The sequence below is a fragment of the Nerophis ophidion genome, linkage group LG11 (assembly GCF_033978795.1).
Source record: "Nerophis ophidion isolate RoL-2023_Sa linkage group LG11, RoL_Noph_v1.0, whole genome shotgun sequence".
Lineage (NCBI taxonomy): Eukaryota > Metazoa > Chordata > Actinopteri > Syngnathiformes > Syngnathidae > Nerophis > Nerophis ophidion.
Window position 1 is genome coordinate 28,149,791 of NC_084621.1, and position 71,282 is coordinate 28,221,072.

At 39.9% G+C, this 71,282-nt stretch overlaps 1 protein-coding gene across 1 annotated transcript; it reads left to right on the forward strand.

The window, feature by feature from the left end:
* The first annotated feature begins 36,411 nt into the window (after positions 1 to 36,411).
* Positions 36,412 to 56,894, forward strand: tmem106ba (transmembrane protein 106Ba). Its single transcript, XM_061915504.1, has 8 exons — positions 36,412 to 36,568; positions 45,099 to 45,309; positions 48,317 to 48,380; positions 48,460 to 48,619; positions 48,844 to 48,984; positions 52,526 to 52,575; positions 54,148 to 54,201; positions 56,367 to 56,894. The coding sequence occupies exons 2-8, from the start codon at positions 45,111 to 45,113 to the stop codon at positions 56,482 to 56,484; spliced, it is 786 nt and encodes a 261-aa protein (XP_061771488.1). The 5' UTR covers positions 36,412 to 36,568; positions 45,099 to 45,110; the 3' UTR covers positions 56,485 to 56,894.
* The last annotated feature ends 14,388 nt before the right edge of the window (positions 56,895 to 71,282 follow it).

The window sequence follows — 71,282 nt, forward strand, 5'->3', positions numbered from 1 at the left end:
AATAAGCATTATTAGTATTAATAGGGGGCACATTATTTTCCCAAACAAATGCTCCTTCTCCTCACAAAGACTGCATTTCGCTCACTTTTATGTACTTTTTCCTGGTAATGGATTATGTTTTATTGGCCAATTACGTCCGCGGTTATGTGAGCGTAGAAATGCCTTATTTTTTTCTTGAGTTTAGTGATGACTGATTAAAAATGCTGGCACTGTGTCAAATAAAATGTAACAACCATGGTGAGATCCCAAACTTCTAGTAGATGTCGTCTTGCTTTCGCTCAAACGCGACTTATTTGTTTCACCGTTGCCTGGCCAATTAATACATTTTGGAGTTGTGGGCTGTAGCGTGCTTAGTCTGGGGGCTAAATGCACACAGTGTTTTCTGTAACTGTTGGCTGGTAAGGTATGGTTGATGTGTATTCTTTGCTTGGTCTAATAAATGTTGTAGCAGTTTGTTTCAAGTGTTGGATTTAACTGTGCTGGATCATTGGCTGCTAGTGGGGGCTTAGGAAACAGAGCATTTTTCTACTGGTAGACAGCATTTAAGATTGAGTGTTTCGCTGCTAAATTAATAATACATTTATATTGGATATGGAATTTAAATATGTATTTAAAATAGGGGAAATTGGTGGTTAATTGGTTAGGTATCTATGTATTTTCATATTGTTTTTTTCTGCTGCATTTATCTATCGTGTTTCTGGGGTTAAATGTATTTTATATGTTTTTTATACATATATATATATATATATATATATATATATATATATATATATATATATATATATATATATATATATATATATATATATATATACATATATATATATACATACATATATATATACATATATATATATATATATATACACACATGCACCCTATATCTTGGTGCATTTAAGTTGAGACAATTTATTTAAAATTTGTTTTAACTTAAGGGAAAAAAATTGTCTATTTTCTTGCACTCGATTAAAGGCCTACTGAAATGAAATTTTCTTATTTAAACGGGGATAGCAGGTCCATTCTATGTGTCATACTTGATCATTTCGCGATATTGCCATATTTTTGCTGAAAGGATTTAGTAGAGAACATCGATGGTAAAGTTTGCAACTTTTGGTCGCTAATAGAAACGCCCTGCCTTTACCGGAAGTATGTGCGCGTGACGTCACGAGTTGCTGGGCTCCACACATATTCACTTTGTTTATAATGGGAGCCACCAGCAGTAAGAGCAATTCGGACCGAGAAAGCGACAATTTCCCCATTAATTTGAGCGAGGATGAAAGATTCATGAATTAGGATATTGATAGTGAAGGACTAGAAAAAAATAAAAATATATATTTTTTAAAAGCGACGACTCTGGGCGGCGGCAGTGTGAGCAATTCAGATGTAATTAGACACATTTACTAGGATAATTCTGGAAGATCCCTTATCTGCTTATTGTTTTAATAATGTTTAAGTGAGATTCTAAAGACATACCTCGACGTCGGATGGCTGCGGTGAACACGCAGTGTCTCAGAGAGAAGCCAAGCTCACAGCTACCTTTTTTGACAGCTACAGCAGGAGGAAGTCCCATAATCCACTGATTTCTCCGGTAAGACTTAATTTCACAATTTTCCCATCCAAAGACATGCTACAGAAAACATGTTCGCTTGACCGTTCTACTTCAAAACAAACAAAGAAACACTAGCTGTGTCTCAGTGCTAAAGACAGCTGCAATCCATCGCTTTCCACCAACAGCATTGTTCTTTATAGTCTCCATTATTAAATGAACAAATTGCAAAAGATTCAGCAACACAGATGTCCAAAATACTGTGTAATTACGCAATGAACAGAGACAACGTTTAGCCGTGTTCGGTGCAGCGCTAATATTTCCTTACAGTCCGTGATGTCACGTGTACGCATCATCATTCCGCGACGATTTCAACAGGATACCTCAAGGGAAATTTTAAATTGCAATTTAGTAAACTAAAAAGGCCGTATTGGCATGTGTTGCAATGTTAATATTTCATCATTGATATAAAAACTGTCAGACTGCGTGGTCGGTAGTAGTGGGTTTCAGTAGGCCTTTAATGGCTAAGAGTTTGATAGCCTAATTGATCATTGTAAATTATGGGATTGATAATTGGTTGATTTTTTATTTTATTTTTACAGCATGTAATACATCTTGTGTTTTGTCTTTGAAGGTTTTTCACCTAAAAAGAAGCTGTTTCTTCATTTGGAGAAATTGTTGCAAACTAAAGGAAAAATAAAAGGAAATAAATAACAACGGTCTGGTCCTTTTGAGCGAAATCCAGAAGCCACATTCAGGATTGGCACATCCTTTTAAGTGTGGGATGAGCACAGCATAAAAGAAAAACACTTGACAATCATAATATTTTTTATGATCGTGAGAAGCCAAAATCAAAACATTTCGCTTAATATTGTATTTTAAATTAATTTGCATGGTTATCTGGTTACCTTTCTTCTGTTTACATGCTTTTTTTTATTTCTCTTTGCTATTTGGGCCTATTGGACCCTAATTATGATAAAAACTAAGAATCATCTTTTGATATGATGTACTTAATCCATAAGTAACAAACATGTACTTCATGTTTAGTGACCTGCAAATTCTTCTTTTTACACTCTTATGACACCACCAGATGGCAGTATAATTGTCCACATAAGTGGCCATAAGACCCCAATTCAGTAGTGTACACAATTTTGGAAATAAGAGCTAAAAGGTGCTGTCCACGCATGTGGCCACTAAGCCTTTAGACCAGGGTCCTCAAACTACAGCCCGCGGGCCAGATAAGGCCCGCCAGCATCAAAAATTTTTTTTATTTTTTTTATTATTATTTTTTTAATCTGTTCTTTTTCACCCATCCATCAATCCATTTTCAGCCGCTTGTTACTGAGTCTCCTAGGCAGATACGGCACGCCCGCGTCCAAAATCCGGCACGCTAGAATGCCGTATCTGCCTTTTAGTGAATTAAATACAATTTTAATTCACTAAAAAGTAAATTAAAATTGTATTTATTTATTTTTTGATCATGTTGTGTCACACACACACTCCGTGCTTCCCTCTGCTGCGAGAGCGCGCAGAAGCTCCGCTGGGAACACCAGACACGCACCCGCGCTCATCAGGCAAACGTTGCCATTCTCCGGTTGGCAGTATAAAGATTGCAGACGCTGACTCATCGACGTTGGAACGTAATCTACTACCCGTAAACTGCAGCACGTCTTTGACAAACCTCCTGATCTCGCTCGTTGCCTGTTTCCTTGTTGCCTTTTGTTCCCCTGATCCCTGTTTCTCCCGCTCTTCCTACAGCGCTCGTGTCACCACTGCTGTTTCCCTCCCGGACCCGTTTTGCCTTCCCGAATCCTTGACCTAGCTTTGGACTTTCGGACCCTCTCTCCTGCCTTTGACCCCGGCTTGGACCATGGAACTTCTCCTGGCTTGTTCCCACTCAGATTTGGACACTGAACATCCAACACGCACCTCAACAAACCTCACGGTATTCACATATGGTAATTCAACACAGTCATTCATGCAGACACATACTGTAGCAGCATACACACTCCACGTATTAATCAAGTATTCAATAAATCTATTGAACTTGACATTCCAGTAATACATAACAGATCATGATTTTTTTTAATCTGTCCTTTTTTGCCCATCCTACAATCCATTCTGTACCGCTTCTTTCTGGGTCTCCTAGGCAGACACGGCACGCCAGCGTCCAAAATCTGGCCCGAGGGTAGACGCGACTAAAAAAATAAAAAGGTATTTATAAAATGTTTTTAATCTGTCCTTTTTCGCCCATCCTTCAATCCATTGTCTACCGCTTGTTATTGGGTCTCCTGGCCGCTCAAGCAAATCATATTGTCTAAAACTGCATTTTCCCATCGGTAACGGGACGTCATCACGCTTGCACCACAAAGGCGGAAAATGCACGATCTTTCAGTCAATTGGTGCACGAGGGGAAAAAATGGCGAAATCGTTGGGGAAACATAAATTAGACTCCGAGTGTAGAGTTTTCAAACATCAGTGGACATAAAACTTTTGTTCAGTTTAAGGAAAAGACAGTTTAGATTGTATATATATATATATATATATATATATATATATATTAGAGATGCGCGGTTTGCGGTCACAACCGTGGAGTCTGCGGATAAACCGCGGGTCGGTCGGGTGACATGACGAAAAAATAGATTTTGAATAGATTCGGGCGGGTGGCGGTTGAACTAATTCGGAAATATATATTGTAATAATCCCAGGAATGTAGGCTCATAAAACTTCTTCGTTTGTCTTGTCTTTATTGTACAAGATGTAATCCAACCACACAACAGCTCTCATGTCTCTAACGCTTTTCCCGGGACAACGCAAACTCTCACTTCCTGTCGATAATGTCACTTCCCTATCTCTCCCGGAAGTCCCGCCCCCCAGCCAAAGTCATTGGTTAACACCCCGTAGCCTGCCACTACATTATACATAGTTAAAAGTTATGTTGAAGAGGTTCATTTAGCCTACTGACGTGTATTTATAAATGGTTGATTTATACAGGCTAGTAAGTAAAGTGTTGTACCTGACAACTCTTGATGGTACAATCCATATAACACGTCACAGACAACGTCACGCTAACATCACGTGACACCTCTGATGTAGGTAGCCCAAACTTGTCAGGTACAACACTTTACCTTACTAGCCTATAGAAATCAACCATTTATAAATAGTTAAATGTTGTTACCCACTTACGAAAAACAAGCAGCACTCTTTGAAACAGTATGTGGGCATACTTTTATTTTGAAGTGTCTCGTTTGGTCAGTCGACGGATGTAAGGAAGCTACTTCCGGGTATGGCCGACGAGGTATTTGTCATTTGTTGGTATTTTACTTGGTAAAATGTTTGATCCACATGCTGTGCATGTTATTATTTTTACGTTTGTAACCTGCTTTATTTATTACAGTTTTCACGGTGAATTTGAAGGGAAAGTAAGCCTTCAAATAAATCAGTTCAGGAAAGCCATTGTGTCTGTGCTATTTGGAGGGAGTTACACTTTCTAACCTCACTAATGCCTTGCATCGTCTATATTAGATATATAACAACGGGCAGGTGGCGGGTGGTTGTGGCTTTGATGAAATGTTGGTTCGGGTGTATTGCGGGTGGATGACGACTTTAGTGATGCGGTTGCGGATGATATAGTTGCCTATCCGCGCATCTATATATATATATATATATATATATATATATATAGCGCCCCTGGGTCAAATATTGCTAACATCACACTGAATTCCAATGTTTTTTTTTTACTTTTGAGGAATATTTTTCTAGAAGATTTGGATTGAACTGCAAATTAAAACACTTCTAAAGAGGTTCCACTTGAGTGAAAGTTTGTATTATAATTCAAAGTGCAAGGACAAAGAAGGCATGTGAGTTGGAGTTACTAGAACATGCTTTCACTCTTCAGCATTAAAGGTTTATCAGTGACTTCAGTGAGACACTAAAAAGAAGCTTTTAAGAGCAAATTGCACGGCGGACGTGTGTGTGAAGAGAGGAAGTCAAGCACCACCCATAATTTGACTCCCCTCAGCACACGCATGACGTCTTTGACTCAAGGTGTGCTCGACATTCCTGCGCCCACGCCTGATCAAGCTGCAATTTGCTAATTGAAAAGGTGACCAAGAGGATTAGAGCGCTACTGCAGCAGACCCTATTTGCTGAGCTCCACACATGCAGGACTTGTCGGCATCAAATTTAAGACGGGACACTTTAGTCAAGTCAACACAGCAGAACAACGCTACTTCAGCTAGCGTAGTCAAAATGAAGGGGATGAGGTTCTCTATTTGTTTTGTCAACACACTAAGGCAAGGGAACAGTTTACGCAATCAGCAGCGTACACTCTGACACGAACAAGCAGTACATGTCAATGTATGAGTTGAATTGCGAAGACACACACAAGTCAACATAAAGACCAATAAGAGTAACTCATAGGACAGGCGATACATATTGTAGTCCATTATAATATTTTTCACAATACAGTAAATTGTTTGGCAATTAAAAAATATAATAATACGTCCTGGGCATGACGTTCAATCAATCAATCAATGTTTATCACAAATGTCTCAAAGGACTGCACAAATCATTACGACTACGACATCCTCGGAACAACCCACAAAAGGGCAAGGAAAACTCACCCAGTGGGCAGGGAGAATTCACATCCAGTGGGGCGCCAGTGACAATGCTGACTATGAGAAACCTTGGAGAGGACCTCAGATGTGGGTGACCCCCCCTAGGGAACCGAAAGCAATGGATGTCGAGCGGGTCTAACATGATACTGTGAAAGTTCAATCCATAGTGTCTCCAATACAGCCGCGAGAGTTCAGTTCAAAGCGGATCCAAGACAGCAGCGAGAGTCCAGTCCACAGGAAACCATCCCAAGCGGAGGCGGATCAGCAGCGTAGAGATGTCCCCAACCGATACACAGGCGAGCGGTCCATCCTGGGTCCCGACGAGCGGCCCATCCTGGGTCTCGACTCTGGACAGCCAGTACTTCATCCATGGTCATCGGACCGGACCCCCTCCACAAGGGAGGGGGGGACATAGGAGAAAAAAGAAAAGAAGTGGCAGATCAACTGGTCTAAAAAGGAGGTCTATTTAAAGGCTAGAGTATACAGATGAGTTTTAAGGTGAGACTTAAATGCTTCTACTGAGGTAGCATCTCGAACTGTTACCGGGAGGGCATTCCAGAGTACTGGAGCCCGAACGGAAAACGCTCTATAGCCCGCAGACTTTTTTTGGGCTCTAGGAATCACTAATAAGCCGGAGTCTTTTGAACGCAGATGTCTTGCCGGGACATATAGTACAAAACAATCGGCAAGATAGGATGGAGCTAGACCGTGTAGTATTTTATACGTAAGTAGTAAAACCTTAAAGTCACATCTTAAGTGCACAGGAAGCCAGTGCAGGTGAGCCAGTACAGGCGTAATGTGATCAAACTTTCTTGTTCTTGTCAAAAGTCTAGCAGCCGCATTTTGTACCAACTGTAATCTTTTAATGCTAGACATGGGGAGACCCGAAAATAATATGTTACAGTAATCGAGACGAGACGTAACAAACGCATGGATAATGATCTCGGCGTCTTTAGTGGACAAAATGGAGCGAATTTTTGCGATATTACGGAGATGAAAGAAGGCCGCTTTAGTAACGCTTTTAATGTGTGACTCGAAGGAGAGAGTTGGGTCGAAGATAATACCCAGATTTTTTACCGAGTCACCTTGTTTTATTATTTGGTTGTCAAATGTTAAAGTTGTATTATTAAATAGAGGTCGGTGTCTAGCAGGACCGATAATCAGCATTTCCGTTTTTTTGGCGTTAAGTTGCAAAAAATTAGCGGACATCCATTGTTTAATTTCATTAAAACACGCTTCCAACTGACTACAGTCTGGCGTCTTGGTCAGCTTTAGGGGCATGTAGAGTTGGGTGTCATCAGCATAGCAGTGAAAGCTAATACCGTATTTGCGTATGACGTCACCCAGCGGCAGCATGTAGATGCTGAAGAGTACAGGGCCAAGGACCGAACCCTGGGGAACTCCACACGTTACCTTAACATAGTCCGAGGTCATACTGTTATGGGAGACGCACTGCACCCTGTCAGTAAGATAAGAGTTAAACCAAGACAGGGCTGAGTCTGACATACCAATTGGTGTTTTGATACGCTCTAATAAAATATTATGATCGACGGTATCGAAAGCAGCGCTAAGATCGAGGAGCAGCAAAAAAGATGACTTATCAGAATCCATCGTTAGCAATAGATCATTAGTCAATTTTGCGAGGACTGTCTCAGTAGAGTGATTTGCCCTGAAACCGGATTGAAAGGTTTCACATAGATTGTTAAACGCTAAGTGTTCATTTAGCTGCTCTGCAACAATTTTTTCGAGGATTTTCGAAATAAAGGGAAGGTGAGACACCGGTCGGTAGTTTACCATGAGGTCAGGATCGAGGTTAGGTCTTTTAAGAAGAGGATGAATAACCGCTTTTTTGAATGCTAGGGGAACAGTGCCCGAGGAAAGTGATAAGTTTATAATATTTAGCACTGATGGACCTAATAATACAAAAAGCTCCTTGATAAGTTTCCCAGGAAGTGGGTCAAGTAAACATGTTGTTTGTTTTATTCCATTTACACGTTGTAACAATTCTTCTAATTTTATTTCATCAAAACGAGAGAAACTATTTTGGATATTTGCAGTATCCGCCGTATATTCAGTCGTATCTGTGTTACTATAACCCAGTTGTAGCTGGGACGCATTGTCTTTAATCTCCTTTCTAATAAGTTCAATTTTCTTATTAAAAAACTTCATAAAGTCATCTGCCGAATGGGTGGAGCTACTGGAAGGAGTCCCTTGTTGGGTTAGCGATGCTACTGTACTAAACAAAAATTTGGGATCGGTTTTATTAATGCGGATGAGATTTGAGCAATAATTAGTTTTAGCTAAGGTAAGCATGCATGTATAAGTTATTAAACTATCACTCCATGCTTGATGGTGCACCTCAAGTTTAGTCGTGTGCCATTTGCATTCCAGCTTTCTTCATAATAATTTCTGAGCTCTAGTTCCTTCAGTAAACCATGGCTTACGCCTTTTTGGAGCCTTTAACTTCCAGCAAGAGTTGTCTTTGTGGCAGCATTAATGTTGCGGCTGCTATAGCAGTTATTATTATTAGCTTGCCGAACATGAGTCTGAACTTCAAATTTTACAAGGTAATGATCGGACATTACTTTAGTATACGGGATTATCATAACTTTGGAAACGGTGATACCTCTGACAAGCACTAGGTCTATCGTATTACCACTGCGATGCGTCGGTTCATTTATTATTTGTGTAAGACCACAGCTATCAATTATAGTCTGGAGCGCCACGCACGGTGGGTCCAATGGGGTATTCATATGGATATTAAAGTCCCCCATTATAATTATATTATCGGCGTGCGTCACTAGATCAGCAACAAACTCTGAGAATTCACTAATAAAGTCCGAATAGGGCCCTGGGGGGCGGTAGATAACAGCCAGGCACAGAGGCAGCGGTGTGGCAGACTTCATAGAAAGCACCTCAAACGATTTATATTCATTATTTAAGTTAGGACTAAAGTTAAAGTTTTCGTTGTATATTAGTGTGACCCCCCCCCCCCCCCTCCCCTTTTAAGGGGACGGGCAATATGCGCATTCGTATAGTTAGGAGGGGATGCCTCATTTATCGCAAAAAAGTTGTCTGGTTTAAGCCAGGTTTCGCTAAGACCGATGACGTTAAGGTTGTTGTCTCTAATGACCTCATTAACTAATAACGTTTTGGGAGACAAAGATCTGATGTTTAGAAAGCCCATATTATAGGCAGTGGGCTGTTTTAAGGAGTTGTTGTTAAAATTATCCGTAGTAGCAATATTAATAATGTTGCGTTTATTATGCGCAGTGTACTTAAAATAATTACGACCATATCTAGGAATTGATATGACGGGAATTTTCAGATTGTGTACTTGGTGCTGCGATAAACTGAACGCATCATAATTTGCTACCTCAGTAGAACGCATGTCTAACTCTGACGTAGTCATAGTCATAACAGAAAAACCATTATGTGAGTTGTGTATTATTCTAAGAAAATTGCTATGTGTACAGGGATCATCCAGCCTGGCGCTGGCTAGTTCTAACTTAACTGACTCCATACCCATGCTAGCAGGCTCTGTAATTGCCTGTGACCAGGCTTGCTCTAGTACAGTTAGTCAAATGTGGCTCAATGCGAAATCTATGTTCCAAGACAAGAGGATAGCGCCTTCCTGGTTAGGGTGAAGGCCGTCTCTCCTCAGCAAGCCAGGTTTGCCCCAGAAAGAGGGCCAATTATCGATAAACGTAAATCCCTGTTGTCTACAGAAGCTATCCAGCCACTTGTTAAGAGAGACTAATCTGCTATACCTCTCATCATTGCCTCTCCCAGGCAGGGGGCCAGAGACAATTACTCGATGCTTGGACATCTTTCTAGCAAGATTACAAGCCCTGGCTATGTTTCTCTTTGTAATCTCTGATTGTCTCATCCTAACGTCATTGGAGCCAACGTGTATTACTATATTCGCCTAACTAGTGGTGCGGTTAGCCTGTCGTACGTGTTTACTAGGCCTGTTGCGAGTTAGCTCCCTAAGATTAGCTTCAATGTCAGGTGCTCTGCCCCCGGGAATACACTTAATTGTGGTTGGTTTGCTAAGCTTTATGTTTCGGGTGATGGAGTCCCCTATGACTAAAGTGTGGTGCCCGGTAGACTGGGGTGTAGGACTGGTTAAAGGGCTAAATCTGTTATGCGTCTCAACCGGTACACCGTAGCTTGTAGGCCGCTTAGGGCTGCTACAAGCTGGGCTACTTAGCTCGCTACAGCTAACGCTAGCAGATGTGTCCGCAACATCCAAAGTTACGAAATTACATTGCTCTAACTGGCGGACACGGCTCTCTAGCAGAGCCAACCTATCCATGAGTAAAGTGCACGAAGCGCAGGAAGCCATACTCACAGAAACTTTCCGTCGCCGAGTGGAGAGCCAGCTGTCTTCGGGAAGTGGTGGTCACGGTGGCGGGGGAGTAGCTTCCTTCAGACCGGCGCTGCCTTTCTCCGCTAGCCTCGTTAGCTTAGCAGCTAGCTAGCTGAGGGCGGAGTGGTGAGACAGAGATCGGGTGACTTGCAAGTTAAATTGAACTGTTAACTATGTTCGAGAAGTTATAAATAAAGCTGCAAAACAGTTAAAAGCACACAGATAGAACGATACTTAGCTTTTTTGCAACAAGAGCAGTCAGCGAGCAGTCATTCACGTTGACCCGGAACCAGAAGTCTCAGAACGTTAAAGTTCATCCGGCACGGGAGGCTCCCCTATGGGGGTCTTGGGGCAACAGGAGGTTAACCCCTTTACTACTGTTACTCCAGGTGGATCTTGGCAAAGGCCTGGTACCTGATTACCTAGCCAGGGATACGGTGAAGACCTCAACGGCCTCAGGCAGAAGACGGTAGATTTTAAGAACTACCACAACGGCTGCGAAGGGGAAAGAAGGCTGCAGCAAAAAAGGGTCCCCAGTTGTCTTGGACTCCATGCCACTGGACCCTGACCCGATTCTGTCAAGGATCGTGAGGTGACTGTCTCTGCGACAACCTGCCCACGTTAAACTAAGTCCCGCACAGGCAAACTCCATAAAGGGATACACCCCTACCAGGAGGAGTGTCATTCTTGTTCGAGTGACCGCCGATAATGATGAATATAATCAATTCCAAACAGGTTACAAAGCCTCCTAATTTAACTGCCGACGTATGCTGTAACATATGATAGAGCTGGGAGATAAATTGAGTTTGTAAGATATATCTGTGGAGAGGCGGAGCCGGCAGTCCAACAGCGAGGCAGGGCACACCGTAGCCCGCTGCAAGATGGCGGCGAGGAGGCGTGGCCGGCAGTCCAACAGCGAGGCAGGGCATGCCGGACCCTGGCCCAAGATGACGACGAGGAGGCATTGACTGCGAGCAAGCAGCGAGGCGGGGCACGCCGGAATCAACACCACAAATATTATCAGGTGCGTGGGTCGCCCAGCTGGGCACAATTTAAATCTCCTCTCGCACTGTACAAAAGGGCAGCAGGAACACAAAGACGCATGCGACTGAAAAGGTGGAGCGGCAGAGGAAGCAAGAAACGACAAGGCTGAAAAGCAACCCTTAGATACTTTTTATTATTGAAAAAAAAACTCTAACCTGCGCAACAATGTCCTTCTTTGGTGGTCCTGAGAACCCGCACGACAGCAAGAGACTGTGACAATATCCATATATTATTAAACAAGATATGAATTAAGAAAATATCGTAGTATCTATGTAATTTATTTCACGTTTAAATTACCAAACACCGCTCATTTGTTGTGTCCCTTGTTCTTCCCCACTCCCTCTCGACACTCCATGGGCTAATAAACCACTCCCCTTCCTCCTTCCAAGACATGCTTGCACATGGACGGAGGTTTTGGCTCAAAATCTCACGATACATGGCCCCTTTCATTATTTCCTTAACACGGATCAATCGTCCTGTCCCCTTAGCAGAAAAACAGCTCCAAAGCATGAGGTTTCCACCCCCATGCTTCACAGTAGTTTTGGTGTTCTTGGAATGCAACTCAGTATTCTTCTTCCTCCAAACACTTCGAGTTGAGTTTATACCAAAATGGATACATGGATGATACAGCAGAGGATTGGGAGAATGTCATGTGGTCAGATGAAACCAAAATAGAACTTTTTGGTATAAACTCAACTCGTCGTTTTGGGAGGAAGAAGAATACTGAGTTACATGTCAACAAAACAGTCAGATAGGTCAGTCAAACTTTATTAATAGATTACAAACCAGCGTTCTGACAACTCCGTTCACTCCCAAAATTAATAAACAGCTGTTTTAATATTTTCCCCGATTCAATAAAAACGTAAAAAACAGTCTGATACCGTTACGGTATATCAAACGTTAGTGCAATCACAATATACTAACACTCGAAATAGTGAAAAGCAACAATATATCAATAACTCAACGTTGCTCAAACGTTAATGTCACACAACACAGCACACAAAATAAACATGTAAAGCGCACTTTATTAAATTTTCCTCATCCACGAATCCCTCAAATTCTTCTTCCTCAGTGTTCGAATCAAACAGTTGGGCGAAGCAGTCTCGTCGAAATAGTCATTAAAGGAGTCCACTGTAATGATACCAAGTTCAGGAGTGTATCTCGTCGATACTACTATGAATACATCTTTTTTAAATTTTTTTTTAACTTTAAACATGATCACCAAGACATGATCATGTTTAGTTTGGCTATGTTTTGTTTGGTTTTTGGATTTTGTCAGTTCCTGTTTTTTCGCTCCCTGTTTTGTTTCCATGAAAACCCATTAGTTTTCACCTGTCCTCATGTCACGCACCTGATTCATTTGGACTCACGCACCTGTCGTTAATCACGTCCTCACTATTTAAGCCTGTAGTTGCCAGGCAATCAGCCTGGCGACATCACATTCATGCTCTGCACTCTTGACACTCTGAGTACTCCATCCAGGTCATAGTTCATGCTGCTCTTTACTTGCCACGTAAGTTTTTTTGTTCATTAAGCCACAGTTTAGTGAGTTTTTTTAGTTCATGTCCATAGTTTACGTTATAGTAATAGTTTTTGTTTTCTTAGCCAATTTTTGTATATCCGCTGTGAGCGCCTTTTGTTTGCACTTTTTTGATAGATTAATTAAAAGATGTCATTACCTTTACGTCGTGTCCGGTTCAGTCGCTTTGCACCACGGGAAAACAAATAGCAACAAAGTCCATGTCTTGACAATATTATGTTTATGAACTCAGGAAATAGGTCCCTGGACACATGAGGACTTTAAATATGACCAATGTATGATCCTGTAACTACTTGGGATCAGATTGATACTCAAAATTGTGGTATTATCCAAAACTAATGTAAAGTATCCAAACAACAGAAGAATAAGTGATTATTACATTTTAACAGAAATGTTGAAAGAGAAAGTAACCAGATATTACCAGTAAATGAACAAAAAGATAAATAATTCATTTTCTACCACTTGTCCTTAATAATTTTGACAAAAAAACTAGAGTGGAAAATGACACAATATGTTACTGCATATGTCAGCAGATTAAATTAGGAGCCTTTGTTTGTTTATTTACTAATAAAAGACAAGTTGTCCTTTGTGTTCACTATTTTATTTAAGGACAAACTTGCAATAAGAAACATATGTTTAATGTACCCCAAGATGTTTTGTTCAAATAAAGCCAATAGTGCAAATGTTGTGGTCCCCTTTATTTACAAAAGTATCGATAAGTACCAAAAAGTATCGAAATGCATTTTGGTACCAGTACCAAAATATTGGTATCCGGACAACCGTACTGTAGATAGATGTTTTCTACAGACTTTTTGCACTCCTTCATGGACAATTAAGCAAATTGGACAATTGCATCTTTACACCGTCACCATTCCCATACAAAAAAAAAAAAAACGTAATGCCTGACGTTTGCTGTGACATGATTTTGTCAGAAACTGACACATCAAAATGTCACGCTGTCAGAAAACCCAACTTCTACGTGACAATATAGAACACCTGAAGACCACTGGGGGATGGCTTCCCTGTGGAGCAGGATCCATCAGGATGAGACAGATGTGGTCACAGCTGGTCCAACAAGCCCGAGGGGACGCACACTGTAGGTCAAACAAGAGACCACCGTGACATGACCAATCTGTTTAGATTTATTGGACAAGACGCCCTGTTGTGGTGTGTGTGCCCTCTTAAGTGTGAGTGCAGGGTGTAGATCGGGGATTCTCAAGCCACCGGGCTCCCTCTGGTGGTACGCCAAATAATCACTTCATTAAAGTACAGCCGGTGTTTTTTTTTTGCTATTTTCAAACACAGTATTACTGTTCAAAATGTGTGTAATGTCACAGTGGCCAAAAATATTAAATAGGCTCTCTGCCTTGTTTTTAATGAATACTTAGGCCTACGACACTACTGTATTTTATTGTTGGGTCATAATGTAGACCAGGCCCGGGCAATTATTTTGACTCGGGGGCCACATTTAGAGAAAAAAATGTGTCCGGGGCCGGTATTGTCAGAGTTATTTTGTGTCGAACCCCAAGATGCAGAGAAGGAGGGAGGCATTTTGCAGGAAAACATAGTTTGATTTTAAATACTAGAACTAGAACAAACAAAGGGTACAAACAAAAAGCACGCACGTGGGGGGATATAACAAACTAAGGGCTATGAACAAACAAATCAGAAGCAGGAAACAAAAATAGTAAGCTACAAACATCTACCAAATATAGCTTACCGCTACGCTGCAATCACACGGCCAGTAGGAATGACAAGTAGAAAATGACATTGACACGACAATAATCCAGCCCTGACTGAAGGAGAAAACAGGTCTTAAATAGTGGCTGGCTGATTGATCCCAGGTGTGGCCAGGTGCCAATCAGCCACAGCTGAGGGTTACACAGCACTCAGGGAAACAAACAGGAAACAGAACCAAAATAAGAGTGCTGAGAGGAACTAAAGACAAATGCAGAGGAAAAACTAAGACATAGACCAAAACTGTCAGGGACAAGCCTGACAGGTATATCTATTTTTAGAAACACTAATACAAAACCTCACAATAATGTCTGATTGAATGCTAAAAACGTTATGACAGACCGCCTTAAAAAACGCAATGGAATTTTACATTTTTCTATGAACGATAAAACACAGAATATTGACAAAATATGAATGTAACACCCGCTTTCGATCGACATATTTTACAATCAAGTGAAACGCAACAAGAATGCAACAAACAGTGAAATATGAACACGAAGGGTACAAAATAAACCCACCTACAATCTGATGTATCTGATATTTGCTGAATTCCCCCCAGGGATCAATGAAGTACTTTCTATTATATTCTATACATCACTAAGCTTTAGAACTTTGTTGTGAAAATCTCCTTCCGCGTCTGAGGAAACGCTTCCCGCCCACACTGCTTGGTGCCTCGATTGAGCTGCTGTGACGTAGATGACCTTAGTAACCAATTAGATTACCATAGTAACTGGTATATCATCTAAAAGCGCAGATTCCAACCATTGAAATACTTTGTATAGTTGAAGACTCACAGTGATTAGAAAACACGACTGCCCATCATAATGGCAGCTACACTTTCCATTTCATAGATCTAAAAAAACTATTTGGGAATGTCCAGCGGGCCAGATAGAAAAGCTCAACGGGCCGCATGTGGCCCCCGCGCCTTAATTTGCTTAGGTCTGATGTAGACTGACCATCCGTCCTCTTTTCCCCAGACATGTCCACTTTTGCAGGGCTGTCTGGGCGGAGTTTCTTAAATGCCTCAAATGTCCAGCATTTTGAGATAGGGTTGCGTGTATTTTAAATGTACGTTCAGGGTTAAGAAGGGGTTAAAAACAGAACAAATTGTGAAGGTGTGCGCACGCAGCAGCATTTGTGAGAGAAGGGCAGAGACAGAGAGAGCGAGGAAGTGGAGAGACAGACAAGACACCCGGTTTTTGTGGGGTTTTTTTACTGTATGGATTATCGCTTTCCGCCAGTGTTTTGTTTTGTTTATATTTGCTGGGTCAAATGTCCGTCCCTGTTTATTGTGTATTTATTTTGATTTGCCAAAAGTTTTATCAATGACAAATACTGCCTCAATTTGCACTTGGACTAGTTTACCGCGAGGAGCTGTCAAAATAAGGACTTCATGGTAGACACTGAGGTGAATGTAAAGTCAACATTTTTAACTCTAGTAAATTAGTTATTTTAGTCTTTGTGAGTCCATGGAAACTTCACTTTTATCTCCCGCTGGATCCACATCGTTCGAGGATGGAGACAGGCTAGCTGTTTGCTTCTTTTGCTACCCCAAAAACATACTTTGCAGGTCAAAGAACGGGGCAATTGTTTGTCTTTGAAGTGTTAACGTTCGAGGAGTATTCAAAATGAGTCTCTTGGAGAAGTGGCTGACAAGTTAGCATCGCTGACAGTAGGGCTGGGCGATATATCGATATAAGCGATATATCGCAGGTTTGTCTCTGTGCAATATAGAAAATGACTATATCGTAATATGTTGCTTTTAGCTGCGGGCATTACATTACTGCCGTTTCTCACTCCTTCTCGTCTCTCCTTCTCACAGAGACGTAAAACAAGCCCGCCTTCTTACATACGTCACATACTGTCGCGCGTCTAGCGTCATACGCTCTCGCCGAGCAGAGAGGTAGCAGCATGAATAACGTTAGCTGAGGCAAGTCGTGCAAGCAGAGCGGAGCGGAGTTTGTGACAATAAAAGAGAGAGAAGGTGCGAAACTGATCACAAATGGAGGAAGAACAATAAATGCCCAAAATAAAGAGCAGGGGGTCCATCATCTGGCGGTGGTTTGGCTTCAAGTGGGAAGATATTCAGCAGACAACAGCAATATGGAAAGTATGCAGCAGAAGCGTTAATACAAAAAGGTAGCAACACTATTAATTTGTTCTTTCATTTAAAAAGTCACCCGTGAGAGAATGAAGAGTATTTAATAAATACAGTTTTGGTCACTTGACTTACTTGTGATTTCCCTCTCTGCACGAAAGTTTAAAAGTAGCATATATTAATGCAGTGAGAAGAAGAATGTTTTAATGTAGACACATAGAATCATCATACTGCTGTGATTATATGCATCAAGTGTTCATTCGAGGCCAAAGCAAAATATCGTAATATATATCGTATATTGCAATATGGCTTAAAAATATTGCGATATTAATAAAAGCCAATATCGCCCAGCCCTAGCTGACAGTGATGTCATCACCGTCATTGTTTCCTGAAGCAGAAATGCTGACTGTGCGTTATGATAAACGCCCATGCGTCGCCAGGGTCTACTTTTTATCGATAGATTTATCAGATTTAATTTTTTGTTATCTATAGCAGGGGTGTCAAAAGTGTGGCCCGGAGGCCATTTGCGGCCCATAGCTAATGTTTTAAAGGCCCACGGCACGTTCTAAAAATACTATTAAAATAAACAAAAACATAACAAAAGTGAAATAAAAAAGCTTAAAGGTGAAATGTAATTTAGAAAAAGTTGCAATGTTGACTAATAAAACAAAGCTGTTTTTTTTTCTTTCAAACTGTCATTGCTCGAAACATAATATTGAATCAAAATCAATGTTATTATGAATTATTGACCAATCCAAGGTTCCCATTACTTCACATCAAATATTCCACTTTGAAAAATATTTTTGGTGGAAGATTTAGATAAATAGATAGATAGATGGATAGATAGATAGATAGATAGATAGATAGATAGATAGATAGATAGATAGATAGATAGATAGATAGATAGATAGATAGATAGATAGATAGATAGATAGATAGATAGATGGATCTATCTATCAATCAATCAATCAATCAATCAATCAATCAATGTGTACTTATATAGCCCTAAATCACTAGTGTCTCAAAGGGCTGCACAAACCACTACGACATCCTCGGTAGGCCCACATAAGGGCAAGGAAAACTCACACCCAGTGGAAAGTCGGTGACAATGATGACTATGAGAACCTTGGAGAGGAGGAAAGCAATGGATGTCGAGTGGGTCTAACATGATACTGTGAAAGTTCAATCCATAATGGATAGATAGATAGATAGATAGATAGATAGATAGATAGATAGATAGATAGATAGATAGATAGATAGATAGATAGATAGATAGAAGGATGGATGGATGGATGGATGGATGGATGGATGGATGGATGGATGGATGGATGGACGGACGGACGGACGGACGGACGGACGGGTGGAGTGGATGGGTGGGTGGGTGGGTGGGTGGATGGATGGATGGATGGATAGATAGATAGATAGATAGATAGATAGATAGATAGATAGATAGATAGATAGATAGATAGATAGATAGATAGATAGATAGATAGATAGATAGATAGATAGATAGATAGATAGATAGATAGATAGTACTTTATTGATTCCTGCAGGAGAGTTCCTACAGGAAAATTAAAATTCCAGCAGCAGTGTACAGAATTAAGATCGAATTTAAAAAGTAAAAAGTAAATAATGGGGGTATAAATGGAAACAAAATAGAAAATATTACAATAAGAATAAAGGTAAAAAGCAACAATGGAAATAAAAATATAACAGTAAAATAAGAACATAACAAGAGAAACTAGGCAGTAGTGACCATGTTATGAAAAAGTATTGCACTGTTATTATTTTATATCCCCTGTCATCTTAGTACTCCCCACCCCCTTCCCCAGAGAGGATTTGTACAGTCTAATGGCATGTGGGATGTTGCATATTTTGTGTGTTTGCCATTAAAACCGTAGTTTTGTTTGACAAAAAAAGGGTGGAAAACAAACAAACAAACAAAAAACAACATAAAAAACTAAAACATTTTGAAATGAGGTTTAGATCTGAAGTTGATGTAGACTCCAGAGATTTAAGAGTATGCCCTGGCACACCATTATCATCATTTCATGACCGAAGAAAACCACTTTTTACACTTTTATACTGAAATATATACACCTAGAACAGGGGTAGAGAACCTATGGCTCTAGAGCCAGATGGGGCTCTTTTGATGACTGCATCTGGCTCTCAGATAAATCTTAGGTGACATTGCTTAACACGATAAGTAATTAATAATTTCGCTGGTAATCACAGTGTTAAAAATAACGTTAAAATTATAAAACATTCTTATGCATTTTAATCCAACCATCTGTTTTCTATTGCACATGTTGAAGATGTTGCATTAATGGTAAGAAGTATTACATTTATTATTGGTTAACTTTAAAATAACAATTTTATTAAAGAGATTAAGAGACTTATTATACTCTCAAAATGTTGGTATTAAAAATCCACGCACTTAGTTGTATTCAGTGTTAAAAAAATATTACATGGCTCTCACGGAAATACATTTTGAAATATTTGTCTTTCATGGCTCTCTCAGCCAAAAAGGTTCCCGACCCCTGACCTAGAAGTTATCAAATAAAAATATACCAAAAACTACCGGCAGCGGTAAAGTTTATATCCATGAAGGAAAGAAGAAAGTGAACGAATGTTTATAACTGTATACATTTACATATGTATACAAATTTGTATTTTGTTTTTTATGAATTAAGTAACGTTTATGAAAACCTTTTTCCAAAACACAATATAGAATGTGAGATATAACAGGGTAATGCATACGTTCATAATTTTTCTTCAAAACGCTTACAAAGAAGTGGGACCCCAAAAATTTACTGTGAGACCCCATTTTTATGACTTGATGGGGTTCCTACGACCCCATTTTGAAATTTCCTAGCGCCAACACAGGAGAAAAAATGCTTTATTGAAATAAATGTTATTTATAAAGCAAGTTCGAGTATCATTGGCAAACTTTCACCTCACGCATATATGTGTCCTCTTTTTGGGATTTCAGAATATGGTCAGCCTACATTATGGTGGTACTTTGTGAAAAAAGTTCAGATGATTGACACATTTGAAATGTTTATGCCATTCTCAGCTTGATAGCATGAGGAGTCCTGTTCAAAAATAAATCCTCCTCTTGCTGCGTTAGCCCGTGACCAATCCCTGTTTACATTTGTTTAGAGGGGAAAAAAAAATTCCCCATGCTGCACTTTTTTATAAATATTATGAGTGGTGCTCAGCATCCCTACTGAGAGTAAAAAAAAAAAATGCACGATTCAGTGCTGTGAAAATGCTGCTTTATGATAATTAGCGTGTTGCAGCAGACACCTCCTAGAGGGCTGATGTGTGTGCCGCCTGCAGTGATTTTTATCCATTTATTTTTGTTCTTAATGGCTCAGGAAAAGCCTGTGGAACGCTTCCCTCTAGTGTGACAAAAGAGATTAAGAACATGAGCAATGTAAATCATTTATAGGGGGCTGGTGAAATTGCACAAAGCTTCCTGTTGGCTGTCGACGCTACAACTGATCACGCCATGTGACCTCAGCACTTAGCAAAATATACGCTATTGAGTTTATGGATTGATGTTTTTGCATTGCTATGCGCTTCATTGCAGCCACATTAGATTGACACACAAAAAGTATAATGGCAAGTTCTACCCAGTGCCTCGCCTGATCACTACGTGCCCCACTCCATTTCCCAATGCAGAATGTATATTTAGTAGGGGTGTAATGGTACACAAAAATTTCAGTTTGGTACGTACCTGGGTTTGAGGTCACGGTTTCAGATTAAATAAAATGACAAAACTTTTATTTTACATATAAAAAGTGCAACATTAAACAGTTTCAAGTCAACTCAGCCTCAGATTAACTTTTCTTTCCCCCCCCAGCCTGGCTAACTTGGCAGTTAGAAGATATATGGTCTTATTGTTCTTCCACCATAGAAGTGGGTCAAAATCTAGTTTTTAATGCAATACAGCAACCCCCCGCGACCTCGGACGGGACAAGCGGTAGAAAATGGATGGATGGATGGTCTTAAATCGGCTGCTATAAAAATATTTGTTATTGCTGCAGACCTGCCTGACTCGCCGAGGAGAGGCTGCTTGAATGCGGTGGTGACGCTTCAAATGGGTTAGCATGTTTGACGTGTTGGCAGAAGCATACCCTACTGCTGCTTAACAATGTCGGCAAACCTCCGTCCTCCATTGTTGTATCGCACCGCGCAGCCAAAGTGTTTCCAAAGGGGAGATGTTAACGAGGCAGGAGGGTCTTCCAGCTCTGGCTTTTACATGTTGTCATAGCCCGGTCGCTGCTAGCATGCCGTGTATTGTGCCTTTGTGTGCATTGTTTACACAATGTGTGGTGCACTCCCTAATATGTCCGTGTGAAAACTTGTTCCGTACACCTCCGAACCAAACCGAAACCCACGTATCGAAACGGTTCAATACAAATACACGTAACGTTACACCCCTAATGTTTAGTGATTAAGTGAGGTATATACTTGAGTCCTGTTTAGGGATGTAACGATAAACGGTAACCGCAACAAAACTCTCAGTGGTTAGGGTTAGTCTTACAGTTTTAAAATAAAACAATCAAAAAAAAACGTGACTGATAAACTCACAAACTGACCTCACAGCTTGTTAGCTACCGGCGTGTCATTTTAGACCCAACACTTGGCTTTAAAAAACATATCAAACAGATGTGCCAGAGTCTTAAATACAACATAAAAACGTTCAAATATATCAGGAATTCATTAACGCTGGAGGCAGCTCAAACTTATTTTAATGCAATGATTATGTCTCGGTTTTTTTATTGTATAAACCAGGCCTGGGCAATTATTTTGACTCGGGGGCCACATTTGGAGAAAATAATGTGTCTGGGGGCCGGTATATCTATTTTTAGGAACACTAAAACAAAACCTCACAATGATGTCTGATTGAATGCTAAAAACATTATGACAGACCGCCTTAAAAAACACAATGGAATTTTACATGTTTCTATGAACGATAAAACACTGAATATTGACGAAATATGAATGTCACAACCGCTTTCGATCGACATGTTTTAGAATCAAGTGAAACGCAACAAAAATGCAAATGACAGTGAAATATGAACGCAAAGGGTACAAAATAAACCCACCTACAATCTGATATATTTGATATTTGCTGAATTTCCCCCAGGGAACAATAAAGTACGTTATATTCTATTCTATTCTATTCTATTCTATATCACTAAGCTTTAGAACTTTGTTGTGAAAATCTCCTTCCGCGTCTGTGGAAACGCTTCCCGCCCACACTGCTTGGTGCGTCTCTGAGCTGCTGTGACGTAGATGACCATGGTAACTATTTAAATGATCATAGTAACTAACTAGATTACCATAGTAACTGGTATATCATCCATAAGCACATATTCCAACCATTGAAATACTTTGTATAGTTGAAGACTTACGGTTATTAGAAAACATCACTGCACATCATATTGGCAGCTACACTTTCCATCTTAAAGATCTAAAAAAAAATTTTGGGGAACGTCCGGCGGGCCAGATTGAAAAGCTCAACGGGCCGCATGTGGCCCCCGGGCCTTAATTTGCCAAGGTCTGGTATAAACAAAAAATCGCTCAAAATCCTTGACCGAAAACCAAAACACCTCCATCACTGTTTAGTTCTCCAAAAATATAGATTGCTAAATTTAGCTAACATTCAAAGATTAGCATCAATACGAATGGCCCATCGAATCCTAAATAACACTGCACCAGCGCCACTTAAGCACTAGGTCCAGTTTACATCTGCTGTGACAACTAGAAACACACGAGCCTCCACCAGGGGGCAGTGTAGCGTACCCAGATGTAAAACATCTTTTGCACAATCAGAATGTTCATATAAAGCCATAAAGGAATGGAACAACCTAACAACAAACTTGAAAAGTCAAACAGATTACTCTTCATTCACAGTTGAAGTTAAAAAGTGGCTTTGGAGCAATCAAAGCTGCTCACACGGTCACTAAGGTGGGCACTATGTTTGACACATCAACTTAATGTGTATTATATTTATCCATGAGAGCATTTTTGTTGTAAATTGTGAGGTGTGTCTGTTAAAATCATGGTTGTTTTTACAAATGATGACAGATGTGAACAAGAGCATGTATTGTTCTTGTGTGATGATGTAAATGAAGTGTGGTTGTATTGTATATTAATATGTGTCCATGAAAGGGCATTTTATGACTTTTCTTAATTTTAATTACCTGTTACAGTATGATTTTATTGTCATAATTTTATTGCATGATTTTTGTATCCCTTTAATTTAGGTAGCAAGGAACTGCAGATGGAAATGAGCTATTTAGCTATAATCTGGTGCAGAACATATCTGTCTATAAGCTTAATGTTACTGTGCACTGTCCCTTCAAATAAAGACTAAAAAAAATAAAAAAAATAAAAAACTAGCTTGAATGCTACCATGAAAACAGGAGACATTAACATTTTCCCCCTTTAAGAAATTATAAACCTCAATCTAAACTTATAATATACAGTAAATTCTGGACGCTACTTTTTTCCTACTTTCAATCCTGCGACTTATAGAAAGGTGATGCCAATTTATGTTTTTTTCTTCGCTGGCGGCCATAAAAAAAAAAAAAAAAAAAAAAAGCCAAAACCCTGAAAGGGTGTTTTATTGTTTGTGCTATGGCACCATCTTTTGGACGAGTTTGCTCAATGAAAGTGCTGCAGTGTCCTTCCATTTACCAGCAGTGATTTATTTTTTTTTTTTTCAACCAGAGTGTCGTTCAGTGTTCCAACTGTCCATAGCGTTCCTGCTCGTATGGATTCTTCATTCATCACTCCAAGCAACGTTTGTAAGTTTTACAGTACAATAAACTATGTTTACTTACTAAATTGTCCCTTGTGTGATGTCTGGAAGAGTGTTTTCATGCATATTTGTACGTGCTATCGTCGTTAGCATTAGCTAATATGCTAAATTGTGTCTGTGTAAATATTATTAACTTACAACTGCATTCTTTTTGTATTGTTTCAGTTTTACAAATTCTACGGTAAATTTAGCAAAAAAATAATTTAAAAAATATTTTCTTCTAACATTTAGTTAATTCAGCTTTTATGCTGTGCGCTCTATATTATGGGAAAAAAAGGTAAACACATTATTGTATGAACAAACATTCTACTGAGGGCCACAGACTGACAGACAAAAGGATGCGGGGGGCCATTTTAGTAGTTTTCACCTTCAAAACCAATACAATCTATAGATTTTTTTTTTAACTAGAAATTGCAATTCTGGTAGGAATTTCATGTAAATGCTGAAGAGCCAAAGCGGAACTGAAATGCTAATAGTTAGGAAGCTGGCCAGATAGCATCAAGTAAAAAAAATATGAGTGAAATTTGCTAAATAAATAAATAATAGCTAGCATACTAACAGTAGTATGCTAACAATCGCATGCTTACAGTTAGCATTAGTGAAATATTTTTTTTATTCAGAAAGAAAAACAATTCTAAACAGAATACCTGCTTGTTGGGGAGGAGACCCTGCCCCAAGTGGAGGAGTCCAAGTACCTGGGAGTCTTGTTCACGAGTGGGGGAAGAGTGGATCGTGAGATCGACAGGCGGATCGGTGCGGCCTCTTCAGTAATGCGGACGTTGTACCGATCCGTTGTGGTGAAGAAGGAGCTGAGCCGGAAGGCAAAGCTCTCAATTTACCGGTCGATCTACGTTCCCATCCTCACCTATGGTCATGAGCTTTGGTTCATGATCGAAAGGATAAGATCACGGGTACAAGCGGCCGAAATGAGTTTTCTCTGCCGTGTGGCGGGCTCTCCCTTAGAGATAGGGTGAGAAACTCTGTCATCCGGGAGGAACTCAAAGTAAACCCGCTGCTCCTCCACATCGAGAGGAACCAGATGAATTGGTTCGGGCATCTGGTCAGGATGCCACCCGAACGCCTGCGGAGGGAGGTGTTTAGGGCACGCCCAACCGGTAGGAGGCCAGGGGGAAGACCCAGGACACGTTGGGAAGACTATGTCTCCTGGCTGGCCTGGGAACGCCTCGGGATCCCCCAGGAAGAGCTAGACGAAGTGGCTGGGGATAGGGAAGTCTGCGTTTCCCTGCTTAGGCTGCAACCCCCGCAACCCGACCTCGGATAAGCGGAAGAAGATGGATGGATGGATGGATCTGCTTGTCACCCTTGTTTACTATTTTAAAGCAGTTTACCCATTAATTCATACAAAAAAAAGTAATACATTCATAGTAAATTGTGTAATAAATAGTGCAGTCAAATGTTTGAACAAAAAAAAATCAGATTGATTGTTGTGATCCGATTCCCGGATCACATCTTTAGTCTATGTTTTGAGTCCCTTTTTGTGTTTTGATTATTATTTTTAGACTCTACCTGTTCTGAGTTTTGCACATCCTGTTTTATCTCGTTGCCATGGTTTCTCATTTGTTCCACCTGCTATGCATTTGACGCACACCTGTTGGCAATTGTTTACTTTAGTATTTAAGCCTGCATTCTTCCTCAGTTCGTTCTTGGCTCATGGTTCGCGGTAAGCAACAGTCCATCCATCCATTTTCTACCGCTTATTCCCTTTTTTTTTTTTGGGGTCGCGGGGGGTAAGCAACAGTCAAGTTTATTATTCAGCTTTGTATTAACCTTGCTAAGTCACGTCTTAGCTTCTGTGCGCTCGACACGCGCTTCTGTGGATACTTTGGACTCGATGCTTGCTAACTAATATCATTAGCTTTCCTTGCGTAGGCACCCCGTTTAATTTCTGCTTTGCACAAGTTTTCGTTTACCCTTTTATATATCAAATTCAGCTCTTACCTGTTATCCTGCCTGTCTGGTGGCACTGCATTTGGGGGTGAAATCTCCGCGCATCATAATGCGTTCCGAATGTGACATTGATGACAATTTTGAATTTGGGTTAATCATAATTATAACGATTTTTAATTTGGATTAATCATAATTAATCACAATTTTGAATTTTAATTGGAAACACTAAATTGGCCCTAGTGTGTGAATGTGAGTGTGAATTTTGTCTGTCTATCTGTGTTGGCCCTGTGATGAGGTGGGAACTTGTCTAGGGTGTACCCCGCCTTCCGCCCGATTATAGCTGAGATAGGCACCAGCGCCCCCCGCCTCCCTAAAAGGGAATAAGCGGTAGAAAATGAATGGATGGAATTCATCATGATTAATGACAATTTTGAATTTGAATTAATCATCATGACAATTTTGAATCCAGATTAACCATGATTAATTACAGGTTAGTGTTTGCTTCTATACTTAAAATTAAGTTTAAAATAGATCAATATCTGGACACAAATGCACTTTTATTGTCATGATGTCATACAGGAACCTTATTAAAATATATTTACCTGAATGCACCTCATTTATTTGCTCAGACCTTGGTAACAGTTTTATCTCAAGTCATATCTGTGTGTATCTTGAAGTGAAATTTGCACTGACCTGATCACTGATCGTGTAACAACCAGCGCCGCCTTTCAAAGCTAAGGTAAAACATGTATGATTAAAATACACTGCGAGATTATTCTACCTGTAAACATGATTAATGCACAATCTTTTGTAATTATTCACAAGTTCCTTTTTTTTTGACAGCCCTAGTAATATCATGACGCGGTAATACATTAATATTCATATATATTTAGTGTTAGAAACGGCCCTGTGAGGGCAGTCATAACTGCGACGTGGCCCTCAATAAAAACGAGTTTGATCCCCCTGGCTTGGTGTTTCACTATAGCTGGATTATCGTTGTAGCAAACACAGTGTCACGGTGCGGGCTCAAACTCCCCTTTCTTCGGCAGCTTGTGCTGCCAGCACCTCTGTTGGCAGAACACGCCTCTGCTCGCGCTGGGCGTGTCACGCCCACGCAATAGGCGAACCTGCAGGCAATCTGCAATCAGCATACTTGGAAATGATCAAGACAAGCAGCATACAGACCAGCGGACCCATGGAGCCTACGCCGGAACGTAGTTAACTCTTCGCAGTAGGCATCCCGTCACTGGCTTCTCTCCCGCGTACTTGCTGGGAGGAAGCCGGAGCACCCGGAGGGAAACCACGCAGTCACAGGGAGAACATGCAAACTCCACACAGAAAGATCCCAAGCCCGGGATTGAACTCAGGACTACTCAGGACCTTCGTATTGTGAGGCACATGCACTAACCCCTGAATCACCGTGCTGCCCACATATAAATACCATAAGTGTCAAATGAAGTGAGGTAGCTATAACCTTGGTGATAATAAATGGTTTAAATCTTTCTAAAAAATCATTTTCCAATGAGTGTAAAAATCAACTCCGTCCCATTTAAAATATTTTTTAGGATTGTCTTTATATTTGCCTTGAAATAAGACTAAATCTGCACAGCTTTGGGTAAATAAACAGTAGACTAATGGGGCCTAGACCATCGCCTGAAACCCAGAAGTGCCCGGATGTGCCTCTCGGTCACGTGATTAGCAGTTTTTTACTATTTAAAATGCACAGGAGAGGAAAAGATAGATACGCTAAATGATTAAATATCATTAGAGAACAATCTATGTTTAGTGTTACATATGACAAAGTTAATAATCTTTTAATGTTTTAATGTGAAATTAAGATCTGTACTTAACTTATGTGACTTGAGCTTCCATTGCAGTTTTTTGTGTGCCTCCAAGTGTTAAGAGGACTCGGATGGTCAGCAACCAAGCAAGATCACAAAACCAGAACATCGTCTCCTTGGCTTCCCCTGTACTTGAGTCACACTCGCTGCCATGTAAACTGCGGTGTGCTCACGGCTCTTATCGGGGACACGCAGGCACCATCCCTCCCACGTAGAAGACTAGACCGGACGCTTTGACCGGACTCATCAGACGAGCGCTGAGGTCGAGGAACGGATCTGCATGGCGCTGGTTCTGAGATTAAGGGGGACTTTCTCTGCATCGGCACTCACAGCGGAAGACAAACTTCAAAGGTCACCACGACAAATAGAAACCTCAGAAACCTTTGGTTGGAAGTTGTACTAAAATTTCAGCACTATATAGTGAAACCGCCTTAGTCCATCTGAGGTCTAACTTTTTTTTTTTTACATAAAAATTGCATTTAAATTTAAATTTAAATAATAGTGTGCAAGAAAAAAAATACGTACTTGTTTTCATTGACAACAAAGAAGTGGAGAAATATTGGAGATGACATCATCTGGACAACACTGCAATATTGAAGTAGATCGCAACATGGGTCGCACTTCTCATTCCAGAAATCAGGCCCTGAGTATGGATTCGTAGGGTACCACGATCGGGGGGGGGGCTCTATTTTGCGTGGAGCAGCGCATGTAAAAATGTAAATTAATGAGCGACAGTGAAAGGCTATACAATCACACCATTCCCCATCTATACTGAACAAAAATATACATACAACACTTTTGTTTTTGCTCCCATTTCTCATGAGTTGTACTTAAATGTCTAAAAATTTTACTATATACACAAAATACCTATTCCTCTTAAATATTGTTCACAAATCAGTCTAAATCTGTAAAATATACCTTTCCTGATGGGTCGCGGTTAGCACCTTGCATGGCAACTCCCACATCAGTGTGTATGAATGGGTGAATGTGGAATAGCGTCAACGCGCTTTGATTACTTTGAAGGTAGAAAAGCGCTATACAGCTAAAACCCATTTACCATTTTTAGCAGATCATTTGGGAAAAGGGCATCATACAAATTGTGAATGATAGAGAAACTGTTTTCAAAAGTGCTGTTCCCCTTTAACGTCGTACCAATGAAAGCATTACCTGTAGAATTATAAAGTTTTACGATGGCCACCCTTTAACCATGGAACAAAATATGACTATGTTATATTTATATGATATTCACTAGAAGGCTAATGTTTTTAAAGTTTAATTAGTAGCATGTCCTTATCTGGTCCATTTTTCTGTCACAAAACTTCACAAACATGGCAGGTTTTGCACGAGCGACTGAACGATTATATTCTCATTTATAAAACATTATGTTTGGGAGGTTTTGGAGGATATTGCTTTCATTTCCACATCCATTTTGGTGATGATGATCAGTTGTAAGATAGCTGGTGGTGGCTTTTAGAGCTACTCAACAAAAGGCGTGTTCTCTTCCAGGACGCTCATTTCAGCGACAGCAGATTTGCTGCAAGCTTCTGAAAGATGCATATTTCCCTCCTCCAGGTTGAACTTTAAAGTGCGTTCCCCTCACATTCCCTGTTTAATGACATACTATCATTGTCAGCCCCCGGAGAATTCACTGTTAAAAGAAGAGGAAATATTGTAGCGGCACATCATTAAAAGCATGTTTTGCTACAAAAGAGTAAATCTGTCTTTACGGGCTTGGCTGGGGTATTTATGATGCTGATTCCTGTCATTTAGCCTGAGCATGATGACAAAACTTCTAAATGGTGCCAACTGGGTCATTGTGCATGCTGGCCTGTGCCAACAGCGTTTGCTACTTATAGGGCTCGAAAGGGCACGTAATTTTTGCTGGCAAAGGCTTTTGTTTACATGGCTCTGCTGTACCCGCGTTAATGTGAGAGAGAGTAACAAACTGAATCGTACAAAAAAATGTTTAAATCAAGGGACTGTCCTGAGACAAAGTGCACTCTCTTCCAAAGGCTTGATACCTACGAAAAATAAGTACAATTGATAGAATTTACCCATATAAGCGCAAGAAATTTCAGTAAACTCCCACCATTGTCGAAGCTAATCTTGTTTAACCCTTGTGTAATGTTCATATTGTTGTTACTCAGCCAGCATTTGTGGGTCTGATGGACTTTAATAAATACAGTTTTGGTCAATTGACTTAGTTGTGATTACCTTCTGTGCATGAAAGTTTAAAATGAGCATATATTAATGCGGTATGAACAAGAATGTTTTAATGTAGACACATAGAATCATCATACTGCTGTGATTATATGTATCAAGTGTTAATTCAAGGCTAAGGCAAAATATCGAGATTTATATCGTGTATCGCGATATGGCCAAAAAATATCAAGATATTAAAGGCCTAATAAAACAAAATACTACTCACCACGCAGTCTGATAGTTTATATATCAATGATGAAATATTAACATTGTAACACATGCCGATACGGCCTTTCTAGTTTACTAAATTACAATTTTGAATTTCCCGGGAGTTTCGTCTTCGAAACGTCGTGTAATGATGACGTGTACGCAAGACGTCACAGGTTTTTAGGAAGTATGAGCGCTGCGCACACACACAGCTAAAAGTCGTCTGCTTTAACGGCATAATTATACAGTTTTTTGGACATCTGTGATGCTGAATCTTTTGCAATTTGTTCAATTAATATTGGAGAAGTCACAGTAGAAAGATGGAGTTGGGAAGCTTTAGCCTTTAGCCACACAAACACACGGTGATTCCTTGTTTAAAATTCCTTGAGGTGAAACTGTCCTATGGATCAGAGCACAGTCAAGAGAACATGGATCCCGACCACATGTCAACCAGCAGGTTTCGGTGAGAAAATTGTGGTTAAAAAGTCAGTTCTTACCGGAGAAAAGCTGAGCTTGTGCCGTCCATAGCTGCTGTCGACTCCCCTGAGACACTGCGCGTCAAGACACCCGTGGAGACACCCTTCCGACTATCAGGTAATATTAAACTCACTAAAACACCAGCAACACAATAGGAAGCTAAGGGATTTCCCAGAATTAACCTAGTAAATGTGTCTAAAAACATCAGAATTGCGAACTTTATCGTGGATGTCCTCTACTAAATTCTTTCAGCAAAAATATGGCAATATCGTGAAATGATCAAGTGTGACACATAGAATGGACCTGCTATCCCCGTTTAAATAAGAAAATCTCATTTCAGTAGGCCTTTGAAAAAAGGCCATAAAGCCCAGCCCTAAGAAATGCTTTTTCCCCCAAAAAATAGTGTAAATTGTTTGCAGCCCGCATCTAACTTGGCTAACGCTTACAGCCTAGGAAACGCTATGTGTGAAACAGAATAAAACATGATATGATACATGTACCAAGGGATGGCGTTAAAAGTGATGTCTGCTCGTCTCACTGCTGCTAGCCAGGCTATCCGCCGTCTTTCTATTCAGTCACAAACCCGAGATCTTTGGCTTTGCTTTGACTTTTTTTTTTTTAAGTCGGGGTCCACGTTAATCAAATCATGGTACAAATATATACTATCAACATAATACAGTCATCACACAAGTTAATCATCATAGTATGTACATTGAATTATTTACATTATTTACAATCCGGGGGTGGGATGAGGAGCTTTGGTTGATATCAGTACTTCAGTCATCAACAATTGCATCAACAGAGAAATGTGGACATTGAAACAGTGTAGGTCTTATTTAGTAGGATATGTACAGCCAGCAGAGAACATAGTGAGTTCAGATAGCATAAGAACAAGTATATACATTAGAAGTACTTTTGAGTTGTTTATAATCCGGGGAGATGGGATGTGAATGGAGGAGGGTATTAGTAAAGTGTTGAAGTTGCCTGGAGGTGTTGTTTTAGAGTGGTTTTGAAGGAGGATAGAGATGCACTTACTTTTATGCCTGTTGAGAGTGCATTCCACATTGATGTGGCATAGAAAGAGAATGAGTTAAGACCTTTGTTAGATCGGAATCTGGGTTTAACATGGTTTGTGGAGCTCCCCCTGGTGTTGTGGTTATGGCGGTCATTTACGTTAAGGAAGTAGTTTGACATGTACTTCGGTATCAAGGAGGTGTAGCGGATTTTATAGACTAGGCTCAGTGCAAGTTATTTTACTCTGTCCTCCACCCTGAGCCAGCCCACTTTGGAGAAGTGGGTTGGATTGAGGTGTGATCTGGGGTGGAGGTCTAAAAGTAACCGGACTAGCTTATTCTGGGATGTTTGGAGTCTAGATATGAGGGTTTTGGAGGTGCTGGAGTACCAGGAGGTGCAAGCGTAATCGAAGAAGGGTTGAATGAGAGTTCCCGCTAGAATCCTCAAGGCGCTTTTGTTGACCAGAGAGGAGATTCTGTAGAGGAATCTCGTTCTTTGGTTGACCTTTTTGATCACCTTGGTTGCCATCAAGAATATCTGTGTATATCTTTTTAAATTGAAAGATGTAACTGCTTTCATTTTTTTCCTCAAGCAATTAATTCCAGAGTCACCCCACAGACAGATATGCTCATACCTTTAAGAGTTGAGTTTACACATGTCTGTGGTGGCTGTCTTAGATCCAATTTACCCCTCAACCATACCAAAATATATTTTCCATCGCTGTCTTTGAAAATGTTTTGGATATTTGGAGGCAGCAGATTATTTTTTGCTTAATACATTTTTTGGACAGTTTTGAATCACACCAGATCCATAAACTTTATTATGTGCGGCTTTATTGGATGTAGTACATTTGTGTGTTCCCTACAGCCAACATTTCACGCCGGAAATGAGAAAAATCTCTCCGAATCGATATTTTTTTCCTGAAGCGATTGTGACAACCGGTGTGGCAGTTAATGATGCCGCACATTCACGCCATATTTTGAACTTGCTAAAGAAAAGAGAAAAACTTGAGCACGGAGTCTTGGATTCAGCCGTGTAAATAAGCAATAATAATAAACTAGGCCCGCAAGACCCACAATGCATTGCGTTTACTATAACAAAACTTCAAGCCCTGTTTTTTAAACACATTATTTCATGTCAGTGCCAAACAGCCTGCACGCAGAAGAGTATGATGACTGACAAATTAACAAATACAGGATCTAAGAATGTACAAACCCCCTTTCCATATGAGTTGGGAAATTGTGTTGGATGTAAATATAAACGGAATAAAATGATTTGCAAATCATTTTCAACCCATATTCAGTTGAATATGCTACAAAGACAACATATTTGATTTTCAAACTGATTAAAAAAATTGTATGCGCAAATAATCATTAACTTTAGAATTTGATGCCAGCTACACGTGACAAAGAAGTTGGGAAAGGTGGCAATAAATACTGAAAAAGTTGAGGAATGCTCATCAAACACTTATTTGGAACACCCCACAGGTGTGCTGGCTAATTGGGAAAAATTGGGTGCCATGATTGGGTATAAAAGCAGCTTCCATGATATGCTAAGTAATTCACAAAACAAGGATGGGGTGAGGTTCACCACTTTGTAAGCAAACTGTCGAACAGTTTTAGAACAACATTTCTCAACGAGCTATTATTGTAAGAAATTTAGGGATTTTACCATCTACGGTCCGTAAAATCATCAAAAAGTTCAGAGAATCTGGAGAAATCACTCCACGTAAGCGATGATATTACGGACTTTTGATCCCTCAGGCGGTACTGCATGAAAAACTGACATCAGTGTGTAAAGGATATCACCACATGGGCTCAGGAACATTTCATAAAACCACTGTCAGTAACTACAGTTGGTTGCTACATCTGTACGTGCAAGTTAAAACTCTACTATGCAAAGCCAAAGCCATTTATCAACAATATCCTGAAACGCCGCCGGCATCTCTGGGCCCGAGCTCCCCTATGATGGACTGTTGCAAAGTGGAAAGGTGTTCCGTGGTCCGAAGAGTCCACATTTCAAATTATATTTGGAAACAAAGGAAGTGGTGTCCTCCAGAACAAAGAGGAAAATAACCATTCGGATTGTTATAGGCGCAAAGTTCAAAAGCCAGCATCTGTGATGGTATGGGACTGTATTAGTGCCTAAGGCATGGGTAACTTACACAGCTGTGAAGGCACCATTAATGCTGAAAGCTCCATACAGGTTTTGGAGCAACATATGTTGTCATCCAAGCAACATTATCGTGGACGCCCCTGCTTATTTCAGCAAGACAAGTGTTACAACAGCATGGCTTTGTAAAAAAAAAAAAGAGTGCAGGTACTTCCCTGGCCCGCCTGCAGTCCAGATCTGTCCCCCATCGAAAATGTGTGGCACATTATGAAGCGTAAAATACGACAGCGGAGAGTCCGGAATGTTGAACGACTGAATCTCTACATAAAACAAGAATGGGAAAGAATTCCACTTTCAAAGCTTCAACAATTTGTTTCCTCATTTCCCAAACATTTATTGAGTGTTGTTTAAAGAAAAGGTGATGTAACACAGTGGTGAACATGCCATTTCCCAACTACTTTGGCACGTGTTGCAGCCATGAAATTCTAAGTTAATTATCATTTCCCCAAAAAAATAAAGTTTATGAATTTGAACATAAAATATCTTGTCTTTATAGTGCATTCAATTGAATATTGGTTGAAAAGGATTAGCAAATCATTGTATTCCGTTTATATTTACATCTAACACACTTTCCCAACTCATATGGAAACGGGATTTGTATAACCTAACCTGCTGCAAAAAAAACTATATATATATATGCATATATATATATATATATATATATATATATATATATATATGCATATATATATATATATATATATATATATATATATATATATATATATATATATATATATATATATATATATATATATATATATATATATATATATATATATATATATATATGTATAAAGCATGGTGTTAAAGCATCACAGCAAGTAATCAATTTAATTGCACATTGAAACATGTTGTATTTTCTGGATAATAGTCCCACAAATTCATCGGGAAAAAATCAGCATAGGTTAAACGGATAAAATATTACCATACAAACGAGTGTGAGCTGCTGACTCACACATGGCTACACACTGCCATCATCTGGCAGCTGATGCAAACAACATTGGAAACCCCACAACGATGTTGGCAATATCCATCCGTCCATTCATTTCCTACCGTTTGTCCCATTTGGGGTCGCGTGGGGTGCTGGAGCCTATCTCAGCTGCATTCGGGCAGAAGGCGTCGTACACCCTGGACAAGTTGCCACCTCATCACAGGGCCAATACAGGTAGACAGACAACATTGACACCACATTCACACACTAGGGTCAATTTAGTGTTGCCAATCAAGGAATCCTACACTTTAAATTGTGCGTATGACAACTGCAACTATAATACAAACAGTATTGGATTGTTTTTAATTAAATTATACTTTTTTATAATTATTTTATTTTCTAATTGTCCCTGGTGTAACCTGTCTTCCGGCCGAATGCAGCGGGGATAGGCTCCAGCCATCCCCGAGTCCCCTAGAGCAGTGGTTCTCAAATGGGGGTAGGCGTAGCCCTGGGGGTACTTGAAGGTATGCCAAGGGGTACGTGAATTTTTTTTTTAAATATTCTAAAAATAGCAACAATTGAATAATCCTTTATAAATAGATTTATTGAATAATACTTCAACAAAATATGAATGTAAGTTCATAAACTGTGAAAAGAAATGCAACAATGCAATATTCAGTGTTGACAGCTAGATTTTTTGTGGAAATGTTCCATAAATATTGATGTTTAAGATTTCTTTTTTTTGTGAAGAAATGTTTAGAAACCAGATGGATCCCTATTACAATCCCCAAAGAGGGCACGTTAAGTTGATAATTACTTCTATGTGTAGAAATCTTTATTTATAATTGAATCACTTGTTTATTTTTCGACAAGTTTTTAGTTATTTTTATCTTTTTTTTCAAATAGTTCAAGAAAGACCACTACAAATGAGCAATATTTTGCACTGTTATACAATTTAATAAGTCAGAAACTGATGACATAGTGCTGTATTTTAATTAATTATCTCTTTTTTTCAACCAAAAATGCTTTGCTGATTAGGGGGTACTTGAATTAAAAAAAATGTTCACAGGGGGTACATCACTGAAAAAAGGTTGAGAACCCCACTGCGCTAGAGGCACAATTAAGCGGTAGAAAAATTTGAATTATTTGTCCTTATTTTAATTTTCTGTAAAGCAAGTGGAATTGCTTTGTGTGCTCTCGAAAAAATGGCATTTTCTTCTTTTTCGACAACCTGAATACTACATATTCATATCATCCATCCTTCCTTTTTCTACCGCTTATTCCCTTTCGGGGTCGCGGGGGGCGCTGGCGCCTATCTCAGCTACAATCGGGCGGAAGGCAGGGTACACCCTGGACAAGTCGCCACCTCATCGCAGGGTCAACACAGATAGACAGACAACATTCACACTCACATTCACACACTAGGGCCAATTTAGTGTTGCCAATCAACCTATCCCCAGGTGCATGTCTTTGGAAGTGGGAGGAAGCCGGAGTACCCGGAGGGAACCCACGCATTCACGGGGAGAACATGCAAACTCCACACAGAAAGATCCCGAGCCTGGATTTGAACCCAGGACTGCAGGAACTTCGTATTGTGAGGCAGACGCACTAACCCCTCTGCCATATCAAGGCTGAACAAATTGCACTATAGATCGATTAGTACTATTATTTGGGTAAACGTGATCATATCCATTTTTCTTTCAATATAATAAAATGTGTGTATACGTTTTAATATTTATACTCTTTAGTACGTGAGGTTTCATTTTTTTTTAATTCCTCGCTTTTGAAAACTCTATAGTGCTGCTCCGTGTGCATATTATTGCAGCAGTTTGGTTCGACGCATTGTTTACGTTTGTACGTAACATATGTCGTCACGCACGTCGGGAAATCCTGACCAATCAGGCGAGGGAAGGGGCGTACCCGATGCTTCGTCGTTTTCCTTTGACGAGAGAAGCACAACAAACTGGACGAATGACCCGCACGAAAAATAAGCACACGAAATAAAGAACGACAACCCAGGTACGTCTGTACTAATGTTATTTATTTTAAATAAAGCATTATATCGATAATAAGATCGGTTCTCGGTACGTAGTGCCGTCTGTTGCGCTGCTGTGTTTATCGCGTTTAAGCCGTCGTTTTGGCAAGAACGCGATGACGTCACACATGTATGTATGTATATATGTGTTAATGTTTAAAATAGCACCCATGTCCTTAAACACGGCCGTTTGAAAAAAGAACAGACGCGATGTTTTTCTACTCGGTACTTTGTGTACTACGTGCTAGGCCAGACCTGGCATATAACGGCCTAGGCCCAGCCATGCAAACACAAGTACGTACGTCTTTGTGTCGTCATGTATTATTTAACCGACCACAAAATGACCTGATTACACAGGCATTGTGTCACGTGCTCACGATGATGGAACAATTATGACTAAAGTCATCCATCCATCCATTTCTACCGCTTATTCCCTAAGTCAGTATGTGCAAAAACCCTACCGCTTATTCCCTAAGTCAGTATGTGCAAAAACCTGCTTATTCCCTAAATTAGTATGTGCAAAAACTTAAGTCACAATTAAATATTCCAACATACTGTTGCGTGTGCGGTGACATTTAAATGTTAAAAGTGCAAAATGGCTCCTGGCACAGGTTAAAATCCATAGCAGTGGTTCTTAACCTGGGTTCGATCGAACCCTAGGGGTTCGGTCAGTCAGCCTCGGGGGTTCGATGGAGCCTCCGTCCAAACCTTACTAAATAACAAGTTCAATGTTTTATTATTATAATCAAATGACAACAATCATTTCCATGAGATTATTTTCTAATATAAGTGTTTTGGCACACTTACAATGACAAAAAAAACAACCATTGTTTACCATGAGCTCTGTACAAGGTGGGGTTTGAAATAATTTGTACCCCTTTCATATATCGCATTTAGGTCCCACTAAAACATTCACATGTTGCACAATGAGATGTAAACATGGGATCCTGTGTACTTTCCTGTAACTTTCTGTTTGTAAGATATATCTTTATTAGTATTTATTTAATATAGTAACATTAAATTAAGAAAAAACATTTCTACCGCTTATTCCCTAAGTCAGTATGTGCAAAAACCTAAGTCACAATTAAATATTCCGAAATACTGTTGCGTGTGCCGTGACATTTGAATGTTAAAAGTGCAAAATGGCTCCTGGCACAGGTTAAAATCTATAGCAGTGGTTCTTAACCTGGGTTCGATCGAACCCTAGGGGTTTGGTCAGTCGGCCTCAGGGGTTCGATGGAGCCTCCGTCCAAACCTGACTAAATAACAAATTTAATGTTTTATTATTATAATCAAATGACAGCAATCATTTCCATGATATTATTTTCTAATATAAGTGTTTTAGCACACTTACAATGACAAAAAAAAAAAAAAAGTTTTCATGAGCTCTGTCCAAGGTGGGGTTGGAAATAATTTGTACCCCTATCAGATATCGCATTTAGGTCCCACTAAAACATTCACATGTTGCACAATGAGATGTAAACATGGGATCATGTGTACTTTCCTGTAACTTTCTGTTTGTAAGATATATCTTTATTAGTATTTCTTTAATATAGTAACGTTAAATTAAGAAAAAACATTTCTACCGCTTATTCCCTAAGTCAGTATGTGCAAAAACCTAAGTCACAATTAAATATTCCAAAATACTGTTGCGTGTGCGGTGACATTTGAATTTTAAAAGTGCAAAATGGCTCCTGGCACAGGTTAACATCTATAGCAGTGGTTCTTAACCTGGGTTCGATCGAACCCTAGGGGTTCGGTCAGTCGGCCTCAGGGGTTCGATGGAGCCTCCGTCCAAACCTGACTAAATAACAAGTTCAATGTTTTATTATTATAATCCAATGACAGCAATCGTTTCCATGAGATTATTTTCTAATATAAGTGTTTTGGCACACTTACAAAGACAAAAAAAACCCCATTGTTTTTCATGAGCTCTGTCCAAGGTGGGGTTGGAAATAATTTGTACCCCTATCAGATATCTCATTTAGGTCCCACTAAAACATTCACATGTTGCACAATGAGATGTAAACATGGGATCATGTGTACTTTCCTGTAACTTTCTGTTTGTAAGATATATATTTATTAGTATTTCTTTAATATAGTAACATTAAATTAAGAAAAAACATTTTATTTTTCACTAAAGAAGGGTTCGGTGAATGCGCATATGAAAATGGCGGGGTTCGGTACCTTCAACAAGGTTAAGAACCACTGATCTATAGATTTATATCATTCACGACAAACACTGCATGTGGATACACAATAATATCACTCACAAACCACAGTATTGAGAAACGAGCTCATGTATGAATTGCTGCAACAACAGCATGAGTGTGAACTATAAATGTTAATGGGGAACTGCAATTTTTTCGAATTTGGCTTATCATTCGCAATCCTTTTGTTAGACAATAACAGATGTTCTTATTTTTCCTACATTCTGAATTAGGGCGGGGCGTTATATCGATATACTCGATATATCGCGGGTTTGTCTCTGTGCGATATAGAAAAAGACTATATCGTGATATTCGAGTTAGAGCTGGGCGATATATACGATATATCGCAGGTTTGTCTCTGTGCGATATAGAAAATGACTATATCGTAATACCGTATTTTTCGGAGTATAAGTCGCACCTGCCGAAAACGCATAAAAAAGAAGGAAAAAAACATATATACGTCGCACTGGAGTATAAGTCGCATTTTTGGGGGAAAGTTATTAGATAAAATCCAACAAGAACAGACATTTGAAAGGCAATCTAAAATAAATAAAGAATACTGAACAACAGGCTGTTATATGACACATAAATAACCAACTGAGAAGGTGCCTGATATGTTAACATAACATATTATGGTAAGAGTCATTCAAATAACTATAACATATAGAACATGCTATACATTTACCAAACAATCCGTCACTCTTGATCGCTAAATCCCATGAAATCTTCGTTTTCGGTGTCGCTTCTAAACAATTCTGCCAACTCCAAAGGAAGACAATGCGCCACTTCCTCTTCTATCGGTACGTCGCTTACGTCAGACTCATCGTCAGGTGCAGTTCCAATTAATCCAGCCTTTCTGAATCCGGACATGATGGTTTCGGTTGTCACTGAAGCCCATGCTTTGTCGATCCATCCGATGACATCCAGAAAAGTTGCATGGCGCATTCTCCCGGTTGCTATGAAGCTGTGCTCTCCTTCTATCATCCACTGCTTCCATCTGCTGCTCGATTGCCGTTTCCTGCTGCGTATTTCACTACTTCCAGCTTGTAACCTGCAGTATATGCTTTCCTTTTCGGTGCCATTTTTGTTCAGCCCTTTGTTTTTAAAAGTTACCGCCAATGTACCGTAGCAGGTAGCGTCTTCTTTCCCACAATGCACTTCTGCCATGACACGCCTCCGCCAAATTTTCATTGGTTGACGTGTGTGTGTGACAATTGCTGACATTCGGCTAGTCTCATACGTGAATGAGATAAATAATATTTGATATTTTACGGTAATATGTTAATAATTTCACACATAAGCCGCTCCGGAGTATACGTCTTATATTCCGAAAAATACGGTATTCGAGTATACGTTCACACGCAGGACTTTTAGCTTCGGGCATTACACTTCAGGCTCTCCTCGCTCTTTCCTGTCTGTCCTTCTCGCAGACAAGCAGGCACACATTCTTACATACGTCACATACTGTCACGTCATACGTTACATACACGTCCTCGCAGGGCAGAGGTAGCGACGTGGCTAACGTTAGCTGCTAACGTAGCCGTGCGAGAGAAAGATGGTGCGAATCTGGTAACAAATGAAGGAAAAATTAAATTCCCAATAACAACAGCATGGTTTCCATTGTCTGGCGGTGGTTCGGCTTCAAGTGGGAATATGTCGAACAGACAACCGTAATTTGTCAAGTGCGGGGGGGAAAAGCGTTGCTATAAAAAGTAGCATTACTGCTAATATGTAGCATCGTTTGAAAAGTCACTCGCTAGAGAAGGAAGAGAATTTCATAACCTTAGTAACATACCACATAGTGAAGGACAAATACTATTTGATTTCCAAATTATGCAGCTCATTTTTATTTGACACTTAAAATGTCTCCGACAATCTTGCAATTTATGTTTTGGAAATGACTTGAATGTTTGTGCCATTGCTTAATAACTTTAATAAATACACTTTTGGTCAATTGACTTAGTTGTGATTTCCCTCTCTGCATGAAAGTTTAAAAGTAGCATATATTAATACAGTATGAAGAAGGTTTTAATGTAGACACATGGAATCATCATACTGCTGTGATTATATGCATCAAGTGTTCATTCAAGGCCAAGGCAAAATATCGTAATATATATCGTATATCGCGATATGGACTAAAAATATTGCGATATTAAAAAAAGGCAATATCGCCCAGGCCTAATTCGAGTATACGTTCTCACACAGTTGCTTTTAGCTGCGGGCATTACACTACAGGCTCTTCCCACTCCTTCTTGTGTCTCCTCACAGACAGCAAACGCACCTTCTTACATACGTCACATACGTATACGCCCTCGCGGAGCAGAGAGGAAGCAGCATCGGTAACGTTAGCTGTGACGCTAGCGGAGCCGTGCGAGTGGTAATATGAGAGAAAGAAGGTGCGAATCTGATAACGAAGGAATAATTAATTCCCAAGAAAAACAGAAGGGGGTCCATCGTCTGTGTCGAATAGACAACCGTAACTTGCCATGTGTGGGGCAAAAGTGTTGCTGCAAAAAGTAGCTTTACTGCTAATATGTAGCATCTTTTGAAAAGTCACATGCTAGAGAATGAGGAGTGCTTAATCCGCATTTCAACATCTCCGTTCGTTGCCACACCAACAAAATGCAGAGGCAACCATTTCCACATTAACACCGTAATAAAAAAAAGTCAACAACAGAAAGAGACAACATCCGCAGGAACCTACCACATAGCAAAGGACGAACACTATTTAATTTCCTATTATGCAGCTAATTTTTATTTGACAATTATTAAAATGTCTTGTGTGAGATCATGCACAAAAATGCACTTTTTGTTTTAAACTATTGTAGTGGCGTTCTGTACAAAAAGTGCACTTTAATTTAGTGAAGTTTTGATATGTCATTTTAGTGACATAATGTACAAATGTGCACTAATAGCTTGTTTTAAAATACCCTGACAATCTTGCACTTTCTGTTTTAGAAATGACATGAATGTTTGTGCCCCTGCTTAATAACTGTTTAATAAATACAGTTTTGCTGAATTAACTTAGTTGTGATTTCCCTCTCTGCATGAAAGTTTAAAATGAGCATATATTAATGCAGTATGAACAATAATGTTTTAATGTAGACACATAGAATCATCATACTGCTGTGAATATATGCATCAAGTTTTAATTCAAGGCTAAGGCAAAATATCGAGATATATATCGTGTATTGCGATTTTAAAAAAAGGCCATATCGCCCAGCCCTATTCTGAATCGTTAAACACGAGCAAAAGTGTGCCTATAAAACGCTCTTAAAAGTGAAGTGAATTATATTTCTATAGCGCTTTTCTCTCGAGACTCAAGGCACTTTACAACACACCCACAAAACTTGTTATACACACGCTGAAAGTACATATGTAATGTAGTTACAGGCACATTCATAATAACATGTAATATTTTAAGTATTTTGCTCAGTATTTGGCGCATCAATTTTACAGACGCATCACAACATTCGCTTTTAGCTTCAAAAACACTAGTACTACTTATGACAGTCTTTGTGAGAGACAACAAAAACTACTTTGGGACAAAGTATGATTCAGAACCTTATATTGTTAAGCGTGAATATACAAACCCTGTTTCCAAATGAGTTGGGAAATTGTGTTAGATGTAAATATAAACGGAATACAATGATTTGCAAATCATTTTCAACCCATATTCAGTTGAAATACAACAAATACAACATATTTGATGTTCAAACTGATAAACTTTTTTGTTTTGCAAAAAATAATTAACTTTAGAATTTGATGCCAGCAACACGTGACAAAGAAGTTGGGAAAGGTGGCAATAAATACTGATAATGTTAAAGAATGCTCATCGTACACTTATATGGAACATCCCACAAGTGTGCAGGCTAATTGGGAACAGTTGGGTGCCATGATTGGGTATAAAAGCAGCTTCCATGAAATGCTAAGTAATTCACAAACAAGTATGGGGTGAGGGTCACCACTTTGTAAGCAAATTGTTGAACAGTTTTAGAACAAGTCAATGAGCTGTTGCAAGGAATTTAGGGATTTTACCATCTACGGCCCATAAAATCATCAAAAAATTCAGAGAATCTGGAGAAATCACTGCACGTAAGCGATGATATTACGGGCTTTTGAACCGTGAGGTGGTACTGCATCAAAAACCGACAGTGTGTAAAGGATATCACCACATGGGCTCAGGAACACTTTATAAAACCACTGTCAGTAACTACAGTTGGTCGCTACATCTGTAAGTGCAAGTTAAAACTCTACTATGCAAAGCCAAAGCCATTTATCAACAATATCCTGAAACGCCGCCGGATTGGCTGGGCCCAAGCTCACCTAAGATGGACTGATGCAAAGTGGAAAGGTCTTCTGTGGTCTGACGAGTCCACATTTCAAATTATATTTTGAAACAGAGGACGTGGTGTCCTCCAGAACAAAGAGGAAAATAACCATTCGGATTGTTATAGGTGCAAAGTTCAAAAGCCAGCATCTGTGATGGTATAGGGGTGTATTAGTGCCCAAGGCATGGGTAACTTACACATCTGTGAATGCACCAATAATGCTGAAAGGTCCATACAGGTATTGGAACAACGTATGTGGTCATCCAAGCAACGTTATCATGGACGCCCCTGCTTATTTTGGGAGGGTTGGCAAGTATGTGAATATAAGGAAAATGATCTACAAATTTTACAAGTTGTGTGCTAAACAGATCCAGCTTTAGTGAAACACTAAGCATCACGTAGCAGTATTTCTAAGTGCTGAGCAAGCTGCACAAACTAAATAACATAAAATAGTCACTTACTGTACAATATCTGCTCTCACTGGGATGCCGACTGATGGGATGTTTATTTCTTCCCATTTAGATGAAGAAAAAAATCATAATAACGAATGGTTAAAGAAAAACAAAAGTTGGTGCAGACAAGCATCTTTTTGTGTATTCCACGCCATGTATGTACCAGTCCAAGCTGGCTGTCAAAGTTGACCAACTTTTCAGTTTATGGTCACAACCTTCTACTATCCAGGTGAGAGGCATGATTTATAATCTAGATTTAACTTTCACCAACTCAGAGGCGATGCAGCAGCTCACCGGCTCAATTTGTCTATGTAGCAGCATAAGCCAGTTGGCTATGGTGACCGAAACAGCGCATGATCGGTCACGTGACTTTCTAAAAGTGGTACGCGCACCGACACAGGGTTTTGCTCTATGAGCTCGACGCATGTGCCAATGCATCAGTGTTGCCGGAAGCATCACTACTGCATACTTTGCATATTGCTGTTGTCTGCTGAATATCTTCCCGCTTGAAGCCAAACCACTACCAGATGATGGACCCCTTGCTGTTTTTTTGGGGCATTAATTGTTCTTCCTCCATTTGTGATCAGTTTCGCACCTTCTCTCTCTTGTAATGTCACTCGCACCGCTGCGCTTGCACGACCTGCCTCAGCCAAGAGCGTATGACGCTACACGCGCGACAGTATGTGACATATGTAAGAAGGTGGTCTTGTTTTACGTCTCTGTGAGGAGAGACGAGAAGGAGTGAGAAACGCCTGTAGTGTAATGCCCGCAGCTAAAAGCAACTGCCTGCAAACGTATACTCGAATATTACGATAGTCATTTTCTATATCGCACAGAGACAAACCCGCGATATATATTGTTTGTAGCGATATATCGCCCAGCCCTACTTTATGGCAACACAAACTAATTAGCATTAAAGCTACAGATACACAAAATGTTCCCTGTAGGTTTAATAAAAGCACACATTTGTGGGGCGGCATGGCGTAGTGGGTAGAGCGGTCGTGCCAAAAACCTGAGGGTTGCAGGTTCGCTTCCCATCTATTGACATCCAAATCGCTGCCGTTGTGTCTTTGGGCAGGACACTTCACCCTTGCCCCCTGTGCCGCTCACACTGGTGAATGAATGATGAATGAATGATTGGTGGTGGTCGGAGGGGCCGTAGGCGCAAACGGGCAGCCACGGTTCCGTCAGTCTACCCCAGGGCAGCTGTGGCTACAGATGTAGCTTACCACCACCAGGTGTGAATGAATGATGGGTTCCCACTTCTCTGTGAGCGCTTTGAGTATCTAACAATAGAAAAGCGCGATATAAATCTAATCCATTATTATTATTATTATTATTACATTTCTATCGTCAAGACTAGATTTTGGACAACATACTTCCCCAACACATAGCGAAATCTCTGGGACGGTTTAAAATTGGTATTTAACTTAATATTATAAGAGTTTTAAGCAGTGTTGATAGTAAGTCAATTCTAACTTCGCATCAGATAAATTCTGCCAATCTGTGTTTGGTATACAGAAGTAGTCAGCTATGGGGAAGTCCCAGTCACGCTTGCCCAAGCACAAAGACGACAGTCAGGACGCGTTGACGGCTAATACGGAGTGCAATGAGAACCACACGCAGGAGGATGGAAAGAACGGAGACGTGTCACAGTTCCCCTATGTGGAGTTCACTGGACGAGACAGTGTGACATGTCCCACCTGCCAGGGCACTGGGCGAATCCCACGAGGTAAGAAATGTCAACACTGGACAATCTCTTCATTAAAACTGCCTGGTGCTCTCACTAACAACATTAAGTACAAAATGTAATTATCTGATCCAATAATCCACTAAAAGCTCTAAAAAAAAGTATTATGATGCTCAGTAAATATCAGACCCTGAAGGCATTTTAAGTCACAGGTCCCTGTGACAACATCTGCTTCTGCATAGTGAATTAATCATCTGTAAAGCAAGCATCCTCCTCTCAACCTGTTTTATTTTTGGACTCAACGTTAGGATTGTCATGTGATTGCACCATGTGCTACCTTTGCCTGTCACGTTAATGCAGAAAATATCGCTGTTCATTATGTGTGCTACTTTCCTCCATGGATGGGAATCTTTTTTTCTCTTCTGAGAGGGTTCAGATCAGTGTGAATAAGTTGTCAAATATGGACTGTATTTTCCAGGCAATAGAGTGGTAATTAAGCCAGGCCCCCCCAAATATTAGAAAAATAGGCTGCAGATTTATAACGGTACAAAATATTTTGTAAATGTTTCTTTAAATACCTTACTTTTTTTCAAACGGTGCCTGTAACATGGGTGTAAAACGGCTGATCAAACAAAACAGAAGCCATCGTCTTGGGCACACGAACTGCGGAAGCGAGCGCTCGAATCAGCTAAACAGACTCTACGATGAAGTTTTTGTGAATTTATGAAACTGAAACACTACAAAAAGAATGCCATTGTAAGTTAACAAAGAGATGCTAACACAGACTCCCGTAAATGCATCAGCATATTAGCTAATGGAAACAACGCCGGCTTCATTACGTTACGATAGCACTTACAAGTATGCATTAAAAAACTCCTACAAACATCACACGTGGGGTGGTCTAGTAAGTAAGAATTGTTTCAATTATGTTATAAAACTTATGAACGTCGTTTGGAGTATTGACTGAGGAATCCTTTCGAGCAGAAACGCCATGGAAGATTATTTTCGGTTCAAGGAATGAAACAGGAAGTACATTTTGAATCCGCAGCACCTTCCATCCATCCATCCATCTTCTTCCGCTTATCAGAGGTCGGGACGCGCGGGCAGCAGCCTAAGCAGGGAAGCCCAGACTTCCCTCTCCCCAGCCACTTCGTCCAGCTCCTCCCGGGGGATCCCGTGGTGTTCCCAGGCCAACGTGTCTTGGGTCTTCTCTGTGGCCTCCTACCGGTCGAACGTGCCCGAAACACCTCCCTAGGGAGGCGCTCGGGTGGCATTCTGACCAGATGCCCGAACATGCCCGAACCACTTTATCTGGCTCCTCTAAATGTGGAGGAGCAGCGGCTTTACCTTGAGCTCCTGCCGGATGACAGAGCTTCTCACCCTATCTCTAAGGGAAAGCCCTGCCACCCGGCGGAGGAAGCTCATTTCGGCTGCTTGTACCCGTGATCTTGTCTTTCGGTCATAATCCAAAGTTTATGACCATAGGTGAGGATGGGAACATAGATCGACTGGTAAATTGAGAGTTTTGCCTTCCGGCTCAGCTCTTTCTTGACCACAACGGATTACTGAAGATGCCGCATCAATCCGCAGCACCTGCGGTGAGTGAATTAATCCAAAAGATGGCGCCATAGTACAAACAATAACATACTTTTTCAGTGTCTCAGTCGATGTAATATGAAAACTAATTTGTTGATTACAAAAAATGCCCGTTAGCAAAGAATAATCTATAAATTAGTTGCACCGTTATATAATCCACAGGATTCAAAGTGTGAGAAACAAGTGGCAGTTTATTGTCCAGAAAATAGAGTAAGTCAAATAACAAACTTGATGTTTCATGACATGATCTGTTCATGGCAGTTATGTCAGTTCATAATATTGTGGGTTCCCAAAATCCAAAGGTCTGTAAAGGCACCTTAGTCTGGGTGATGGAGTGGTTGCTGAGTGATGGCGAGCCAGGAAGTGAGTGTTGTGTGGTATAAATGTAGACAACATTAGTTTGGGCTATACTGTACGTAATGGCATAGTTTACAGTACGTTGTAATCCTGCTACTGTTATGTTTGATGTTCAGCAGGCCAGCCGTGCGAGAATTCTCAGGGTAAAAAAGAAAATTACCCATCAGCAGAAATGGATGAGCGAAATTAGAATTATTATCAAAGCAGCAGTGAGAATAATTTGCATTACGGATTGGTTGAAGTTGTGGCATTTATGGGTCAAATGTTCCGGTTGCATTGTAAATGGATATGTTGAGTCGACAGATCTTGGAAAATAGACCCAATGATTAGTGCATATTAAAAAGCATTAAAAGTCATTAACCGGATTTTTTGAAAACTAAATTCTTTAATTGCACTAAATATGATGTCCAGAAGCATTACAAATGTAATACAATTGCAGTTGGCAACAAAAAAACACAACAAAACAAAAACCACCTGACCCAGTTTTTCCAATTGAGGGTAAAACTGCACTTCAAGATGTTCAAAATAATTGAAAGTGCAATTTTTGCTAACAAATTAGTCCATTTTGTTTTGATGTTTGTTTACCTATTCATGATTTTTAAGTTATTCACCTTCCAATTACAATAGTACAAAATACCAAAGTAACAAAAAATATGTTTATTGCGTTTAAAATGGTTACTTGCATTGTTATTATGTTCTGATTACATTGGAACTTATTTTAGCCACAGTTAATGTATTGTCAACATTTGTTTTTTCAAATGCTTATAATTTTGTCCATTCAAACAATTGTATGCTTTTGACTGTATATAATAACAATCTGCAGTTGGACATGGGCATTCAATTTGTTAAAAAGCAATAAATTAGATTTGCTGGTACCTGCAGAAACCCTAATTCATCCAATTTAATTGTGTCTACATTGACTAAAGACGAGTCCAAAACACAAATGAAGTACATGCTGGTTATGCAGTAAAAAGACCCCCTGTTGTGTCAATCCAACCTTGTTTATGTAACATAATTCATCCATCCCACTCTGGACTGCCAGTACTGCTGACTGCGCAAATAGTAACATGACCTTATTCATTTAATCATTCAACAGGTCAGGAGAATCAGCTGGTGGCTCTGATTCCTTACAGCGACCAAAGACTGAGGCCCAGCAGGACGTAAGTGTTTCATCAACTAAAGGATCGCAAAGTGATTTGCTGATTTCAGGGACTAACTACCGGTTTCTCTGGAACGCAGAAAACTTTACGTGACATTGTCAGTGACCGTTTGCCTGCTGCTGTCTAGCCTGGCCGTCTTCTTCCTCTTCCCGCGCTCCATCGACGTCGATTATGTGGGCGTGAAGTCTGCCTACGTGGCCTACGACCAAACGCAACATATCATCTATCTCAATATAACGGTAACTGCTTGGCCGAGTTCAATACGCGACAAATCAATGTCCGTCTTATTACAAAGATGGTACTTTCTTTTGATGTTTGTTTGTTACCAATACACACTTGTATTGTTTTGACGTCATAGCAACAATTGTCCTTGCCCTTTTGTTGTGAAAATCAATAATCAATGTTGTTTGTCTTAATGACCACAGTCTCATATACTGTATATATTTTGTCCTCCTTCACCCAGAACACTCTAAACATCACCAATAATAACTACTACACCATATCCATCAGTAACATCACCGCCCAAGTGGAGTTCTCCAAGACGGTGATCGGCAAGGCCAAGTTATATAACAGCACCGTCATTGTACCGCTGGACCAGCGACAGGTCAGAGTTGTTTAAAGAGCTTTCTCTCACACACACACACACACGCACGCACACGCAGAAAAACATCAGCTGGATGACAAGGTGACCAAAATTGAATGCCGACCTGTAGTGGTCGAAACTACCAATGAATGAAAGTTATCTGTGACACAATTCAAATAGGTTTTATGCAATCACGTGACCTTTTCTGACCTGTTTACTTCCGGTGAACAAAGTGGTGGTCAACCAAACCAGTATGGGTACCGTACAGCAAACAGCGTGCAAACTGATCTTACAGCTAAAAGCAGATACTAGCAAAAAAAAAATCTAACCATGCAATAGAATTGATCCCTATACGGTATCAAAAAAAGATCTGTCGAGTGATCTTAAATATTATCTGTCAGTTGCGTTCGCTGACATTGCAAACTATCTGCTCCATACGCCATTCTTATTAGCAAAAAAGATGAGGTCTCCAACTTATGTGTCTGGCTAAATCAAGGAAATTGGTATCAAGATTCTCCCGGATTAATTGTGCATTGTTTTTGCTCTGGCAAAGTTGCATTACGTTATTTACCTTTGCGTCGAGCGAGGACAGGTCCTTGTAAACACACTGCGAGTCTCGCACTCAATAGCCGTGATTTCATTGTTAGCCACTCAAAGATAATCCGAGACAACACTGATTGTGAAAGAAGACAGAAGTGATCACAGCTCACTAACCCAACAAAGTTATCAAAATATAAATGTTAACGTTGTATATGTGCTGAAAGCTTCATTTATGAGTTGATAGTTTACAAAACACTCTTAGTAAAAATGTGTTTTAACAACTCCAAAACCAGATAAAATACAAATAATATCAAGATAATACTTAAATGGGAAATACTTTACGGTAAGAGTTTATCAAATAATGCGCCCTGAATCTCTGAATATAAATTAAGTCACTTTGGGACGGTTACTTAAGAGTGACGCTATCTGCGGAGGGCTGGACAAAGATTTTAAGGAGAGTTCATAAGTCTTTATTTGTGCTGTAACACAGCCTTATTCAATGCAAGCTAATAAATTGACTTACTATACCAAGGTCCGGCTGGCTAAGATTTATGACGCAATATCGGTATTATGTGATCGGTGCAAACAGTGGGCTGACATTTTTAATACTTTGTTTTTGGTAATTGGCGAAAGGATCCACCTGAATCCTGTATGCAGAGTTGCTCAAACTGCCCGGTGTCTTTGAGCCTTGCGCCATACCATCTTTCCAAGCTCTTGGAATTATTCTTTATTTCCTTAAATTGGAGAAAATTAGGCTGACGTTGAACAATTGTTCTGTGAAGTTTCTTAAAGTATGTGGTGCTTTCCTAAAATATGTGTAAGAGACTGATATAAAATTTAATCTTGACTGAAAAGTAATTAAAAGGTAGACTTCAGCCTTTTGTCAGCTTTTCTGTATTGCTTCACCGTGTTGGAGACAAACTGGAGTGCAGCCTGTATTTATTTGGACTGATTAATGTTTTTTTTTTTGTATAATTTTTGTGTTTCAGGGAGGGAAAAAAAAAATTCCGATTTGGGTTTACTTATATAAGTAAAAAATCCAATAAACAAATGTTTAAAAACAAAACAAAAAAACAAGCCTTTAAGGAAGTGATCACTGCAAACGTGTGTTTTTTTTAGCCTCTGCTTCCTTGGACTGGAGTGCTCCAGACGAGAGCCACTTTTTTTGTCGTCGCCTTGTAAAATATTGCACTCTTTCACCCTTGAGGAACTTTGAAGAAACGTTTATCCTTTTTGCGATTTGAACGGTTCCAACAGCATATACAGTGGGGCAAAAAAGTATTTAGTCAGCCACAGATTGTGCAAGTTCTCCCACTTAAAATGGTGACAGAGGTCTTTAATTTTCATCATAGGTACACTTCAACTGTGAGAGACAGAATGTGAAAAAAAATCCAGGAATTCACATTGTAGGAATTATAATGAATTAATTTGTAAACTATGGTGGAAAATAAGTATTTGGTCAACCATTCAAAGCTCTCATTGATGGAAGGTGGTTTTGGCTCAAAATCTCACGATACATGGCCCCATTCATTCTTTCCTTAACACGGATCAATCGTCCTGTCCTCTTAGCAGAAAAACAGCCCCCAAGCATGATGTTTCCACCCCCATGCTTCACAGTAGGTATGGTGTTATTGGGATGCAACTCAGTATTCTTCTTCCTCCAAACACGACGAGTTGAGTTTATACCAAAAAGTTTTATTGTGGTTTTGTCTGACCACACGACAGTCTCCCATGTGCTCTCTGTCAAACTTCAGACGGGCCTGGACATGCACTGGCTTGAGCAGGGGGATACGTCTGGCACTGGAAGATTTGATTCCCTGTCGGCGTAGTGTGTTACTGATGGTAACCTTTGTCCCAGCTCTCTGCAGGTCATTCACCAGGTCCCCCCGTGTGGTTCTGGGATTTTTGCTCACCGTTCTCATGATCTTTTTGACCCCACGGGATGAGCTCTTGCATGGAGACCCAGATCGAGGGAGATTATCAGTGGCCTTGTCTTGTAGGTCTTACATTTTCTGATAATTGCTCCCACAGTTGATTTTTTTCACACCAAGCTGCTTGCATATTGTAGATTCACTCTTCCCAGTCTGGTGCAGGTCTACAATTATTTTCCTGGTGTCCTTCGACAGCTCTTTGGTCTTGGCCATAGTGGAGTTTGGAGTCTGACTGTTTGAGGCTGTGGACAGGTGTTTTTTATACAGATAACGAGTTCAAACAAGTGCCATTAATACAGGTAACGAGTGGAGGACAGAGGAGTTTCTTAAATAAGTAGTTACAGGTCTGTGAGAGCCAGAGAGCTTCCTTGTTTGAAGTGACCAAATACTTATTTTCCACCATAATTTCAAATAAATTATTTAAAATTCCTACAATGTGAATTCCTGGATTTTTTTTTCACATTCTGTCTCTCACAGTTGAAGTGTACTTACGATGAAAATTACAGACCTCTGTCATCATTTTAAGTGGGAGAACTTGCACAATCGGTGGCTGACTAAATACTTTTTTGCCCCACTGTAACAACGCAAGCATAGGGCATATTTCCTCAAAAAAAGACAAAATGCCGCCCAGAAAACTTTGCAACAGATGCTCGCTTGACCACCACTTCGAGCTTTGCATATTTAATGAGCCGGAGGTGACGTCATGTGAATACAACATGTAGAGTCGGACGGCGTGGCGCAGTGGGAGAGTGGCCGTGCGCAACCCGAGGGTCCCTGGTTCAAATCCCACCTAGTACTAACCTCGTCACGTCCGTTGTGTCCTGAGCAAGACACTTCACCCTTGCTCCTGATGGGTGCTGGTTGGCGCCTTGCATGGCAGCTCCCTCCATCAGTGTGTGAATGGGTAAATGTGGAAGTAGTGTCAAAGCGCTTTGAGTACCTCGAAGGTAGAAAAGCGCTATACAAGTACAACCCATTCATCATTTATTTATTTAGAGTGGCTGTGCCATGTTTCTGATGAATATGCATAGGTGTTTAGCTTTTGCAAACACCATCATGTGTGTATTGTTGAAGTTGTTCCATTCTTGCAGGTAGACTACACCGTTCCCACCATTATTGCGGATGAATTAAATTATATGTTGTAAGTATCCATAACATTATTGTTATAATTAGGGATGTCCTGATCTGATATTAATGTAGGATATTGGTCCGATATCAGCAAAAATACAAGTATGGAATCATATCAGCTTTCATGTAAAAACTCTGATACAAGCAGTCCTGCAGTGCGTTTACTTGTTCAAAGCTGGTCAAACAGTTAACATCTAAATGTCCTCCAATAAGTACACAAGATTGGTCTTTTCTTCTGTTTGAGCCAAGTATTTTACTATAGGTAAACATTGTAGGCTATAGGCTACGAGGACTCTAGAGCGCACCGGTACATAAGTCGCACCCACTAAATTTTATAAAATTTTTCCTATACATTAGCTGCATATATAAATAGCAGATACATACTATGTCAAATTTGTATTTGTACAGAAATATTTTGTAAATGTTTATTCACATACCTAATTGTTTCCAAATGATGTCTGTAACACGGCAGTGAAACGGATGATCAAACAGATGAGCTGTGGAAGCAAGCTCTCCAATCAGAAAGATTGAATAACTCCACGGTGACGTTTTGATGAATTTACTGAGGAATTTATGAAACTGAAGCAATACAACAGTACTGCCATTGTAAGTTAATAATAACACATTTGTAAATTTGTTAGCATATTAGCTAATGCTAACGACACAGCTTCATTGCATTACAAGAGCACGCACACCACTACAGACATCACACATGAAACGGTGTACTAAGTGAGAATTGTTTTAGTTATATTGTAAAACTTACAAACGTTGCTTAGAGTGATGAATGAAGAATCCATATGAGTAGAAACGCTATTGATGATTAGAAGACAGAATGGCACGTGTACTTTCAGTTCAAAGCTTTACACAGCAGGAAACATTTTGTAGGCATTCACCAAGCTGCACCGGCCGTGAGCGAACACGTTAAAAAAATTGGCGCCATAGCACAAGCAGTAACACACCATCTTTGCATGTGTTAAATTCAAACTATTTGCTTTATGGCCACCAACAAAGAAAAATCAGTAAAGTTAAAAAGTTAAAAGTACCAATGATTGTCACACACACTAGGTGTGGTGAAATTATTCTCTGCATTTGACCCATCACCCTTGATCACCCCCTGGGAGGTGAGGGGAGCAGTGGGCAGCAGCAGTCTAGCGGGCGGGAATAATTTTTGGTGATTTAACCCCCAATTCCAATCCTTAATGCTGAGTGCCAAACATGGAGGTAATTGGTCCCATTTTTATAATCTTTGGTATGACTCGGCCGGGGTTTGAACACACGACCTACCGATCTCAGGCGGACACTCTAACCACTAGGACACTGAGTAGGTTGATTGAGCTACCTCACCATTTTATAAGCCGCAGGGTTCAAAGTGTAGGAAAAGGGTAGTAGCTTTTAGTCTGGAATTTAGGTTCATTATTGTGGCCACTAAGTGTCGCCCCTCAAAAAATAAATAAATAAATTCCCACTCCACTTCAACCACTGTTGGTAGCGTGAAAAAGTCGTATCTGGACATCCCTACTTCTTATTGTTAGAATGAAAATGTTTCGATCCAAAAAGTCCAAATGTGTTCTTGTGTTTTTGGCAGCGACTTCTGCACTTTGGAGTCCATCAGAGTACACAACATGGTGGTCATGATGCAGTAAGTGTGATTTAATGTGCAGTATTTCCCGTGTGTCGCAAAGGTTGTTGTCCTCCACTAATCAGCCCTGTCTGCTCGCTCCAATCCCTCCTGTTGTTGCAAAATAAAAGCATCCTGCTGGTTGTGAAACAGCAGCAAACAGTGAAAATCAGCACTAACTCAGCATTGCACAGTCAAATCCAAGCATGAGGTGTTTATTTAGTCAAGTGAATAATGCATCTCAAATTTCGGTCGTGGTACATGGGCTCCATCTAGTGGTACGCCAATTCATTACTTGACTTAAGTACGGTGTTTTATTTTTTATGTTCAAACGCAGTGGTACAGTGGCCAAAAGGTTATACTCTTTAAATAAAACCCCTGACGTTTTTTTTTTGTTTTTTTTATACAACTGTATTTTAATGTTGATCATTAAGACGGTACTTGAGAACCAAGTGTTCTCTGGGGTGGTACTCGGTGAAAAAATTTGAGAACCACTGCCTAAAGGATCAATTGAGGCAAACATTAAAAGAGCAGAGGCTACTGTTTACATCAGGCCCCATTATAGTTATGGCTGCTCTCCGAGTGCCACTTGTTGCAGTAAAAATATATGAATTTTAATTTATAATAGACAATTTTCTATGCACTTGATTAGTTGTTTTTTTAAAGTACAAATTGTTGGATAACCTGTTTGCTTTAGAAATCATAAGTTTGGGAAATAAGCATTTTATACTGATAAAAAATGTTTGGAATATATGTTAATTTTTCACCAAGAGCCGCTTACTAAAAAGTCAAAGTATGCATGGGTCATTTTGATACATATTCATCTTTTTGTAAAAAGAAATGGTAAAAACAGATATTGTGTATATTTAAAGACAAAACTTAGTGTCAGTGGTGGGTTATAGATGACAAAGTGTACTACAATTATTACAGGAGAGGAAAAAAACAGTAAAAGGGAAGGGGAAAAAACAAAGACAATGTAATGAGAAAAAGCTGGAATTTTGATATCAATAATAATACACTGTCACTTACACTGTCACTTATACCACAATGCTGACTCCAAATGTTCTGTAAGTATATGTCGGTTTTTTTTTCTTTTTTACGAATTAAAACGATTTCAAAATGACCCCTTTGACTTTTCAGTATGCGACTCTTTGTTGAAAAAGTTTGGATGCCCCTGAGTTATTAGTATGAAATTGTCAGCTTTTTTTAAATTTATTTTATCAAACATTTTTTGCTGTTTTATTTTTTTTTTACATTCTTACTGTTGTTTTTTATCCAAAACAATGCTGCGGGCCAACAAAACGGTAGCTGCGAGCCACACTTTGGACACCCCTGTGTTAACATAATGTTTTTTACATGGTCAGATAATTTTCAAGTTTAAAAGACCATCCATCCATCCATTTCCTACCGCTTGTCCCATTCGGGTGTCGCGGGGGTGCTGTAGCCTATCATGCAATTATATACAGGATAATTGCTATGTTTGTCTTGATGATCTTTTCATAAATAAAAACTAATTTATTTTGGTCGTCAGCATACTTGCCAATCCTCCCATTTTTCCGTGAGACACCCGAATTTCAGTGCTCCTCCTGAAAATCTCCCGGGTCAACCATTCACCCAAATTTCTCCCGGACAACAATATTGGGGGCCTGCCTTTAACGTCCTCTCTCACCTGTCGTCATGTCAGCTTTTCATCCGCACACACAGCGTGTCAGGCCCTGTCACATAAGACATGCAGCTTTTACAGACACTGATAAGGGAAAGCAAGGCATACTTGGTCAACAGCCATACAGGTCACACTGAGTGTGGCCATATAAACAACTTTAACACTGTTACAAATATGCGCCACACTGTGAACCCACACCAAACAAGAATGTCAAACACATTTAGAAAGAACATCTGCACCGTAACACAACATAAACACAACAGAAATAATACCCAGAACCCCTTGAACATCACTCTTCCGGAACACTACAATTCCTCCCGAATTCAGAGGTCTCAAGGTTGGCAAGTATGGTCGTCAGCCATGTTGGCCTGTAGTGAATTACCGGACAAGGCACCATATTTGTTAAACTCCATCCATCCATCCATTTTCTACCGCTTAACTTGTTTGTCCAAATGCTCTAAATTGAGTACTGTTACAGCTATAATGGATTGAAGGTGACTTGTGGTCTTACTTTTTTTTGTAGGGTAACTGTGACCGCATCATACTTTGGCCACACCGAGCAGGTCTCCCAGGAACTGTACCAGTACGTGGACTGTGGGGGGAACACCACGTCCTTACGCGGCCATGTGGAGGCCTTCTAGTGAGTGTTAGCAGGAAGGTGATGTACTTCCTCAGTCAAGTCAGCTCATTAGATGTTTTTTATACTAAAAACGACATGATGGCTGCGGTAAACAATGTGGTAAAGTAAAGGCACTCTTTTAACAATAAAAGAATGAATGTGCTGTTACTCCAGGCACTTAAAACTAAAATGGTTATCTAAGCCGGCTGGTCTGGGAAACTTAACTCCACTCCACTGCTGTGGCTCACTGTCACATCCGAAGAACACACTGGTACTACGAGCTTTAGTCACCTCATTCTTTCCAATTCCAAAACTGTAGTTTTTTATTGAAAGCATGCAGTAAAGGAAGACCATCTCACTGAAGCTGACACCTTATGTTTCGTGTGTAGTTTTTGTCTTATTAATAAATGCAAAATGGACTGCTTTATCGTATTTGTTTTGTCTCAGCTGGTATTTTAACAGAGTTCACCTTTAAGGTATTTCTATGGATCTTCATTGTGATGAAAAAGGAAATTAAAGAAAATTATAATATTTTTCCAATTGAATGTTGAAATAGGAGGGTATGTATTTTTGAAAATGCCTATTACTTTCTGGCTTTCTTCTTTTTTACAATATGTTGAATTATACTATGAGAGCATGTTGTCTTACATTGGTTTCATTTGTGAGGAAACAAGCAAGGCATTACAATAGAAAATACTTGTGTTTAGGTTTTGAAGCAAGAATCCTAAAATAAAATAATTTGTTGCACAAGTTGCCTGCGTGTAATATTCAATTGTGTGTAGATGGCGCTGCAGGGTTCCAAATAGTGTAACAGCTTGAAACAAGCAGTAGAGGCAGAATCTAACTTTGTGAAGTCAATGAAAGGTGGAGTAAAGACACACCATCTACAAACACATACAGAGGGGCAAAAAAGTATTTAGTCAGCCACCGATTGTGCAAGTTCTCCCACTTAAAATGATGACAGAGGTCTGTAATTTTCATCATTAGTACACTTCAACTGTGAGAGACAGAATGTGGAAAAAAAATCTAAGAATTCAGATTGTAGGAATTTTAAATAATTTATTGTAAATTATGGTGGAAAATAAGTATTTGGTCAATAACAAAAGTCAAACTCAATACTTTGTAATATAACCTTTGTTGGCAATAACAGAGATCAAACGATTACTTGAGGTCTTTACCAGGTTTGCACACACAGTAGCTGGTATTTTGGCCAATTCCTCTATGCAGATCTTCTCGAGCGCAGTGATGTTTTGGGGCTGTCGCCGAGCCACACGGACTTTCAACTCCCTCCACAGATTTTCTATGGGGTTGAGGTCTGGAGACTGGGTAGGCCACTCCAGGACTTTCAAATGCTACTTACAGAGCCACTCCTTCATTGCCCAGGCGGTGTGTTTGGGATCATTGTCATGCTGGAAGACCCAGCCACGTTTCATCTTCAAAGCTCTCACTGATGGAAGGAGGTTTTGGGTTAAAATCTCACAATACATGGACCCATTCATTCTTTCCTTAACACTGATCAATCGTCCTGTCCCCTTAACAGAAAAACAGCCCCAAAGAATGATGCTTCCACCCCCATGCTCCACAGTAGGTATGGTGTTCTTGGGATGCAACTCAGTATTCTTCTTCCTCCAAACACGACAAGTTGAGTTTATACCAAAAAGTTATATTTTGGTTTTATCTGACCACATGACATTCTCCCAATCCTCTGCTGTATCATCCATGTGCTCTCTGGCAAACTTCAGACGGGCCTGGACACGCACTGGCTTAAGCAGGGGGACACGTCTGGCACTGCAGGATTTGATTCCCTGTCGGCGTAGTGTGTTACTGATGGTAATCTTTGTTACTTTGGTCCCATCTCTCTGCAGGTCATTCAGTAGGTCCCCCGTGTGCTTCTGGGATTTTTGCTCGCCGTTCTCATGATCATTTTGACCCCGCGGGATGAGATCTTGCGTGGAGCCCCAGATCGAGGGAGATTATCAATGGTCTTGGATGTCTTCCATTTTCTGATAATTGCTCCCACAGTTGATTTTTTCACACCAAGCTGCTTGCCTATTATAGATTCACTCTTCCCAGTCTGGTGCAGGTCTACAATTATTTTCCTGGTGTCCTTCGACAGCTCTTTGGTCTTGGCCATAGTGGAGTTTGGAGTCTGACTGTTTGAGGCTGTGGACAGGTGTCTTTTATACGGATAACGAGTTCAAACAGGTTCCATTAATACAGGTAACGAGTGGAGGACAGAAGAGCTTCTTAAAGAAGAAGTTACAGGTCTGTGAGAGCCAGAGATCTTCATTGTTTGAAGTGACCAATTACTTATTTTCCACCATAATTTACAAATAAATTATTTAAAATTCCTACAATGTGAATTCCTAGATTTTTTTTCTTCCACATTCTATCTCACAGTTGAAGTGTACCTATGATGAAAATTACAGACCTCTGTCATCATTTTAAGTGGGAGAACTTGCACAATCGGTGGCTGACTAAATACTTTTTGCCCCACTGTACATTCTACATTACCTGATTTTGTAATCTCTACAGTATGTAAATGTGTTATACTTGTGTAGCGCTTTTCTGCCTTTTTAAGGACCCAAAGCGCTTTGACACTATTTCCACATTCACCCATTCACACACATTTACATACTGATGGCGGGAGCTGCCATGCAAGGCCCTAACCACGACTCATCAGGGAGCAAGGGTGAAGTGTCTTGCTCAAGGACACAACGGACGTTACTAGGATGGTAGAAGGTGGGGATTGAACCAGGAATCCTCAGCTTGCTGGCACAACCACTCTCCCAACTGCGCCACGCCATGCTCCATGTATGTATGTGCGTGTCACCTCTACCTCCACTGCTTCCTACGCTTGGAAAGCGGGCCCGTCGTCTCCAGAGCGTCGTGGTATGTTCACATCTGCTACGCTCATCAAAACGCCGGATCATTTCCTGTTGGACTGCCAAAAACAGTACAAATCACACTATGGAAAAAAATAAAACTTATGTCACTGGAGCTGATCTTGTTGATAAGAAACTAATTGATTTTAACGATTGGGTCTATTGAAAGTGGAATTGATATTTGATTCATCATTGTATGTTAAGGAAATTGAAGCTTACACCCAGCAGGCACAAGACATTAAAACAACGTTGAGAACTTGTTAAATTAGGTCCTGATGTTGAGCAACTCAAACCTAACATTGAAACAACATACTTTTTTGACAACATTTAGTCAATATTTGGTTCTGACGTTTTGACCATTGAATTTTGATCATTTTCCAACCAATGTTTCATAACACAAATACAAAACCGGTGAAATTGGCACGTTGTGTAATTCGTAAATAAAAACTGAATACAATGATTTGCAAATCCTTGAATATACTGCAAAGACAGGGTATTTAATGTTAGAACTGATAAACTTTATTTTTTTTTGCAAATAATCATTAACTTATAATTTGATGGCAGCAACACATTTCAAATAAGTTGGAACATGGGCATTTTTACCACTGTGTTACATGGCCTTTCCTTTAAACAACACTCAGTAAATGTTCGGGAACTGAGGAGACCAATTTTTGAAGCTTTTGTGGTGGAATTCTCATTCTTGCTTAAAGTACAGCTTAAGTTATTGAATAGTCAGTCCGGCGTCTCCCTGGTGGTATTTTAGGCTTTTTTATTGCGCCACACATTTTCAACGGAAGACAGGTCTGGACTACATGCAGGCCAGTCTAGTACCCGCACTTTTTTACTATGAAGCCCTGCTGTTGTAACACGTGGCTCGGCATTGTCTTGCTGAAATAAGCAGGGGCGTCCATGGAAACGTTGTTTGGATGGCAACATATGTTGATCCAAAAGCTGTATGTACTTTTCAGCATTAATGGTGCCTTCACAAATGTGTAAGTTATATATATGTTTATATTTTTTATAATAAATATATAAATATTTGAAAACCAAACTTTGGGTCAGTTATATGTTATAGGTGACTAAGCATATTATTATTATTGTTACAAAATTTGGGCTTTCTCAATAAATTGCTCTTTCTTTCTTACATTTTTGCTGGTGGCTTTTCTCTATAAGAATTTATTAATTATAACACGATGATTGTGAAACTGCATATCCTAGTGTGTCAAAAAATCTGCCTGTACAAAAATATTAATGTTCAGTCACACATTTAACAGTATTATTTATTGTGGTTGTAATTTTTTTTAATGAACTTACACGTTAGTATTATTTTTGTTTTTTTATTTACAAATTAAACTTTGTATTTTCATTTTATTTTGAGAGAATCTCATATTTTAGTTCAGTGCCACATACTGAAAATTCATCCATCCATTTTCTACCGCTTATTCCCTTTCGGGGTCACGGGGGGCGCTGGCGCCTATCTCAGCTACAATCGGGCGGAAGGCGGGGTACACCCTGGACAAGTCGCCACCTCATCGCAGGGCCAACACAGATAGACAGACAACATTCACACTCACATTCACACACTAGGGCCAATTTAGTGTTGCCAATCAACCTATCCCCAGGTGCATGTCTTTGGAAGTGGGAGGAAGCCGGAGTACCCGGAGGGAACCCACGCATTCACGGGGAGAACATGCAAACTCCACACAGAAAGATCCCAAGCCTGGATTTGAACCCAGGACTGCAGGACCTTCGTATTGTGAGGCAGACGCACTAACCTCTCTGCCACCGTGAAGCCCACATACTGAAAAGTCAAATCAATTTGTTTTTTTTTATTATTTCATTAAAAAAAAAAACTAAAAACAGATACTGTTATGTTTTTATATATTTAAAGACAAAACTTTGTGTCAGCTTTGTGTTATAAGTTACTAAGTGTATTATTATTAGTTTGAAAAGGTCAGCTTCTTTTAATTACCGTATTTTCCGCACTATAAGGCGCACCTAAAAAACAAAAATGTTCTCAAAAGCTGACAGTGCGCCTTATAATCCAGGGAGCCTTATATATGGACCAATATTGAGCCACAACAGGTCTCACAACTACGGTAACCAGCCGCCGATTTCATTTTCCCCCGTAGGAGAAGAAGCGCGCGGTGCATGCTGGGATATATGACTGCGCCAGGCCGTGCCTTTTCATTTCCATTTGTGTGTTAGAATGTAAAGACCCCAAAATGGCTCCTATTGAGAGACATGATTTCAGGAAAGCAGGAATTGTCACTGAACCTCTAGACAACAGCAGCGACACTGACTCCATTAATGACGTCTCGAAATAGTGCAAAGCAATAACAATATATCAATAACTCAACGTTGCTCAAACGTTAATGTCACACAAAACAACACACAAAAATAAACGTGTAAAGCTCACTTTATTAAGTTATTCCTCATCCACGAATCCCTCGAATTATTCTTTTTAAACATGCCACAAGAGGTCTCAAAACTACGGTAATCAGCCGTCTACCTTAATTTCCCCCGGAAAAGAAGTGCGCTTCTACGGTAAGCAGCCGCCTACTTTATTTTCCCTCGTAGAAGAAGCGCGCGGTGCATGCTGGGATGTATGTGATCAGTCACATAGTAGAACATGGGAATAGAGCAGCAGCGAAATAATTTAACATTAACAGCAGCGACACTGACTCGTTTAATGACGACTTCGACGAGACGGAGCCGGAAATTTTGGATGCCGTATTCGCCCAACTGTTTGATTCGAACACTGAAGAAGAATTTGAGGGATTCGTGGATGAGGAATAACTTAATAAAGTGAGCTTTACATGTTTATTTTGTGTGCTGTGTTGTGTGACATTATCGTTTGAGCAAAGTTGAGTTATTGATATATTATTGCTTTGCAATATTTTGAGTGTTACTATAACGTTTGATTTACCGTAACAGTATTAAACAGTTTTTAACGTGTTTATTGAATTGGGGTAAATAATAAAACCGCTGTTTATTCATTTTGGGAGTGAACGCTGGTTTGTAATCCATTAATAAAGTTTGACTGACCTATCTGACTGTTTTGTTGACATTCCCTTTAGCGCAGCTCAATCTGATGGATGCATAACGTAACCCCAGCCTCTACTGTAGCATCTATTCTATGCTCCTTATAATGCGGTGCGCCTTATATATGAACAAAATATTAAAATAGGCCATTCTTTGAAGGTGCGCCTTATAGTGGGGAAAATACGGTACATGACGATATTTCATTCTTTTTTTATTACATTTTTACTGTTTTCTTATTTCTTTTTAACAATACTTTGCAGGCATACTTGCCAACCCTCCCGGATTTTCCGGTAGACTCAAGAAATTCAGCGCCTCTCCCAAAAACCTCCCGGGACAAATTTTCTCCCGAAAATCTCCCGAAATTCAGACGGAGCTGGAGGCCACGCCCACTCCAGCTCCATGAGAACCTGACTCAATGTTGTCACCCTCTTAAACAGGACAATACTGCCATCTACTGTACATAGAATAGAATGTCTGTTCTGAAGCCCACAGTAAAGAGACGTAACTTCATCACGTCGCCTGGTTATTGACTCCAACCCAATATATTACACCTTTGACGAGCAAAATGAAGAAATACGCTAGCAAGTTCCAGAACGATTGGAAACAAGAATTTCAGTTTATCCAGGAGAGTTCGAAGGGGAAGGGGTATGTTGCCTGTCCATTTTGTAGAACTGACTTCTCCATTGAACACGGTGAACGGATTTACTCAGCCATGAATGGTCAGCGAAGCACAAAGCGTCCGCAGCGCAGCATCGTTCACAATCCAGTATTATGGCCCATCTTGCAAAATGGGGACCCGATGGTGTACTTATGCTGAGACAAAGATGGATGGCTATGCTGATAGCTGGAAGCAACATCCCGTTCTCATTTGCGCATGTCTACAACAAATCCGTGAAGGATGTTTCCGGATTTGGAGATCGCTCGCCAATACGCAAATTGCAGAACAAAGGTTATTCAAATAGTGAGAGGTAAGTGTTGTTCTTGTTTTTTAGTAACAAGCAAGCACAGAACAGTTAGTAGAACAACTGTTTTTATTACTGTGTATTTGATAGTTGCCGTCTGAAATTCAACTATTTATTATAAAATATATATACATATATATATATATATATGTAATATATATATATATATATATATATACACACACATATATATGTATATATGAAATATATATGAAATACTCCCGCCCCCGCCCCCCCACCATCCGAAATCGGAGGTCTCAAGGTTGGCAAGTATGATTGCAGGCCAACACAACTCAAATGGCCCCTGCAAAGTAGAGACATGTTTTTTTATTCAAAAGTGCTGAGAAAAAACAAGTAACTTTTAATGTAAAAAAAATACAGTCAAAATAACCACAACACCCATGCTATATGGCTTCCTACAAAAGAAAAGGTAATTTTGTGATGATGTGTTTAAGAAAGTGGCACACACACACACATATATATATGTGTATATATATATATATATATATATATATATATATATATATATATATATATATATATATATATATATATATATAAAACAAAGTTTAGCTGGTGCATTTTGCTAGAGTAAAGTTGTTTGTGTCTTTGACATGTTTAAAGTGAAATGCTCCCATACCTTCGACCTTTTCACTCTTCTTATTGTTGCAGTGGCCGTAGCCATTTTTCTCTTTCCATTGCTTGTCGGTCACTGTGTTGTCTCGCACATGTTGGTTTCTGCCTGTAAAAAAAACAAGCGCACTGACATCAACTTTTACCCCAAAAATTATTTGTCGCAGACAAATTTTATAATAGATTTTTGATGACAAGGTTGACAATGAATCGCAAGTAAGTCCTGTACTGGAGTATTTCACTTGGGGCCAACAAAGTACAACCATACCATGTTGCAATCAAACGTAAACAAAAAGCATCGCTGTAAGCTAAGTACAGTGGAACCTCAATTTACGAACTTATTTGGTTCTTACACATGGTTCGTAAACAGAAACGTTTGTATAGTAAAGCTGAGTTTCCCATTAGAAACAATGTAAACGTGAATATTTTGTTTTAATCCTCGACAAAAGTCCCAATTTTACTAAAAAATAATAAAAAAGAAACTTTGGAGACACTATAATGTGTATGGATGTATATGCATCCATCCATTTCTACCGCTTATTCCCTTTGGGGTCGCTGGAGCCTATCTCAGCTACAGTCGAGCGGAAGGCGGACTACACCCTGGACAAGTCACTACCTCATCGCAGGGCCAACACAGATAGACGGACAACATTCACACTCACATTCACACACATGTGACTGACCATGAGCCAGTGGTCATCAAACATCAGGAAATCACTCAGGTATCCTCATAAATATTTAGGGGTTCATATTGATAATCTTTTCTGCTGGAAGACACATATTGACAAACTGTGCAATAGACTGCAACAGAGGCTATATTTTTTGCGAAGATTAAGATTGTACGGCGTAAGCAGCCACATCATGATGATTTTCTACCGTGCCATTGTAGAGAGCATCATTAGATACGGGATCACCTCATGGTTTGGCAACCTAACCGTTAATCTAAAAAGCAAACTGGCCGGCATGCATAAAACGGCAATGAAAATCGTAGGGAGGAAAGAATATGAGCCTATACAGAGTATCTATGAGCAGGCAGTTAGGAAAAAAGCTAAGAAAATGATTTCCAATTCACAACACCCACTCCTCACTGAATATGGAACCCTGCCGTTAGGGAGAAGACTCCGGGTCCCACTATGCAATTCTAACTGCCTTAAATTATCATTTGTCCCAGCCTCCATTAAGCTGACCAACAATGTGCAATAGAATGTTAATACATAGGTTAGCACTTTTTTAAGCACATGGCACTTTAGAACTAAACACTTTAGCACAGAGCACTTTATCCATGAGCTCTAGTGCAATGCACACTGGTACTTTATCTTTATCTCCATACTGTAGATTTTATGTCTACATCAAAGTGCCACCCATGTCTATCAAGCGCCATGTTCTGATATTTAGATGTTTAAATGTTGTCTGGTTGTGGTTGGGTCTGTGCTTGTATTTTTGTTCTGTTGTTTTTGTGTATGTTAAGAAAGCAATGATGCACTGTGTTCAAGACAAATTTCCCCATGGGGACAATAAAGTTGAACCTTGAACTAGGGCCAATTTAGTGTTGCCAATCAACCTATCACCAGGTGCATGTCTTTGGAAGTAGGAGGAAGCCATAGTACCCGGGGGGAACCCCCACAGTCACGGGGAGGACATGCAAACTCCACACAGAAAGATCCCGAGCCCGGGATTGAACCCAATTGTGAGGCAGACGCACTAGCCCCTTTTACACCGTGCTTGCCCTGTATATGTATATGTATGTGTATCTCTCTCTCTCTCTCTCTCTCTCTATATATATATATATATATAAAAGGGCTGGGTGATATATTGATATACACGATATATCGCGGGTTTGTCTCTGTGCGATATAGAAAATGACTATATCGTGATATTCGAGTATAAGTTCTCACGCAGTTGATTTTAGCTGCGGGCATTACATTACAGGCTCGCTCTTTCCTGTCCGTCAGACAAGCGCACCTTCTTACACACGTCACATATTGTCACGTCATACGTCACATACATATACGCCCTCGCGGAGTAGAGAGGTGGCAACATGGGTAACGTTAGCTGTGATACTAGCGGAGCCGTGTGAGTGGTGATACGGGAGAGAGAAGGTGCAAATGAAGGAAGAGTTAATTCCCAAAAAAGAGCGGTGGTTTGGCTTCAAGCGGGAATATGTCGAACAGACAACCGTAATTTGTCAAGCGTGGGCCAACAGTTGGGAGAGTGGCCGTGCCAGCAACCTGCGGGTTCCTGGTTCAATCCCTACCTTCTACCAACCTTGTCACGTCCGTTGTGTCCTTGAGCAAGACAATTCACCCTTGCTCCTGATGGGTCGTGGTTAGGGCCTTGCATGGCAGCTCCCGCCGATGGAATTCGGTCAGCACTTACAAAAGTAACGAATTCTGTACCAATCCATAACCATCTTTAGATTAAATGTACATTTACTTCTGACAATATCCGCTATACCAGGGGTCCCCAAACTGTTTGACTTGAGGGCCCCATTTGGGGACAACGTGGCGTGGTTGGTTCAATCCCCACCTTCTACCAACCTTGTCATGTCCGTTGAGTAAGACACTTCACCCTTGCTCCTGATGGGTCGTGGTTAGGGCCTTGCATGGCAGCTCCCGCCGATGGAATTCGGTCAGAACTTACAAAAGTACCGAATTCTGTACCAATCCATAACCATCTTTAGATTAAATGTACATCTACTTCTGACAATATCCACTATACCAGGGGTCCCCAAACTGTTTGACTTGAGGGCCCCATTTGGGGACAACGTGGCGTGGTTGGTTCAATCCCCAACTTGTACCAACCTTGTCATGTCAGTTAAGCAAGACACTTCACCCTTGCTCCTGATGGGTCGTGGTTAGGGTCTTGCATGGCAGCTCCCGCATTGTGTGCGTGAATGGGTAAATGTGGAAATAGTGTCAAAGCCCTTTGAGTACCTTGAAGGTAGAAAAGGGTTATACAAGTTTAACCCATTTACCATTTAGGACTTTCTGATCACACAAAGTGATCGATAAGATAGGCTGACAGCTGTGACCGGCACACAGTACAGCAATTGTGGACATAATCAAGTGAGAAGCTCACAACGCCATACCAGCAATGCGTGTGCCTTTGCACTACTCCTCGCAAATAGCCCTTTTCAAGACCACAGCAAATCCCTCCTTCTTTCCAGGCTTGGTTGTAGACTTTTTTAACCCATATTCAGTAACAAACTAGACTAAACTTGGTGAATAGCAAGAAAAGAAACACGTTGAAGCAATTGAGAAGCGACAACTAAGTAAGAACTGTAAACAGGATGTGACGTTGGAGGTCGTCTCTTCAATATAGCGCTTAAAGGGGAACATTATCACCAAACCTATACAAGCGTCAATATATGCCTTGATGTTGCAGAAAAAAGTCCATGTATTTTTTTAACCGATTTCCGAACTCTAAATGGGTGAATTTTGGCGAATTAAACGCCTTTCTGTTTATCGGTCTTTTAGTGATGACGTCAGAACGTGACGTCACCGAGGTAATACACCCGCCATATTCATTTTCACGTTACAAACACCGGGTCTCAGCTCTGTTATTTTCCGTTTTTTCGACTATTTTTTGGAACCTTGGAGACATCATGCCTCGTCGGTGTGTTGTCGGACGGTGTAACAACACTAACAAGGAGGGATTCAAGTTGCACCACTGGCAAGAAATCTGCCCCCAGACCCCCATTGAATGTACCAGAGTGTCTTCACATTTGACCGGCGATGCTAAGACAGGCATGGCACAGAGATGTTTGGATAACCTGCAGATGCATTTGCAACGATTAAGTCAACGAAATCACAAAGGTGAGTTTTGTTGATGTTGTTGATTTATGTGCTAATCAGACATATTTGGTCACGGCATGACTGCCAGCTAATCGATGCTAAAATGCTACGCTAATCGATGCTAACATGCTATTTACGCTAGCTGTATGTACATTTGAAACTAGATACCCACATATTATGCGAAACAAACACTTACCAATCGACGGATTTAACTTGCTCCAGTGTCACAAGATGCGAAAGTCCTGATCGTTTGGTTTGCACATTTTACCGGCGATGCTGATAAGGCAGCCATGCTATGGGCCACTTCATTAGGTACACCCACGCTATGGCCGAATAGCGTCAATAGCTATTCGCTCAATAGCTTCAATTTCTTCTTCAATTTCGTTTTCGCTATCTGCCTCCATACTCCGACCATCTGTTTCAATACATGCGTAATCTGCTGAATCGCTTAAGCTGCTGAAATCCGAGTCTGAATCCGAGCTAATGTCGCTATATCTTGCTGTGGTAACCGCCATGTTGTTTGTATTGGCAGCCCTGTATGACGTCACAGGGAAATGGATAGTGGTTTCGAAGATAGCAAAAATAAGGCACTTTAAAGCTTCATTTAGGGATATTCCAGGACCAGTAAAATTTTGAAAAAAAATTCAAAAAATACAACAAGCCACTGGGAACTGATTTTTATTGTTTTTAACCCTTTTGAAATTGTGATAATGATCCCCTTTAAGTACAGGAAGTGATGTCATCCAAATGGTAGCGCATTACGGCTTAGAGAGTCACGCAGAATGAATGAAGCGTTCATACGCCGAGACATGGTTCTCACACAGTCATATTTGGCGTGACGTTAAGGTTTGTAAACCAAAAAGGCCGCAAATAGAGTCTCCGCTTTACTTGTTTTGATTGTTGCGTTGTGTCTGCAGTTGCAGTACTGATGACAAACGTTACCACTTGTTTTGGAAAGATGTTATTTATTTTTCATGTTTCACATAGATGATAGAGTGACATGTGACAAAGCCGCTAAAGTGTGACCTCCGACCTTCCGGGGAGCAAAAAAATTTCTGATTGATTTGCATAGCTGCTAGTCAGACTGACCTCCTCCTCTCCTCTGTATGTTAGTTAATGACTTCTCCATCTGTGCGCTACATTGACTGTTTTTCTACTTCTACACAAGACAGAGTGAGACTTGGAACGTTTACTGTTGAGGTCTAGCTTGCTATAGGCTAAATGCTTTCATTGGACTACCATTTGTTTTGTTTGTGACTGAGAATACGACAGCAGACGACAGTGAAGCTGAAACACTACAAGCACAGAACTCGTTCAAAAACAAACACAAACACAATAAACAACTGCATGAAAGAAAATTTTCACGTGCATGAACACAACAGAATTTAACCAAGGGAGTCAGACATAAGGGATGTCCATCTGTAAAAATGTAGGCAGGATGCCTCAACCTTAGAGAGTTAATTGTTGGCATGCTAACTAACAGTAGCTTGAGTACATAAACTGGTTGCTCTTATAAAATAGTAAAGTATTGCAGCCAAGTGTTAAACAAGAAAAGTCAGTTGACATTCCTCAGGTCTGGCTCCCCTTTTGGCTCACATGTTGTGGAATCTTGGCTTATTTCTGTTTGGTTCTGTCAATTCTGTATTTCTTACATGCAGTTGTTTTTGCATTTGCAGCATAAGTTTTTAATCTTGCAGCGTTTTTTTTGTATGATTTGTTTTTCACTGTGTTGGTCCTGCGATGAGATGGCGACTTATCCAGGGTGTACGCCGCCTTCCGCCCGATTGTAGCTGAGATAGGCGCCAGCGCCCCCCCACGACCTCAAAAGGGAGGTAGAAAAATGGATGGATGGATGGATGGATGTTTTTCACCTATCGCAATGGTTTCCAAACTGCGGCCATTTGCAGCCACTAGCTATTTTTTTTTTTTACGGCACGTGGCACAATATGAAAATACAATTAAAAAAAATAAAAATAAAAAAACATTAAAAAAGTGGAATGACAGGTGAAATTAAACAATAACCAATCGCAATTTTGACTCTAAAAACAAAGCTGAAATGCAGGCTTTTTTTCTTTTTCTTTAAAACTGCCATTACTCAAAAATGTATCATAATAAATATTGTTATAGCTGAGATAGGCGCCAGCGCCCCCCGCGACCCCGAAAGGGAGTAAGCGGTAGAAAATGGATGGATGGATGGATGGATGAAATACGTTCTAGGCTAATTTGTGCTTATTTTGTGTTTTTGCCATACAAAAAAGTAGTTTTTTGATAAAAAGAGCATTAAAAGAATAAATACTAATATTAATAAATGGATAGATCTGAAGTTGATCTGGAGACTACGTTATAAAAATAAAATAAAATGTATGACTTATTTGAACACTTTTATGAGTGGGGCCCTTTTGGATCCCCAAATAATAATAATAATTAATTAAAAGCAATGTTGTTATGAATTATTGACCAATTTAAGACTCCAAATACTTCACATAAAATCTTCTACTTAGACAAGTGATGTGAAATGTGACGTGCCGACGCCTTAGTGTTTGTTCGGGTCATTTCAGGTACCGTATTTTCCGGACTGTAAGGCGCACTTAACATCCATTTTTTCCCCTCAAAACTCGACAGTGCGCCTAATAACCCAGTGTGCCAAATGTACGGAATAATCCTGGTTTCGCTTACTGACCACAAAACAATTTTATTTGGTACGATATTGGTAACCAAAAGGGAATAAGAGTTAGAAAATGGATGGATGGATAGAGCATCATTGGAAAAGTCACCTGCTAGAGAAAGAAGAGTGCTTACTCCGCACATCAACATCTCCATTCGGTGCCACACGTCCACACCATCAAAATGCCGAGGCAAACATTTCCAGATCAACACCGTATGAAAAAAATTGTCAACAACACAAATGAATAACGCCCGTAGTAACCTACCACATAGCGAAGGACGAATACTATTTGATTTCCTGTTATGCAGCTCATTTTTATTTGACACTTAAAATGTCTCTGACAATCTTGCACTTTCTGTTTTGGAAATGACATGAACGTTTGTGCCATTGCTTAATAAATACAGTTTTGGTCAATTGACTTAGTTGTGATTTCATTCTCTGCATGAAAGTTTAAAAGTAGCATATATTAATGCAGTATGAACAATAATGTTTTAATGTAGACAAATATAATCGTCATTCTGCTGTGATTATATGCATCAAGTGTTAATTCAAAGCCAAGGCAAAATATCGAGATATATATCGTGTATCGCGATATGGCCGAAAAAAAAAAAAAAAATCAATATATTAAAAAAAGGCCATATCGCCCAGTCCTACAGTAGTTTCTATCAATCAGTTTATGATTGGCTTAATGGTTTACAATTATCAATCAAATATTGGAGAATGATTAAGAGTACAAAAGCTCCTAAATTGCTAAATTTGTTAAAAATGTTTAAAGTGATTTAGGTAGCTCCTTTTGACTCTTGTTTTTTTAAAATATTTTTTATAATAAATATTTA

Bases quoted from the DNA above. Each gene is read 5' to 3' on its own strand.
- tmem106ba (XM_061915504.1), top strand. From the start codon at position 45,111: ATGGGGAAGTCCCAGTCACGCTTGCCCAAGCACAAAGACGACAGTCAG. The intron at 45,310-48,316 runs GTAAGAAATGTC...ATCATTCAACAG, and splicing joins CACTGGGCGAATCCCACGAG to GTCAGGAGAATCAGCTGGTG. The intron at 48,620-48,843 runs GTAACTGCTTGG...TCCTTCACCCAG, and splicing joins TCATCTATCTCAATATAACG to AACACTCTAAACATCACCAA.